The sequence below is a fragment of the Episyrphus balteatus genome, chromosome 2, assembly GCF_945859705.1.
Source record: "Episyrphus balteatus chromosome 2, idEpiBalt1.1, whole genome shotgun sequence".
NCBI classification, from domain to species: Eukaryota; Metazoa; Arthropoda; class Insecta; order Diptera; family Syrphidae; genus Episyrphus; species Episyrphus balteatus.
Window position 1 is genome coordinate 55,415,373 of NC_079135.1, and position 72,089 is coordinate 55,487,461.

General features: G+C 31.8%; 2 protein-coding genes and 1 long non-coding RNA gene across 8 annotated transcripts; 1 reads left to right on the forward strand and 2 right to left on the reverse strand.

The window, feature by feature from the left end:
• The first annotated feature begins 302 nt into the window (after positions 1-302).
• LOC129908357 (DNA-binding protein Ewg) lies at positions 303-30,438 on the forward strand. 5 transcript variants are annotated; one of them, XM_055984795.1, is made up of 8 exons: positions 305-662; positions 15,038-15,990; positions 16,051-16,227; positions 16,681-16,890; positions 17,670-17,798; positions 17,855-17,999; positions 18,067-18,194; positions 29,997-30,438. In XM_055984795.1, the coding sequence occupies exons 2-8, from the start codon at positions 15,217-15,219 to the stop codon at positions 30,192-30,194; spliced, it is 1,761 nt and encodes a 586-aa protein (XP_055840770.1). In that variant the 5' UTR covers positions 305-662; positions 15,038-15,216; the 3' UTR covers positions 30,195-30,438. The 5 variants fall into 5 exon arrangements, with proteins under 5 accessions (XP_055840768.1, XP_055840767.1, XP_055840770.1 ...); XM_055984796.1 differs by lacking the exon at positions 29,997-30,438 and adding an exon at positions 29,857-29,955 and having other exon boundaries at positions 308-662; XM_055984793.1 differs by lacking the exon at positions 29,997-30,438 and having other exon boundaries at positions 303-662; positions 16,681-16,854; positions 18,067-19,919.
• LOC129908358 (uncharacterized) lies at positions 8,798-10,940 on the reverse strand. Its single transcript, XR_008771270.1, has 2 exons — positions 10,292-10,940; positions 8,798-9,644 (listed from the first exon to the last, which is right to left on the reverse strand). It is a non-coding gene; the product is annotated as an uncharacterized LOC129908358 (long non-coding RNA).
• A 15,152-nt stretch (positions 30,439-45,590) lies between the features above and the next one.
• Positions 45,591-54,709, reverse strand: LOC129912083 (uncharacterized). 2 transcript variants are annotated; one of them, XM_055990192.1, is made up of 5 exons: positions 54,446-54,709; positions 53,479-54,377; positions 46,263-46,325; positions 46,003-46,213; positions 45,591-45,947 (listed from the first exon to the last, which is right to left on the reverse strand). In XM_055990192.1, exons 1-5 carry the CDS (start codon positions 54,503-54,505, stop codon positions 45,792-45,794), a joined length of 1,389 nt encoding a protein of 462 aa, XP_055846167.1. In that variant the 5' UTR covers positions 54,506-54,709; the 3' UTR covers positions 45,591-45,791. The 2 variants fall into 2 exon arrangements, with proteins under 2 accessions (XP_055846167.1, XP_055846168.1); XM_055990193.1 differs by having other exon boundaries at positions 46,003-46,198; positions 54,446-54,708.
• Positions 54,710-72,089: the final 17,380 nt, after the last annotated feature.

Genomic DNA, 72,089 nt, shown 5'->3' on the forward strand with positions numbered 1-72,089 from the left:
GCCGAGCTAAAATGAATCCCATACAAATCATTGATAACTTGTTTGGGAATTTCAGCTGCTCTAAAATTTAGCTCGAACTGCGTACCAGGCTTTAGCAGTAGATAAATATTTCCAAAGGAAAGCAGCTAGTGTAACGAGGCTATTAAGTATTTTTTCGACAGCCGCTGTATAGCTTTTTGTATTGTACTCTACGAACACAGCCTCCTCCATTTTCTCAAATTTATTTAAATGTACTAGAGTGCAGCCCAAAATGTCAACCTCTCAATTATCGATCCACATTTAGGGGGTGGATTTTCGACCCTGCATACAAAAAAGCGTACAAAAATCCACAAATGCCGTCCATCTTTGAAAATTTCTCAACCTCATCAACACATTTTACATCACACTAATGCATTATTTGAATGTGTCAACTATATACAGATAGGTTGTTTACAATCACCTACATTAAATGTGTGCGTCTTTATCCAACACTAGTACAATGTTCCAATGCATTTTATCCCTAAGGCAAGTGTGGCGTATTTGAAGTCGTGCTTAAAGAAAATTCTTTAAAATGTCGAAATTCCCCAAAACCGCGGTCATTTATCCTCAATTTACTAAATAGAAATGTGTAATGTTGTTGTTAAAAGTGTTATTCAGTGAAAATCATCAAAAATCACACGCAGGTGCGTACGCAGTCGTGACAGAAAATCCCAACTGGGCTTGCTCTCAAAAAAATAATTATTTTTGTTCTGTGTAAAAAAGTTTCAAACCAATCTAACAGTAAATGCTAATTTGTAATTTCTTTTTCCATGCAATCAATTGGCAGCCTTGCACTACAATTTCTCGTGTCCTCATAAAACCTCTTCCGATGTAGCCAATATATTTTCCATTATTAGATAACAACTCGATGTCCGAGTTCCCAATCCCAATTGCATTTAATTGCTTTAATGAAAAAAAAAAAAAATGTACTGCTTTTCCAATTGGAGGAACATTCAGTATCTTCGAATGGGCCTTTGATTCCTTTCACCTGGAATTTTTTTTCCTTTTGTTTGTTAGGTCTATAAGTTCTCTGTATTGTTATCAGGAATTGCATTTATTTATAGTTCTAGTCGAAGTTTGGGGTACAAAGAATTTTTTTCTCATATTGCATGTACCCCAGCGTTTGCATATCTTCTAAAAAAAATTTTCAATTAAAAGGAGAATGTTCTTGTTTCTAGTTTGAATCTATTTTTATGTTTTGTTTAGATTTCTTTTAACATTATATAGGTATCTATAAATAGTCTAAAAACAAAGTTTAATTATTAATATTTTTACATTCATTGAATTTTGGTTTTAATTGTGCCTTCACCAATGCACTTTACCAACCTATTTAGTAGAGTAGAGAAGAACAAATTGCTTGTATTTTGTTTGAGTGCCATCTACTTGCCGTTTTAGTCTAGTTTTTGATTTGGTTTGAATCTTGGATTGACTCGAAAACAAATATCTTTGTATATATATTTCTATAGTACTATCAATCTGGTAAAAACGGCAGTGATTCGTTTATGGTATGGGGGTTTTTGCTTATAGCTTTTGGTGTGGGTTACTTGATCTCCTTGAGGAAACAATGGATGGGTATTCTTTTTTAGATATTTTATAGACAAACCTGCACCAGAGTGTCGAATAATTAGGCTAAGATGGATTGATTATCTTCAATAAAGGTAAGGACCCTAAGCAAAACTCGGTCTTTTTGAGTGAATTTTTGATCAACAATTTTCAAAACCAGATCCAAACGTCCCCCAGTCACTCGATTTGGAAATTATTTAGCATCTGTCAGACCATTTGGTGAGAAAAGTAAGGAAGCATTCAAAGGATTAGCTGAAATGAGTCTTATAGGAAGAGTGGATAAGATTCGGCCCAAATTTTGCAAAAAATCTAGTAAAATCAATGCCTTTAAGTGAGTTTGACCTCGTCAAGTCTAGGGGGTAGCCTAAAATATATTAATTCCCAAAAAAATTTAGGTATTTATACTTTTAACATCGATTTTCATAGTTTTTTCTTCTCTGTATACTTACTTTTGTAATGCGAAATTTTGTACGGTGTTTAGTTTTTTGTCACTTTTTCATTTAGTATTGATTATTTGACAATTTTTTTTTGTAAATATGTAGGCAATGATTAATGAAATAAAACCACATTTAAATTTTTTTCAAAAATGTGTTATAGTCTTTTTTTAGCGGTCTTGGTTAAACAAAGTTAGGGGTGTATACTTACTTTTGTGACTGAGTGTATATAACAAGTATCAGCACATGTATATCTTAAATTAAAAATTATAGTCAAAAACTCTTCAACATGAACTGCAAGAAGCTTTTGTTAATAGGTTTCATTAAAGAATGACGGAAGCGATCGTCGTTCAAAATATTGCCTTAGAAGTTAAGTTTTTACAATTTATTCTTTTTGTTACGTTTAGGGCCATATTAATATTAGGATATCAAAACTTAGTTCATGATGTAAATATTTCTCAAGAGGAGACCTCTTTTCATTTCATTTAAAGCAGTTACATAAGAATTATGTGTTTACACTTTTATTTTTCAAAAACTTATTAAAACTTTGAAAAAAATTATGTTTTTGGGTTTAAGTAGAAATTCTCATAAAACCAGGCAGGTTTCCCATTTTCCCTTTTAAAGTTAATTTTTGCACAGACAGGACTTTTTCCCACAATCCTCCAGCACTGGTCCATATAATAATAATGTAAAGAGAAAATGTACAAGCCAGAGAATTGATCTCTTTCCAGTGATAAATTGTAGGTATTGTATATACAGGGTGTCCTGTAATAAGATAAAGAAAATTTAGGGGTGAGTGATTCTTGGGTATATTCTATATTCTATTGTCGTTTTCGATTGTAGGCTATTGATTATGTAGTTTAGAAAGGAACTAAGACGTTCACGGGTTTTTATTGCAGGAATCGTTCAATGGGTTATAAAAGAAGATAAAACCGCGGAGTGCTATTAAGTGAGAGGGTGGAAACTGAAGATAGGGGTGCAAAAGCCCCCTTTTTGGTTTTTGCAATATACCTCGTAAACCAAGCAAAATTTTGATATATTGTATGTACAACTTTTTGTAGAGAATTAAATTTCCAATTGGAATAATGTTTTTTTAAAAATTGAAAAAAAAAAAAATTTCCATACCAAAATAGTCGAAACAGTCATAAAAAAAATATCAAAAAAATTGATTTTTTGAGTTTTTTTGCTTTTTTAGTTGTACATTTTTTTTGGGTTGAGATAGACATAAACATTGCTCCAAAGAAAAAAAGAAAATTAAATTTCCTTCAAAATGCTGTACTCACTAAATTTTTTTATTGAAAATTAACCGAAGTATGGCCATTTGAATCTATCTTTTTTTCGCATTTTTAGTTTTACTCAAGTAAAAAAGAAACATTTGAGGGGAAAGTACGATAGCACCAAGAACTGATAATGAGATTTTGTAGAAGGGTTAAATACAATCATTGTTTACTATGGGAGGGGGGGTCTATCTCCCCCCGTTTCGGCGGGAGGGGCAGTTTTCTAAAAAAAAATCTTAAAATAAAAAAAATTATTAAAAAACAACGGCAACACTTACAGTTTTGATTGATACTTTTTTCAAAAGCTAGAATTATAAACTTAATATTTATTTTAAAATGAAGTTATTTTAATCAATTGTTTTTGAAATACCCGATTTCAAAGTCAAAACTTGTGAAAAAAAGTTTAAAAAGCACATTGAGAACAATTTTCACAAAGGCTGTGGACTTCTATACGAAATTCATCGACAAAGTAAACTGCCTCAATTGATTTCTTATCAAATCATAAAAATCATAATGTTCCTATGCCTTCTACTTTTTGAGAAAATTGAAAAATAGACAAAATACTTTCTTTATCGGAATCACTCGTTTATTTAAAAAACAATTGATTAAAATAACTTCATTTTAAAATTAATATTAAGTTTATAATTCTAGCTTTTGAAAAAAGTATCAAGCAGAACTGTAAGTGTTGCCGTTGTTTTTTAATATTTTTTTTAATTTTAAGTATTTTTTTTAGAAAATTGCAGCTCCCGCCAAAACGGGGGGACATTGACCCCCCTCCCATATTAAACAATGATTGTATTTAACCCCTCTACAAAATCTCGTTATCAGTTCTTGGTGCTTAAGTTATCGTACTTTCCCCTCAAATGTTTCTGTTTTACTTGAGTAAAACTAAAAATGCGAAAAAAAGATAGATTCAAATGGCCATACTTCGGTTAATTTTCAATAAAAAAGTTTAGTGAGTACAGCATTTTGAAGGAAATTTAATCTTCTTTTTTTCTTTGGAGCAATGTTTATGTCTATCTCAACCCAAAAAAAATGTACAACTAAAAAAGCAAAAAACTCAAAAAATCGATTTTTTTGATATTTTTTTTATGATTGTTTCGACTATTTTGGTATGGAAATTTTTTTTTTCAATTTTAAAAAAACATTATTCCAATTGGAAATTTAATTCTCTACAAAAAGTTGTACATACAATATATCAAAATTTTGCTTGGTTTACGAGGTATATTGCAAAAACCAAAAAGGGGGCTTTAGCACCCCTATCTTCAGTTTCCACCCTCTCATTTAATAGCACTCCGCGGTTTTATCTTCTTTTATAACCCATTGAACGATTCCTGCAATAAAAACCCGTGAACGTCTTAGTTCCTTATTACCCTGTTTTTTTCGACATAATCAATAGCCTATTGGTTTAACTCAAGAATTCACTCATTCTGAAATCAAATCAAATCACTTCCACTCAATTCTAATTTTTTTTTTTGTGTTTGTGTGAAATTTCAAATTCAAATATTTGAATCATTTTTTTTTTCTTCCAAACTAAAGACATGGCATTAAAAAATTATAAATTTGAAGAGGAGGATGAAGAAGAAAATGGTAATAAATCATTCCTTTGCATTAATATAGATATTTGGATTTTCTAATTAATTTCAATTTCAGAAAACAATATATTTTTAATGATTAATTTTTAATCTGCAAAGTTGATACCACTTAGCGATGTTTTAAGATAACACTTACTTTAGCCCCGTTCCATTGGAGGTGTTAGTTTACTCATGAGTAGATCTAGTACTGCAATTAACACCATGATCTTCTTCTCCAGGAGATAGGAATGTGTATTAGATTTCTACTTACGAGTAAACTACCACCTTCAATGGAACAGGGATTTGGGTATACATTTAGTCATGTTAATAAAAAATTTTTTAATAATATTAATAGTAGAAAATTGATAAAGGCCTTTATTATTATTAATTTTTAAAGGCTGTTCATTTTTTCTTACCCATTATAATTTTTGATATTGAAATAATTTTTTTTTTAGAAATGTGTGGCAAACATACAGTCCTATTTTGCTATTCGATTCACGTGAACCGAAAGTTCCCTTCATTTATCATGTCAAACTGGATTTAAAAAACCTATAACTTTCGAAAGCAAAGCGTTGTTTCCGTCTGTTGCAAGGATTGCTAAATTTTAATCCCCATTTAAACGCTTCTTATTTTAGAGTTTCACTTGAATTGCATAGCAGAATAGGGCCGATAGTGCTTTATTAAATTATATTATGAAGAAAATAATAATAAACAAAAAAATCATCCACAAGTTTACCAGAAAACTTATACAATTTATGATACTTTTGAAAATCTCCACCAAGTAAAATCTTAATACATGAATGTTTTTTTTAGACCTTCATATTAAATATAAGGTTTAAAGGCTAAAAAAAAAAACCGAGTGTTAGAAGGCAAAAACTTTTGGTCACAACGACACAACAAACTTAGTACCATCGAAATATTTATGATACCCACGGAGTACTGCAATCCTACTTTGTTAGGTCAACTTCCCGTCGAGAACAGACTGGGAAAAGGGCATTGTGACGAGAGGTTTCGATTTCGACCCTTTCATTTTTACGAAAATGAACTTTGTGGTTGGTGCCATGAATCATGAAGCAAATATTTCAAAATTATTTCGACAACCAAATTTTGCAAGTGTGTTCCAAGCACAATTGCAAGCAATCAAGGAAGCAAAATTGCTAGCAATCAAGGAAGCTTGCAAAATACTTGGGATAAATTTGAATCAAAACCAACACATAGCTATACTAACAAATCGTCAGTCAGCTATAAAAGCAATTTCTTTAGCTATGACATCATCCAAATTGGTTCAACAGTGCAGAAACGAATTCTCAATGTTGAGTAAAAGCCTCACTATCACTCTTATCTGGATCATAGGATACAGTGGTCTTGAAGTTGACGAAAAGGCGGATAAACTGGCCAGGGAATAATCGGCCGTTCCTGAGTCTGGTCCACCTATAGTAAATCCAAAACAAATGATTTGATCCTTAGACCCAGAAAAGAAATTATCAGAGGAGTGTATTTTTTAATGACATAACTAAAATCTCAGAATCAAAGATCAAAGACTTGATCTCATTCCTCAATGCAACAAAGTGGATTTAGAACAACCTAAACACGTTTTTTTAATCCATTATATTTCATTAATTTAACTAAGTACATCATATTACCAACAAGATGGGGTTCCATTCACACTAAACTAACAAAACCAAGAAGAGCACTTTAAATATTTTGTTAACTGCATTTTAAATAAATAATATTTATTATAATATTATTATCTCAAATAGCGAAAATAAACTTTGTTTAAAAAAAAAACACTTTTTAAAGATTTTACCTCTGAACTCATTCTGATACTATTTTTTGGGAAGCTTCTGAAGAATTCTTTTTCAATTTACTACGTACTGCTCATAACTTATGCTTAGTGGTCTCTGGGACCAAATCTGATCTCCTATTTTGAGTGGTCAATACAAAAAATTGCCAAAAAATAGAAAAAAAAGACACTAACGGATAAAAAAGGCAAAAAGGCCCTAACAAAATAAAGGCAAAATTAATCGGGAGGACATGAATCGTGTTTGTATAAAGTCTATACTTTCTTACGATAACGCAGAAAAAAGGCAAAGTTAGGAAAATCCGTTCCCTGCTAATAAATTAAAAAGACAAACAAAAATGATCATAGTGTACGTTCAGGTACTTATTTAACTGTCAATTATCATCTCCATGCCGTGTGCTCCCAGACTGATCTAGAAGGGATGGTTATCTGAAAGTTTTTTTTTATCAAATTGCGGTTGTAGGGTGATGTAGTCTATTTTACTTAGGATTGGTCCGAATGAGTTCAGAATAATAGAGTGACCAATATTATTGTTGATCCATTGTGAAGAGGCTTTGAGGATAAACATATAGTCCTCATTGATCGGTCCATGTTGTAAGAGATCTTTTAGGGTGCTCGGATGCTTTCTTGATACGACAATAGCAATGTCATCCGAATATGCAATCACTCTGTAACTCTCCGCCTCAAAATATCTCAAAAGCTCATTTGCTAACAAGTTCCAGAAGTATATAGTACCCAGCAGCAGGGCTAGCTTCGTAGATTTTCAAAAAGCGGCAAAAAAAGAGGATTTTGATAAAAAAAGAGGCCCCAATAAAAAAATGTGAAAATAGAATAAGTTAAGTACGACAGTCACACGAAATACCTCATTTGCGCCTTTTCCAAACCGCAAGACAAACCTTTTAACACAATTTCTTAAAATTATAATTGTATTATGTTCATACAATTTAAAAAAAAAATGAATTTTATAAGACATTGCCTGTGCATATTTTCTTCAAAAAAGAACCCAAAATTTATCAAAAATAAGTTTATAAAAATCAAATCAGCGCTAAGCAACAGTAACGTATACTTTTCTTACAATTGAGTCGTTATAATTGATAGGTCACATTTTCCTTGATTTTTTAAACATGTACATAACGTACATAATTTTAAAAAAGAGTAAAAAGAGGAAACAAAATATCAAAAAGAGGGATTTTTTGACAATTTTTAAAAAGTGTAGGGAAAGTGGATTGGGTGAAAAAAGAGGAAAAACGCCTCTTTAGAGGCCCAAAGGTAGCCCTGCCCAGGAATCCTCAGTTCTTGGATAAGGACGATGTGTTCCTTCCTCCAAGTATCCATTTTAATTTTGTGTACAAACCTTAGAACGTTTTGCTCTTTAGGTTGTTTTTCTGTCCAATAATATCAGTAATAGCCCTGATCCATTGGAGGTGGTAGTTTACTACTAGTAGATGTTTTGGTTAATCTAGTACTATCATGTTCTCATGCTCTTCTTCCCGAGTAGATACGATTTGTATCGAATTGGTTGAAAGTGCGTTCCATTGAAAATCGCTAGTAAACTACTAGTAGTACTTTACCACCTCCCAAAGGAACAGGGCTAATATAAACCAACAAAAAACACGTTTCATAAGAAAAACTTAATATTTTGGTTATATTGAAAAAAATCTTTAACTAGGCTAGACTACTCGGGTTTTTTTCTATCTTCATCTATATACACAAAATTTATTAAATCCACCTCTTTTCAAACAAGTGCTTCAAAGATGAAAATACATTTTATAATCTAACTAGTTGACCCGGCGGACTTCGTTCCCCCTTTTCCAAGTTTTATTTCCAATTTTTGATTTTGTAATGTGTTAACCTTTTCCCATTACACATAGGTACATACATATGTAAAACTGTTTAAAATATTAAACAAAGCAAATCATTTGTTTGACAGCTATTACAAATTTTTATCGGAATTTATTCAACCAATAAAGGTTATATAATTCACAAATATACAAAAACTGGCTCTGGTTTCACTTCTTATTTTTTTTTTTGCAAAAAGTGCCTAAATCGATGAATCCCGCCTGCCATTATAGAAAAATATGACTCATTCTCCCTTTCTTTTGTGAAACTGTTAATGATTTGTGTTTTGCACCAGAGGCCTGGAATTCCAACACCAAGAACGATCTTTTTACTTTTTTTTTTGTTTAAACAACCTGTTTTCTTATGACGTTATCACGTAAAATTATCGTCCGTAAACCGACTATACAAACAACCATTGTTTTTGTTTTGTTGACTTTCGTTTTAACTTCCAAAATTTTTATTTGCGGAATGTAGCATCCACTTTCTACGCTCATTTTTAATCCACTTTAAAAATAGTATTCTCTCTCTTACATATTTTGGTTTCATTGAAGTTTGTATTTGTTCGTTTCTAAACCGTTACCGTGTGAGTAATGTTGGAGCCAGTAGCCGAAACAATAGCAATAGGATAAAATCTTAAAAAAAAACGATTAAAAATGGAAAGAGATTAAAAAAAAAAGGAAATTGTATTAATGGTAGTTGAAACAACTTAAACAAATTTTAAGATGCAGTCATAAATTTAATTGAGATATACTGATGGTAAACAATTTTCTTTGCGGGACTAACATTTTAAAGAGTTAATTCATGTTTGTTTTTATTACCCTTGAATATGAGCGATTTTGAACCCCAAATATTGAATTTGCTTATAACTTGACAACATACCAGGTCCAACTATAAAACAAAACCTGTCTCGAACGAACCTTATCACACACACACACACACACACACACACACACACACACACACACAAAATTTCATAAAAATCTATATCTACTGTCATTCGGACTTCAAATATGGAATTTAACTATAACTTGACAACAGCGACACCTACTGGGTCCATACCACACACACAAAATTTCACAAAAATCTCTCCAGTCTGGTCAAAATATGCAATTTTTCTAAAACTCGACAACAGCGCCACCTACCGGGTCCAATTATAAAAAAAAACTGTCTCGGACGGACCTTATCACATAAACAAAATTTCACAAAAAATCTGTTCAGTCGTTCGTTCAAAATATGAAATTTTTCTATAACTCGACATCAGCGCCACCTACCGGGTCCAATTATGAAACAAAACCTGTCTCGGATGGACCTTATCACATCCACTAAATTTCAGAAAAATCTCTCCAGGGGGCCAATTCTGGTTCTGTGAATAAGTGAAACGAAAAGCTTTTCACTTGTTCACTCATTTTATTCTCGTTCTGTGAAAAAATGAAAACAAACATCAAAAATATTCATATAAATATATATTTTTTTCACTAAATTATTTGTGATATCATAGGATGAGAATCGTTTTTCGTTTCAAATGAATCGAAAAAGTGAAAAGAGTGTTTGAAAGCTAAAATGAAAAAGTTTTTTTTTTCGATTCACGTTTTCACAGAACCAAATTGGCCCCCAGTCTGTTCAAAATATGAAATTTTCCTAACTCGACAACAGCGCCACCTACCGGGTCCAATTATAAAAAAACCTGTCTCGGACGGACCTTATCACTAAACAAAATTTCACAAAAATCTGTTCAGTCGTTCGTTCAAAATATGAAATTATCCTAAAACTCGACAACAGCGCCACCTACCGGGTCCAATTTTGAAACAAAACCCGTCTCGGATAGACTTTATCACATACACAACATTTCATAAAAATCTGCCCAGTCTTTCGTTCAAAATATGCAATTTTCCTAAAATTCGACAACAGCGCCACCTACCGGGTCCAATTATAAAAAAAAACTGTCTCGGACGGACCTTATCACATAAACAAAATTTCACAAAAATCTGTTCAGTCGTTCGTTCAAAATATGAAATTATCCTAAAACTCGACAACAGCGCCACCTACCGGGTCCAATTTTGAAACAAAACCCGTCTCGGATAGACTTTATCACATACACAACATTTCATAAAAATCTGCCCAGTCTTTCGTTCAAAATATGCAATTTTCCTAAAATTCGACAACAGCGCCACCTACCGGGTCCAATTATAAAACAATCCTGTCTCGGATGGACTTTATCACATACACAAAATTTCACAAAAATCTGTCCAGTCGTTCGTTCAGAATATGCAATTTTCCTACAACTCGACAACAGCGCCACCTACCGGGTCCAATTATGAAACAAAACCTGTCTCTGATGGACCTTATCACACCCACCAAATTTCAGAAAAATCTGTCCAGTCGTTTAGAAGGAGTAGGCTCACAAACAAACGCACAGGAGAATTATATATATAAGATGGAATAAAAATAAAAAACAATAGAATCTTACAATTATATTCCAAAAATCTTTTTAAAACAAATGGTTATGCCTGTAATTTTTCCTTATGCGTTAGATTATTCCTCGAATGGGAATGGTTTTAAAATATCGCACAAAAAAAATATATGCCTCTACTCAAACATGTGACACGGGGGCAATGTGTTCGTCTGTTATGACTGGATATCAGAATAGGTAGTGTAAATGACCTTTTAACTTCCTTTTCATAGATTTTGAAATGTAAATTTTATCTTTCCCTGGCTTTGTATTTTGTCATATACGTGTATTTTAGGTTGTTTTTTTTTATTAACAAGGGTTGTTTCCGTTGAAGAAAAAACCGGATGACTAGTAGTTATAGAGGGTGAAGTGCATTGTGCATGCGTAACTGTTTGAAAAGGGATGATAATATCCACCCTAACTCTGTATAACTTGATTTTCTTATATTGGTTTCTCAGTGGGGTTGGTTTGAGTTCTGTATTATGTAAGGCAGTAGGGTTCATTGCGTCGGCGCGACCGTGTGTGTATATTACGTTAAAATATTTTTTGGTAATTTATTGTACTACATTATGGTTTCATCAATAATTTATTTAATAAGGAAAATTATGTTATATCGTTGTGCAAAATGAAAATAAATTCTTCAAGACGACAAGAAACTCAAAAGCATATTTAATCACCCCAATTAAGAGTGATCTAAACGATAAAAAACCCTAGTTTCGAGAAAAAGAAGTTTGAGTAGAAAAAAAAAACAAAAACCTTAAGTAAAATAACTTATTCAATTACATGTGTGAAATTGTCAAATTTTATTGGTCAATTCATGAGGCGTTTGAATATGGAAAAATATTGCGATTTTTGAATAGATAAAGAGCATATTTTATTACAATAGTGGTGTGAAGATTTCTTTGATAAAAATTAAATGGAAAATGAAGGGTTATTTTGTTACTTAATTGATTTTAAATTAAAATGTGTGCTTATCTGCTTATTTATTTTTCATAATATTGCTTGAAGTGCATAAATAAATTATAATAAATAATAAAAAGTTATTTCTATCAAAATTAGTTTAATGGGTTTTTAAAGTTGCAATTTTTCGACAAGCTGTGGCCCGTTCTTTTATGAAATAAAATTAACTTAGGTTGTTGTGTCAAAAATCGTTGTTTTTGTTTTAGTTAGGATACGTTAACTTCCATAAAGGAACGGCTAGTGTTGGATTTTGTTGATCTGTCAAAAATAAAATTATTTGAGATGAATTTTTAGATTAAATAAACAAGGAAAAATAATTTTTGTATTGAAATAATTCTTTCAAATTGAATTTTAAGCCAAATGAAACAAAAATATATGCTTTAAACAATTTCAATTTCCCTTTTTAGTTGTGTTTGACAAATTAACATTGAAAATCAAGTCCAGAAGTTGAGTTGAAAAAAGTTACATAACTATTTGATAGTTTAACATTGCATTCAGGTACGATGTTGTGACGTCATAATGTTAAATTTTTTTTAAACTTTTTTTTTCATAATAGCTAACTTTTGTTAGCAACAATTAATATCGGCGCATTAAAGAACGTACTTCTGGTAATAAATCAACTGTGTTTTTTGGCATTGCTATCCGTATCCGCAGTTGACGTTTACATGCTTTACAAAGCAACACGCAGCTGCCGATAGGAATAAAAGCTACACCAAGCTGCTGATAGAATTTTGACGAAGTGCATGCACCAAGATAAAGTGTTGATGTTTGGGAAATCCTACTTCGGATAGCTTTGACAAAAAAAAAAACGTCTATCAAAACAAAAAGATTTAGAGTTATAAATGTCAAACCGAGATCCAACGCGCTTGCCCATTTGGTTGAGTTGACCGTGTAATCCTAGCTTTACTTTAATAATTTAAATTTCTTAAAACTGAAGAACAAATTGCTGCTTTATGTAACTATAAATCCAGAGAAGGCTTAATGTAACCATATATCCAACGGATTGTCCACTTATTATGGAGTAAGAGAAAAAAAGGAGAGTAGAAAGCTACATAAAATACAATAAAACCAATACTGAAACAAATAATTTTTTCGGAACTTAAGGCTTGGCCACACCGGAGGGTACATGCGGTAGCGGTACTAGTATTTGTATGAAAAAAATTCCAAACTGAAACATCAACGTTCAGATGTGGAATTTTGTTCATACAAATACCCGTACCGCTACCGCATGTACCCTCCGGTGTGGCCAAGCCTTTATTTTTGTTTATATTGGTGGAAAAAAAATAACAGAAAAGACTTGTTTTGTTTCAAAATTTTCTTCGTTGAAATTAATTAACTTTCAAATTAATAACAATAAAAAATCACTTGACTCCTTAGAGAAAAATACAAATAAGAGATCTAAACTAATTAACAGAGTTTTTTCTTCGAAATGAAACCACCCTTTCAAAAATTTTTATTATTTTTCATAGGTTGTAACTATCATTATATCTTGAAAAAAATAACCGTTTTAAGAAAATTATATGTATTTTTCTAATCAAATAACCATAACAAATATAATCATAAACAAAAATTGTAAATCTTATCTTTCACTTAAAAGTGTGACTGAAAGAGTTAAAATGATGAAATATTGTGGTTTTTAATATCTAGCTCTGCTTCCACGAATTTTATACAAATTCGACCAATGAAATCTACCAGTACCACTCGTCTGCACTCGTCTCCATAAATCCCTTTCTCAATATTTTGTCAATGCATCCCATGACCCATTCTGAGAAGAGTAATATAAATAAAAAAATTGTTGCTTTAACAACTTTACGAAATCAACTCACTTAAGATTTCAAATCGTAGAATTACCAATAAATTTAATTTCTTTTCTGTGTCTATTTCCGGGCAAAAAGGTGATTGTTTAACAAGTCATTTTAAACAATTAAAAGTTCTGTTCTGCAAGGAATTAGATAGATTAGATGAGAAACGTTAGAACAGAAAAAAAAAACAACTAACATAATTGAAAGTTCTCACGAATCTCTTCTAACCTGTTCTGACTCAAAAACAAGAACAAAAAATCCTGTTCTAAACTGTTCAAGACAGCGTTAGTGAACAGCAAACTAGATCAGAAAATAAACTCACTGTTCAGAACAACACCGTTGAAGACATTTTAATATTTTGCTAGAACGCTAAGCTTAAAATATACGTTACACCACAAAAAGTGTTGATTAGTTTTTATTCTCGGAATTAGTGAAGGATTTTAAAATAAAGGTTTCTGGCCATGACCTTCCCAATTTTCAAAAAAGAATTAAAATTTGTACATATTCTTCCTCAATAAGAAAATGCCTTTCCTTTGACACCAATATTTTTTTTAATATGGCATTGGCAGATGGGCTCATACATAAGTGGATAACGACATAGTTTTCACTCGTGATGTATATTTGGACCAATTTTTACCATATTCTCTTCAGAAGAAAAATGTTTCCTTAAAAAAAATTGCCTTATTTGATAAATACCCGTTGATAATATTGAGATGTTAAAGATGTTAAGTGGATAGCTAAAAATCTTTCTTTTTTCGAATTTTTATGCAGTTATAGTAAATAGAATTTTATGGGTTTTTTGGTCTCCAAGTTATGATGGTCTCAAAATATAATTTATTTAATAAAAAGAAACTAATTCTTAAATTATATGTTTTTTATTTGTAAGTTTTTTAAAATAATAATTTTCACAACTTTTATGTTTTTCTTTTTATGCGACGCGTTTTGGACTTCTGCCCATCATCGGGCATTTCGCCCGTTTTAGGACTTCTGTCTATCATCGTGCGCATAAAAACAGAAGTCCGAAACGCGTCGCATAAAAACAAAAACATAAAAGTTGTGAAATTATTTTTTTTAAACTTACAAATAAAAAACAAACATTTTAAAAATTATTTTCTTTTTATTTAATAAATTATATTTTGAGTTATAGTAATATCACTTTAAGCATTATAGTTACCTATATTAACAAAAAATAATAATCAGAATAAGTGAACTTTACGAAACATGAACACCTTTCAGTATCATCTGCTTTTTCCTGCTGATATTCTACCGCCTTTTTAATAAACTAAATTTTTTATGTATGTATATTTTTTTATTTTACAGACTTTTTAACTGGTTTATCTAGTAAAATTCCTAACGCCATATAATACAAAACAACAAAAGACCAAAAACGCACTCTGAGGCAATATATTTATACCAAAGAACAAGTGGATTTTCCACACTGTTATTTAATTAACATTTAGAATTTAAGCATAAGTTAAAAAAAAATAATAATAACCAAAATGAATGTCACCACCGTATCTACGGGTACCACAACCCACTCCTCCACAACAATGAACAACACAACGTACAAAATTGAAATGATCGATGACGAACAATTAAGTATTGCATCAGATGATGATGACGATGACGTTATAAGCAGTGACGGTGTTAGTGTATACGATGATTCCGATATGGTGCATATGAGCATACAAGATGAGGTAGCAACACAGTTGGCCGCCGCTGGACCGGTGGGAGTAGCTGCTGCCGCTGCAATCGCATCATCGAAAAAACGCAAACGACCACATTCGTTTGAAACTAATCCATCGGTAAGGAAACGCCAACAAAATCGTTTGCTGCGTAAACTGCGTGGCATTATATATGAATTTACTGGTCGTGTTGGCAAACAAGCTGTGGTACTTGTAGCAACACCTGGAAAACCAAATACAAGTTACAAAGTATTCGGTGCGAAACCACTCGAAGATGTTGTACGGAACTTAAAAAATATTGTCATGGAAGAATTGGAAACAGCACTTGCACAACAAGCTCCACCACCACCCACAGAAGATCCAACACTCTTTGAGCTTCCTCCACTAATTATTGACGGCATACCGACTCCAGTTGAAAAAATGACTCAAGCACAACTGCGAGCGTTTATTCCTCTAATGCTTAAATATTCTACAGGCAGGGGTAAGCCCGGTTGGGGAAGAGAATCGACTCGCCCACCTTGGTGGCCAAAAGAGTTGCCATGGGCAAATGTTAGAATGGATGCACGAACAGAAGAAGAGAAACAAAAGGTAATTAAATAATAAAACTAGAGTCGTAAAGTAATAACTTTTTGGTTTCTTAATTATTAGATAAGTTGGACACATGCTTTGCGTAAAATTGTCATTAACTGTTATAAATACCATGGACGGGAAGATCTTTTGCCAACATTTGCGGATGAAGACGATAAGGTGACACAAATTGTCAGACAACATACAAGTGATCAGGGAACATCAACTGTATCCACTGTTACATCATCCAATAACAACGTGAGTGTCTTCTTTATTTTCTTGTATAAAAACTTAACATTGATGAATATTTTTCTTAAATATTTAAAAAAAAACATTACCAAAAACTTTAGCCCCGGGTTATTGTAAGCCTTTTTTCTACGAAAAATAATTAATTTTATTGATGTTAAACTAAAAATGCAGTATTTATGCAATCATTTGATTCTTTAAAGTTAAACAGATCAATAATTGTAAAAAGTAATTTGATTGTAAAGGGTTTTTGTTTCGCCTTAGAAAATCCATTGTTTTAAATTATTGATTCATCTTACTGACCTCGAATAGATCGTTATGTTTCTGTAAAGCATTATGTTCGAATATTTATTTGTTTTTATTTATTTTTATAGATTTATGGAAAACCTTAAGTTTAACATTTTAATTAATATACAAAATTATAATAACTAGTTACACTTAATTAAACTTAAACATCATTTGCAGCAAATTGGAGTCTTGAAAATTAATAATAACGGGACAATTATACAAAATACACAATCTGTGGTTCAATCAAATAATAACCAATCGAATCAAGGAGCAACAAAAATTGAAATTCACACAAATACAGGGAACTCAAATTCATCATCTGCACATCAGACTACAATAGGAGGCACGCAGGTTTGCCTCGACCCGATGACATTGAGTGACTGTGATGTTCGTACTAACGTTATTCGTTATTCGTTGTTTGATATTGTTTTTCTTTTAGTTTTTTTTTTTTCTGAAACTTGGTTTATTTTGTTTGTTTATAATTTGTCTTATAAGTTTAATTAATTATATTTTGTTTTCCGCTTTTTTTTAAATTTTTTTGTTTGCTGATTTGCTGAAGCAATTTTTAATTCTGCCATTTTTGGTATAATAGATCTGACTGGGTTCAATTCAACCAAAAATATCATGTTAACATTTGGTTTAATCTTCTTTTAGAAGGTTTGTTTAGGTTGCTTGAATATAGCTATTGTATATGATTGAAATCTAAACCGAAAGATGAATTTGACGAAGTGGTTCTCGTTTAAACATGTAATCTAATCTCGTATTATACAAGGCAGTGTTGTAAGTGCAATGACCTCAACTATATTGCCAGCTATCAAAGGAATCATTTATACAATTTCTATCGTATTTGGACCAAATTTTTATTGAAGTTGACCGTATATGATTTCATTTACTCGGTTGGATTATTCAACTCTATTGCGATTATGACTTTCAAATTTCTTCAGTACTATGCCAATTGCCATAAAGTCTGAAACTTTGTTCAAAGTCTGAACCGAAAGTGGTTCCACTACGAATCAAACAATTATTATTTTCTTTTTGTTATGATTTTCTTGTGTGATAATTTTTATTTGCATTTTCTTCCAATCCTTTTTTAATTATTGTATAGATTTTATTTTTGGTTTGATAGAAAAAAAATCAAGTATAACCATAACGGTTTTGTTTTACAGTACACTCAAACGGTACTATCTACAATACAAAATGCAGATGGAACAGTTTCTTTGATTCAAGTAGATCCCAACAATCCGATAATAACGCTTCCTGATGGCACAACAGCTCAAGTTCAAGGAGTAGCAACGGTATACATTATAAAACTTTTAAATAATATAAATTCCTTAACTATTTTCTTATATAGCTTCATCAAGGTGAAGGTGGTGCGACAATTCAAACGGTTCAAAGCCTATCAGACGTCAATGGTCATGAAAATATGACTGTGGATTTGACTGAAGCACAAGTTGGACAAGACGGTCAGATCTATATCACAGCCGATGATGGTCAAGGTAAGATATTCAAGAACGTTCATACAATATTTTTTTAAACATGGTATTTTTTCATTATATTTTTAAGGCTATCCAGTTTCCGTAAGCAATATGATCACCGTTCCAGTTTCTGCATCGATGTACCAATCCATGATTGCAAACATTCAACAATTGCACACGAATAGTGATGGCACAGTGTGTATCACACCAATGCAGGTAGATTCTAACAGTCAAAATAATAATTTACAATATTATTCAATTCTGTCAGCCCCTGGTAATTCGAATGGGGTTGCTACGCCACACATGCCACCAACTCATGTAGGTGGACGAATAGTTCATACAATTGCGCAGACAATAGCGTCTACAGTAGCACCTCCACGTTGCCAAACATTTAATAGTCCTTCTAGTTTAAGTAACTCTAGTCACCAGGCCCACCAACAACAATCGCAGCATTCTGTAACAAAAGTGTTTATAAGTAATAGCAACAATACTGTCGGAGGAGATAATCGAATAACCACGAATAATAATAGCATTATTATCAATTGTAATAGTAGTAATCGAAGCAGTATCAATAAGAATAAAAACAATAACATTATTTGCGAGAACAATAAAAACTTATCGGTTAAACCGATAAATACCAATAAAATTTCGAAAAGACGAAAGCAAATTTTAAACAAATCTTATACTAAGCAAGTACATAAACCTGAATTACAGTTAGTTGATGAAATCGATCTAGAAAAAACAACAGAAATAAAAATAGAGAAAATAGAAAAGTGATAAAAGAAAACCTAAACGGAAAAAAATATGCATATTTAAATAATTATTATTATATATATAAAATGAAGGTTATAAAAATTAGCATAGGGATTAGTTATAATTCTAGTCAAGAAAGGAAATAGCAGCAAAAGTGATAGTAACGGAAGGTGATTTAATACATATACATGTGATAACATGTAAAATTGTCTTTGACTTTTTTTTTTGCGATATAGATTTATAAAATTTCATAGCATAATTGCAGGAAACAAAAACGCATTGTCCATGAATCTTTTTTAAATTCAAATTGGTAATTTGAAACTCTGTGGGAAAACATAGAATTTCGGTTTTGTTCGTAATTTTGATCTTAAACAGTCGGGAAAGAAAGATTACGTTGATTGTACTAACAACTAGTCGATAGTTTGGAGAAAACTGATCAGAAAAAAAAATTTTAAATCTCGTGCAAGTTTTTCGAAAAAAAATAAAATGCACGACTGGGTCGCACGTACTTGCTCTTGTAGTTCAAAGTATCTTTATCTTAAATATCTTTTGGAAATTTAAGATTTTGTGGAGAAAAAAAAAATAAAAACAAAAAAAAAATCGAAAGTTAAAAAAATTCAATTTTTAAAATATTTTTGAAAAACTTTTTTTTTAAATTTTTTTTACATTTTACACTTCAATACCTATGATGTCTGTAAATTTTGAATAAAATTGACTTATGCTTTGATGAAATATATGAACTTAAAAAACATGTCAATTTTTGAAAAATGGCAACGCCATATTTCCGCTCTCGGCATTTTTTGAGAAAAAATAAAAACGCAGTTTTGTTAGAATTAATAAGAGTACTGCGCACACCAAATTTAAACGAAATCGTTAGAGCCGAGAAATTTGAAATACCTCGAAAACGTTATATGGGAGATATGCGTTAAATTGGAGATATTAAAAAAATAAACAAAAAACGGGTCTAAGGAATTACATAAAAATCATCTGTACCAAGTTTCAAGCAAATCCATCCATCCGTTTAAGCCCTAGCTCGATGTACAGATGGACGCACAGACCGACGGACGGCATGACGAAAACCACTTTTTTGATCTTCTCCATCATCGCAATGTAGGTTTTGATTAAAACCTCAAATTTTTTTTCTACACGAAACCAATACTTGCCCTATAGAGCAAGTAAAAATCATTATTTATCAATAATTTTCACATTAAATACTTAAATTAAAAATGTTTTTAATTCATTTAAAAGATGATACTTAGAAAAGAAGTGGTGTAAGTTTCAGCTCAATCGGTTTATTTGTTTTAACGCGTTTCCAGTTTTAAATAAACCTCAAATAAGTCTTCAAAAAAAAATTTAAAGAACAGCATAAAGACTTTGTATTTCGGGTTCCAGGAACGTAATATACTGGTAATTTGATCTAGAAAAAAATTACCGAGTTCTTTTTCTATATCCCTCTTAAGATGGATAAAGAAAAATACTTTCATATTATTCACGAGAATTCTGGCAATTCAAAGGTGAAATTTTAGGAACTAGTGTGGCTTCCAAATTCGAAATCGATAAACCCAGAAATGCTATGAACTAAGACAACGAGAACATGAAATCAATTTAGGTGTGGACTTAAGTTGATAATTAATAATTATTGTTTCATCCGACTCAAAATTATATCTAATTTAACTAAACCAGAAATATCTTGTTTTAAGAGTGATAATGCTAATTTTGAATCAATTTTGTTTGGTTTATTTACAAGACGAATTGATAAAAAAGTTGAGTTGCATGTGGCAAAAACTATACCGTTTACCTTGGTTATCTGTTAGTCGCGCCAGTAATTTATTATATTTTACTTTGCTACGCAATGGTATTCAATGGTTAACGACATCATAGTTGATTTGTGTAGTGACTTTAATGGATGCCTCGATAAAAAATATTTTTTCGTTGGTAACGATAAATCTCACCATTAAAGACCAGCAAACCGTATTTAAAATCCTATATCTTACAGAAGGTAACGAGTATACTAACTTGAACCAAATGTTTTGGCTTCAGAGAATGATGAACTGTTGCAATGAAAAACATTTTTTTGGTTCCATAATCACTAGTGTGGTCCAAAAAAGATTTTTTTCGATTTTCAGTCGAGCCATCCGCTAAGTTTGTTCCACTTTATATAAAACAACACAGTTGTGTCGCTATCTTCAGTGCAAGAGGGTGCTGATAACAGTTCAATATTTAGGTATTGTACGCAATCTTGATTTTTTTCAGATTTTTTGAAAAGTTTATATTTTATTTAAGTCTTTATTGTCTTTTTAAAACATAGATATTAAATTTTTTTCGAAAAAATGTGAGCAATAACTCATAATAATTAATAAGCAAAAAATTGAAAATCTTTGTACTGACTCAAGAAACAATTTTTCAATAACGATCAGCACCCCCTTTTATAAAAGATAGGAAACTGAAAATTCAACAGTATGATAATAACACGGTGTTACAAAAATGAGGTTTTAAAATATACGCGGGCGGAGACCTATCACGTTTTGTAGAGCTAGTCGCACTGATTACGAAACGGTATTTAAAAAGTCCCCAACACCCCCAAAATCTGGAGTTAAGGGCAAAAAACGGTTTTTTTGACCTTCACCCATTGAAAAAAAATCTAGCTTCGTCAAATTTTTACCCATTTTCGATTTTTTTACAGTTTCTGATAGGAGATAAATAAACATTTTCAACAATGTATAAAACATGTAACTCGGTTAAACCACCTATAATTTATAAGCTGTCAAAGTTCAAAAATTCCATTTTTTTCGTCATTTACCTAACTTCTACATCAAATTAAAGTATATATTTTCACAACAACATGCTGTTTTAAAAATGTATTCTAAAATAATATTTATTTTTTAAAATCGGCTTAGAAAAAAAAATTTTACGATTTCAACCCAGATACAGAAATTCGAACTTTTAAGTATGGAACAAAAATGTTGTTTTGGCACGTAGTAGGATAACTTGGGCGCCAGGATTTGATAATGGGTTTTTGTAGAGGAGTTCAATACAAAAATTTTTTTCTTTGGGAGGGGGGGTCAATCTCCCCCCGTTTAGGTAGGGGGGGGGGGGGCAGTTTTCTAAAAAAAATTATTAAAAAACAACGACAACACTTACAGTAATAAATTATACCATTTCCGAAAGGCAAAATTGTACATTTAATTTTAATTTTTAAATCAATATATTATAACCAATAGTTTTTGAAATAATCGATTTCAAAGTTAAAAAAAAGGTGAAAAAAAATTTTAAAACTCATTTTATACTATTTTTGTCCAGACTGTGAATTTTAATAAAAAAAAATTACTCACACAGAAAACTGCCTCAATTGATTCCTTATCGAACAGTGAAAACTATATGTTTCTATGTCTTCTAGTTTTTGAGAAAATTGAAAAATTATTTTATCAGATTTTTCTTTTTTTCAAAATATTTATTGTTTTTATTTGTTTTTATTTTTCAAACTGTTTTATTGGATTTTAGAATGACTGCAGGATTGAGTGAAACCAATAAAAACGGCACTAGGCTTTTTCTAGAATTCAAAATGACAAAGTTTTAACATTATAATATCAATAAAATGACAGCGGGATGATACCTGTAGTTCAGTAAAAAAAATAATCGATGATGTATGTAGTTTATTCGTCGAATTCACTAATCGCAAAAAATGCGAAAACGAATTTACCGCGAATTCAGTCGACCACTGTGAGCAAAATCCTGCGTATCCGCTAATAGGCACTAACTCCTGACTAGAAATAACAATTGTTTCTTAAAATTTAAATCGCCTTCCAAGCTATCATTTCGAACTTTTTACTACAGTATTGTTGCTATTATATTATTAACAAAATAATAAATTCGTTAAATTAATTAGTATTAAAAGTAAGCACAATATAATTTAAAAAAAGGAAACTATGCCAAAATACGCAAATTACGCCATTAACAAAAAAATAAGCAAAAACCAAAAAAAAATAACTATAGTAACTATAGTGCAATGTACCAAATATGAAATATTTACCTGTGCAAAATGTCAGTTTTGGCATGTAAATTTAATTTTAACTCTTTTTAAGTTCGTTAGTAGAAAAGTTAAAATGTTCATTTATTTTTATTTTTATTAAAAAAAAAATAATTTATTTTTCTTTGAATTGAATTTAAAATATACTTTTGTGTAGTGTTTGTAGTTAAAAATATTCTATTTATTGTTTTGAGTAGTTATTTAGTAAAAAATATATACATATTATACCTTTTTTGTTTGTAATAAAAAATATTATTTTTATTATTTTGTATTATTAATTTGGTTTATCACTTTTTATAATTTTATTTTTTTTCTTGTAAAAAAAAAATTTTTCTTTCAATAAAATAGTAAATTATTTTCTTAATCGAAGTAATTTTGGTTTGATTTACATAATAGACCAAAATCTAGCAACAGTTTACATGCATCGAGGGTAACTCGCATTTATATGAATATTACAAGCAGATTCGTTCACATTGATGCATGTTTACGATTTGCCGGAACAAAAATATATTTTTTTAAAGGTTTTCGGTGTGCTGAACTCGAATCCGAAGTCAAAAAAAATTAATCAGCTCCCGTTTTTGAAATATTACCGTTAGAAAATGCTGTACTTCGGACCTTATTTTTTTTATAGTAAGGAAAATTGTTTGAGAATATTTAGTAACGGTTTCTATAAAAACTATTTTCCATCTCTCAAGACCTGTTTAAATCTTTCGGATATCTTTTTTACAGCCAGAGATATCCTCAGTTGTTTGGCATTTTATATCTACCATAGAAATTTTCTAACGCCATTATCTCCTTTATTATATATGAAGCTAAACCCACTTACTTCATTTTTAGATATCTCGGGCAATAAAAAAGATATTGAAAAGATTTAAACAGGTTTTGAAAGATGAAAAATAGTTCTTTTAGAAACCGTTACTAAATATGCTAAAACAATTTTCCTTATATAAAAGAATAAGGTTCGAAGTATTCAAAAAACGTTTTTTTGTATTTTCTAACGGTAATATTTTAAAAACGGGAGCTGATTAGTTTTTTCTGACTTCGGATTCGAGTTCAGCACACCGCACGGTGGGCAGGAAGCATCGATAGGTTGCACCAAAATGTCGACAAAAACTGCAAGTTGGGTTGTATTCGTTGATGATTATACGTGCAAAATCCGTTGGAATTGAAATCATAGCTGCTCCTTTTCAAAAGTTATTCATATTTTTGTATTTCTAATCGGGATAATTTAAAATAAAAATCAAAAGTTTTAAGGCGACAAGAATTGATAACGGTATTTTGTAGAGGAGTTTAATACAATAATTTTTTACTATGGGAGGGGGGGTCCATCTCCCCCCGTTTAGTCAGGATAGGCAATTTTCTAAAATATCACATTAAATCCAAAAAAAATTATTAAAAAACAACGGCAACACTTACATTTATGAATGATACCATTTTCAAAAGCAAGAATTGTACACTAGATTCTAATTTTTAAATCAAATTATTGCAATTAATTGTTCTCGAAATAATAAACTTCAAAGTCAAAATTAGGGAAAAAAAGTAAAAAAAAAAACACATTAAATACTATTTTAACCAAGACTGTAAATTTAAATATGAAATAAATCAATGAAATAAACTACCTCAATTAATTTATAATCAAATTCTGAAAATTATATGCTTCTATGCCTTCTAGTTTTTGAGAAAATGGAATGCCACAAGCACCAAAATATACTTTTCTATATGTTTTTGATATGCTGAACTCGAATCTGAAGTCAGAAAATTTTTATTGGCCTCCGTTTTTGAAATATTACCGTAAGAAAATGCCGAAAAACGTAATTTTGGCTGTTTTCGAAGTTATGTTTTTATGTGGGGTAATTCCTTATGAATTCAAATGCACGACTGGGTCGCACGAACTTGATCTTAGAGTTCAAGTTGCTTAAGTTTTTAAGACTTTTTATATAGAAACTTGGGAAATGTAGGTATATAAAAAAAAAAAAAAATAAAAACATAAAAAAAAAATTAAAATTAATTTTTCAAAAAAATAAAACAATATCTGAAATCAAATCGCCCCACAAAACAAGTACGCAATTTTATTTGATATATTAAGGTGCATTTTTAGAAAAAAAAAATTTCAAAATCGTTAGAGCCGTTTTTTAAAAAACTAATTTTTTATAAATAATTTTTTGAAAAAAAAGTTTTAAAATAAAATTGGTATGCCATTTTGTAGAAATCACTAATCAACATCTAAACAAAATTTCAAAAAAATTCAATGTCCCGTTTTCGAAAATTTGATTTTTCAAAAAAAAAAAAATTTCAAAATTTTTTTAAAAATATATTTTGCAGAAAATCAGATTTGAAAAAAGCGGTCCTATGGCAGGTACCGTTAATAATGATTTTAAAAAAAATGTTTTTTCTTCAAAAGATAGACCTCGTTTAAAAACTAACATTTAAATTTTTTAATAAAATCGTTGGAGCCGTTTTCGTGAAATTAAACTTTTCCGAAATTTTTGTATGACAGGTACCTACCGTTATTTTTGGACCAAAAAAATTAATTCCAAAAACCCCTCTGGAGAGCCTCCAAAAAATGCTACATACCAAGTTTGAAGTCAATCGGATGGACCCGTTCAGGCTGTAGCTCCTTATACAGACAGACTGACAGACAGACGGACTTCCGGGTCCCACTTTTTTGGCATTCTCTACCATCGTAATGTCATGGAAAAATGCTATCTCAACTTTTTTTTTGTACGAATGCATAACTTGATATATAGTACCTATATCGCAAGTAAAAATTTGTAACGGTGCCTATAAGAACTGATTTTATTCTTCCAAAAAATGTTTTAATCTTTCCTATATCTCTTTTACTGCCCGAGATATTTAAAATTTAAGGATTGGTCTTTGACTCAGAAACAGCACTGGCCAACCAAATTAAACTTTTTTCGCCCAGAACCAAAATATACTTTTCTAAAGGTTTTTGGGTTGCTGAACCCGAATCCGCAACCAGAAAATTTCTATTGGCCTCCGTTCTTGAAATATTACCGTTATAAAATGCAAAAAGAACATTTTTTTATAACGGTTATGTTTCAAGAACGGAAGCTTATAGAATTTTTCTGATTGTGGATTCGAGTTTAGCAAACCTAAAAACCTCTAGAAAAGTATATTTTGGTTCTTGTGTCAAACATTTTATGACCAGGGACTTAAACTTTAGATTAAATTTAGTTTCTCTTAGGCTTACTAACTGAAACTTCAGATATCTCAAGCAATTAAAGAGATATCGGGAAAATTTTAACAGTTTTTGAAAGAAGAATATCTGTTCTTATAATCACCGGTACAAATTTGTTTATAATGAACTACCCCACATAAAAACTGAATCTCGAATACAGCCAAAATGAGGAGGCCAATAAAATTTTTCTGACTTCAGATTCGAGTTCAGCACATCAAAAACCTCTAGAAAAGTATTTCTTGGTTCTTGTGGCAAAAAAAAGTTCAATTTTGTTCACCAGTGTTATCTTTTAGAGTTATGACATGATTAAGATTGTGTTTCGAACAAAAAATGCACTTTCAGTTTGTCAAGTGAATTCATAGACGAAAGAGTTTGTTGTGTTTTATAACAATAGTTATTAGCTGGCCGTTGCTGGAGATTTTAGTTTGGGGATTATGTCTTGGAGAAAACGTCACCAACCCAAAATGTCAAAATAGAATTGCGACTTTTAAGATTGAAACTTCTATATGGCAACCCTTTTTTACAGACGAAATTGCTACACTTTATTTCTTGGCCAAACAAATTTAAAATGGTGAAAAGCGCAGATAGTGACACAAATGTACAGTAAATTTTAGTAGAGAATCTTGTACATAAAAAAATGTTGGTTGCAATCTCTTATGTCGAATTCCTTTCAATTTTTTGAATCGCCTCAAAAAATTCGAATTTTTGGTGTTAAAAATTAACATGAAAACAGACCGAATTCTTTTTGCGATTGTATGTGTGTCATTTGACAAATGACAACAATTTTTACACGAACGTCAAGCTGAAACCAAAACAATTTCTGCAAAATAAAACCAGAGATTCCTTTGATCAATAATTTTGTTTATTTTCTTCGGTAATATAGATTTATTTTAATCAGAATCAAAGGGAAATTGCAGTTATTATTAAGATCTGAGTGAAGATGAAGTAGAAGGTTATTATTTTGGTCGTATGCTGTGGTTTTACAGAGAAAAAATTTTCTGACGACAATTACGAGAAGAAAAGTCATAGTAATTTTACTTTTTCACAAGAAATATGCCAGGAAAAAATATATTTTGATCGCACATTGTTTTTTTTTTATTTATTTCATATTTTTCCGCAATAAAAATACGATATTCAATTAAAATTTACTCTTTATTTGAAGTTGGTGTTCTCAAATTAACAAACAACACGAAGAAAACTTTCAGCTTGACGTTTGAGAAATGTCAAATGTTACAAGTGTGTGTGCAAATCCGTGTAAATCTCTCAAAAAAGAGGGATTAAAAAAAATTCGAATTCTGCTTCGTTTGAGGCGAATTTTTTTTCTATGGAACATGATTTTCAGAAAAAATTCGCTTCGAGATCGCCGCAAATTCGATTTTTCAATTGAAAGGAATTCGACATTAAATACAAGCAAGTACTCGGCAACAAGGAAGAATGCTCAAAAAATGAATATTACAAATTCGTTCAGAACTTTAAAAATTAATATTGCGGCACTAATGTGAACTTAGAAAATAAATAATAAAAAATATAAAAGCAAAAAAACTCAAAAAAAAACTCTATCTACCTGTGTTCAGTGTTGCCAGAGAATTTTAGAGGCAAGGAGCCGAATTTTAGAAGTCTTGGAGCCAAAAATTGTTCATAAAAACTCATAATAATGTATTTTGTACCATTTTTTTTTTTTTATTTTTTTCATCATTTTTTTTCAGCTTCAAATTAACTTAGATATATGATAACATAAACAAAAAATAAAAAAGAAATACTACTCTGTATTAAATTTATCAGACTTCAAGTTAAATTCTTTAGTTTTTATTTTAGTAATAATTAACAAAATAAATAAACAATGTGGAAACAAAATATGAGGCGTTCAGAACAATAATGGGTCAAGTCCATTTTAAGTTTGTGCATTATTCTGAACTTTGAGAAGCTTTTTCTCAGAAACTAAAGTTTCACAGATCGATAGCTCTATATCTCCAAAATGTCTTTCTTTTATTTTATTTGACATAAAACGAAACCTTAATTTTTAAGACCTTAAAACATCCAACCTAAAGAGAAGTGGACTTGACCCATTATAATTCTGAACGCCTCATATGGGAATGAAAATGGAAGTAGGTACATTCACAATTGCGCTTTTCAGCAAGACGTCAGATTCTACTAAAGTTGTGAATTTGCATTAAAATCCCTAAAAACCACCCCGTAAAGCGAAGAAATATAAATATAACAAAACAAAAATGAAATACATCTCAAATGAAAGCTTTCATCATTTCATACTATGGCAACAAAAACCGAAATCGCCAGAGATCAAAAATATTCTTATTTTTTTTATACAAGAAAATAACTTTTTAATGTTTTTTGTTAAAACATGTTACTCTTCACAATGTTAAAAAAAAATCCTGTTGCACGAAGATAAAAAGGCACGTGAAAATAAGATGATGTCCACTTTAAATCCCACCCTCTAAAAACAATACGAATTCCTCTTAAAATTAGTGGAATCCGCTTACATTCTGTTAAATTTAAGGTGAACTTCATTTCATTTTAATATGAATTTTCATCATAAAAAGCCCGACTAAAAATATTCCAACTCAATAAATATGCTTGATTTTAAAAGATTTTCTTAAAAAAAGTAATAATTTAAAATTAATGTAATAATATCTTTCTAATTACTTTCCTCCTTTCGTATATACAACAAATTGTTGATATGCCTAAGAGTATGGAGAAAAACATGAAAGAGCCGAATATCAATATAATCATACTTGAAGGAGCTAGTAAAAATGCTAAGTCTTTTCATTTAAAGTGATAAACTGATAAAACTACAATTGGGTGAAGCTAAATCATGTGGTGAGGTGGCGCAGTGCGTAGTGTACTGGCCTCTGAACTCGCTTGGTCTAGCTTCAATACTCAAGTGTGACGGAAAAAGTTTTTCAAATTAAATGAAAAATTACTAGACTAAGCACCAAACACAAATGGAATTAAGGAGTCTGATGATCGGATTGGCATCCGTGAAACAGTACTGTAACTCTAGCCATAAACACTTGGAGGTAGCAAATTCAAGATGTTGTTGTTGTTCAAAGATTATAATATTTAGTAGTTGAAACAACTTAAATAATTTTTTAAGTTTTTATCACACTTTAGCTTTAGTTGCAGTTTATCATACTGATTTTTAAAAGTTAGGTGGCCTGATGGTCATCTAGTGACCCAAGAATTGCAGGATAGATCCCAGTTGCTGTGGATTCTTTTAACCTTACAGAATACAAAAACTTAAATAATATGGAAAAATTACCTAAAAAAAAATCGGATTTCTTAAGAAAAAAAATTTTATCTCGGTTATTTATGAAATATTTCCAACAATGTTTTACCATTTTGAAAAGAAAATTGAACACACCAACTTTTAAGGCAACTTGCCGAAACATCGTAGTGCATTTTTTTTACACTACGGCTCATTGAATTAGAGTCATGTAATATTTTTTAGTACTTCGTTGGGTAAAAAAGTAATATTTTCTTTAAAAATTTTTTGAATGCATTTGATAGCAGGTTTATTCAAGGTTCTGTAACAAAAGAATAAAATAAGAAAAATTAAGATTTGTAGTCACGGCACATGAAAAACCGTCACAGGGTGACCATTTTTTCGACTTTTTTTCGAATGCCCATAACTCACAAAATATATGGCTGCGATTTTTTTTATTATTTTTCTGATAGCTGTCACCAGTCACCACCTACCCTATCTACCGTTTACGTTTCAACGTTGACTTTTGGGACACCATGTATATTTGTTCGAATGTGTTCATTGTTAGAAGAATATGTTTTTATTATTTTGTTGACGTTTTTCTTCTTCATTTGTTTTTGTTTTTATAATTTTTGTTTTGATTTCCATATTTTCACTTTATAAAATCTTTTATTTTCAGAATTAATTTTTGATTTTTATTTTGTCGTTACTGCACACGAACAGGTATCCGTGTAAAAGAAATATTCAGATGATGTGAAAATATTTGCTACCAAAACTAGAAAACAAATATCAACAAACCTTTTTTATTTCAAATTTTAGGTAGAGAATGGTGACCACATGGAAACGATAACAGTTTCCCCAGGTATGCATCAAATGATGATACAAGGAGCACCCGGTACTGAGCCACAAGTACTTCAAGTGGTAAGTCTTAAAGATGCTACACTTTTGTCGAAAGCCATGGAAGCAATAACTGGTGGTAATGTAAAGTCAGAAGACACAATTCTGATGGAGCAGTAAAACCCAATGGGTAGGAGGCAGGACAAATGCATCTCTTAAAGAACTCACACAAAACGAAATAACGACACAGCTGCAATGTTATAGTGAATATTAAGATCTTGATTTTATTAATTGGGTTTCATTTCATGAGTTTTTGTGTCAACATTTTAATAATTTATGTAAATATGTAAGTACCTGAACCAATGATGGTTTGTAGTTTTCTTTTTCTTTTCCACGGTTTATAGAATGTATAATTATAAATTTTCGAATGAAATGATTTATATATATTTTTTAACAATATTTATTTAAAAAAAAGGTTTTACAAAATATATATATTTTTTTTTTATATTATATTGTATTTTATTTTTTATAATAAACATAAGGATATGAAAAAAAAAACACTTTTTTTCAAACCTGAGATAGATTAATTTGAGTTTAGATAAATATTAATTGTATTGTATGTGTATTTGATGAAATTGTATTTATTTCTTTTTAATTATTGTAACTTATTCTGTAACAGAACTATTTTGCATTATAAATGACTGATATGAGTATTTAAACATACACATTCTCGTACATCCATCTAGTCAGATTTATTTTAAGTTTTTAAAACGTAATATATTGTAGACATAAATTACTAGTCATTTTGAAATTTTCTTATTACCTACGAATAAAAATAAAAAAAAATAAAAAAAAAATAATATGTAATTAAATTGCGATACCAGAAATTTAAAACTAGTCTAAAATGCAAAACACAATTCATAAAACTATAATATTGTTCAATGATTATCGATCCAGTATTAAAAATTAATTAAAATTGTACAACAGATTCAAAATTACTAAACGATATTGTGGGGCACTTTTGTTTAGATGGACGTCTACTTTTCTCCTAACAAAATTTTTATTCGAATTCAGACTTATTCTAATATTCAGTGGGAGGGAGAATGTTCTTTCCTTATTTACCAACTATTATTCCCTTACCAAAAGAGGCAGATTTAATTCAAGTCGTAGCATCAGTATTCCACTATTCAAGTTATTATTACTTCTCAATTAAAAAAAAAAAAACGATTTTTTCAATCAGTTACCTTCTTTCCATTTTTATTCGGCGCTGCTATAATCTCAATGGCAAGGGGATTGTAACTCTCCCATGTATGTATATGCTTCATACTAGTGATCCTCCTGTGGGGTTCACCGGGTTGATCTTAGAAATCGGCGACAAACCTGCTGGTTTTGTATTGTTCTATTTTTTAGACCAAGTGAATTCTGGTGTTTTTAGACCTACCTTTCTTCTTACTTTGTATTTAAACTTTATTGCATTTTTACCGGGGTTCTCACGAACTCCGAATTTGAACATGGAATTACCAAATGAGTCGGTCGTGTTCAATTTTTTGAGATATGGTATTTTTAACAAGTAGGCTTCCTCGGGTTTTCGAACTTCTAGTTCGATCAAGCTTTTTAACTTACTCTCATACTTTCTATACATTGTTCAAAATTGTGAATATGGTATGTGAGTGCTGGACGCCCAGCCGCGGTTTAGAGCCTTCCTTTCAGTAGAATTTTACCGCCACTTCATCCATCCTTGGCTTACGCGATGATTGATATCTTCATCACAAGTAGCTTCACTTTTCATCCAAGACCCCAGATTTTTAAACTTTTCACACTTGGCTTGTGTGGATCAGCAATTAGCCAGCTTATGCAAATGGCCAGCTTATGCGAATTCTTCAGTGACTCCAGCTGCACATCTTACTTTAGTAACTACTCCATCAAATATATCCATAATTATCCGCACATAAGTTTCTGGAACTCCTCGTACCCATATCATTTCTTGTGGTGTCGATCAAATGCTTTTTCAAAATCAAAACAATACGATATGCATATCCTAAAAGGAAACCCAATGTTTTTCCAAAATGATCCTCATACTTAGGATTGCATCTGTGTTACCCGCGACGAACCCGCACTGGTAATCAGACAGCCTTATAACACTGGTTGGCAAAAAACTAAAAAAAAAAGTCGGGAGCAAGAACTTTGTTAGGTGATATTAATTGACTTTTGTGTGCTGAATTCAAAACTATTTCAGATTTATTCTATCGCCTCTAGTTTTTGAGCTACACTCATCACCATTTTCGCTATAAACTCCCAAAAACAAATTTTCAATTAAGTTCTTTTTGATGTTTAGCAAAAATATATATATATTTTTGGTTCAAAAAACCATTCAATACTTTGAAAAAAAACAACCAAGATTTTGAGATATTTATCATATGTTTTTTCTCAAAGATATTGAAAAAAATCTTCGAGAAAAAACATAATTGTGAAAAAAAAAATAAATACCTTAAGTACGTTTTAATATGGCGTATGAGATTGCATAGGTAGTTTTGCAAAAATATCACTTAACGGTGATGTAATTCCACATTAAATGTACCCAAAAAACGCGTTTTTGACCTGTTAATATTCAAGTTTTTCAAAAACGTGACGTGCCAGTGAATTTTTGACTTCCTACTCAGCACACAAAAAGTTGCCGACCAGTGTTACTTTTCGCAGTTTACCAGTAACCCAAAGCTTGCCCTACTATCTTCATGGTGTGTGACGTCAGCTTAACCGAACGGTAATTATCACAGCTTCGCGTATCGCTCTTTCTTTTAAGATTGGAAGAAGGTAACTTTTTCTCCATCGACTAGGCATGCGACCACCTCATATAAGCTTGGAGAAAAGAATCATGAGCCATCTTCTTTCTAAAACCCTAAGGGTATTTTTTTATAATGCGAACTAAATATATGATTTATGACGTGAATAGAATAGGACTGAATGGAAATAGCCCAAACAATTTGAGAGGTAAGAAATGTAAAGTTGGAAACGAAAATGTGAGCTAGAGTTTCGCACAACTCGGTTTAAATTCTTGAAAAATATTTACAATATTTTATAGAAAAGAAAAGCTGTCTTCGCGTGTCGGATTATCTCTACTATTATCTACAAAGACTTTAAGTCTCAAGAGTTAAATATTTTTGTATGGTTTATTTAAATTGTCTAGTCCACAGAAGCCATATTTAAAAAACGCCTCATTTCATAGGTATGTACAAATGTACATACCTATTATATTGGTAAGTTCATGGAAGGGAATTATCGAAAGAAGAAAAAATATACTATTAAACATGAAATATGCTGAAACATTTTGTTTATAAAAAACTTTAAAACAAAAATCGACTTAATTATTAACACCAAACCAACAAAATTTACGAAAAACTAACTATTTATTCGAAAAAAGAAAATAAACATAATTATATACCATGCATTTTTTTCTCAATTAGATAATTACATTGAAAAATGGTAAAACGTATTTTTTAAATATTTTAATTCAAAATATCAACAAATCGTTTTTAAGACAAAAATATTGGTGAAGCAAATTATTCATAAGTAGTGAATTCATTTTATAAAAATATTCAATACAATTTAAGAAACCAGAAAAAAAGTAATATATCAAAAAGCTATTGTCGAATTAATGTATTTTCCAATAATTATTAGTCATAAGAACTATATTACAATATAATTTGAAATAAATGTATAAAATTTGATTAAAAATTGAGTTTTAATTGATGTTTTTATTTATTTATAACCGGTGTCAAGTTTAGATTAAAATTATTTTTCTTTTACAATACTTTCATTTTTATAATTTCAGGCTATTATTTCGTCAGTTGATACTTGGGTAAAAAATAAACTGGTCAAAAGTAAGGCTCTATCTGCAACAGGCTTGTAAAAGAATGCAATCTTTTGTGAATGCAGTCTTTGACATTCAGTTACACAATTCCAACAAAAGATTGCATTCATTGACTTACACTTGAGACTTAGACTTCAAAATTTGAAATTTTGCAATCACCAATCATTTTCCATGAAATGATTGCAATCTTCTTTTTTTTCCCAATCAATTGATTGCAGTCTTTTGGGACTGCATGCAGTCTTTGCATTCTTTTTGCAATCTTTCCATTCCTTGGCAGTCTTTGCATTCCTTGGCAGTCTTTCGTATTCATTCGCATTCCTTGGCAGTCTTTTGTATTCATGCAAATGTAAGTCAATGAATGCAATCTTTTGATTGAATTCATTAAAGTCATTAAAGATTGATCTGCAAAGTCAATACCACTTAGCGATGATTTAGGAAAAAGCTTTCTTCGGTACTTACCTTGACTCATGTTGATACATAATAAAATTTCTGTTAATATTAAATTTCATTTAGATAATTATTTTTAGGAGAAATATTATCCTTCGCAACTGCGTATAAATAATGTTGATATCTTAACCCTTTCGGACCCAGCGTTACTCTCATGTAACATTTTTTTAAAAATTCGTAAAAAATATTAAATTAAACGGTTTTTTAAGGTTTCCATGGCTTAATTGAAAGATAATAATGCCTAGTTACTGGATTATTACAAAAGGTTAGTCAAATATCATACCTTTAATTTTTTTTTTATCGAAAAAGGGACTGAAATTCGCATATTTTTTTTTTGCCAAAAAAAAATTTTTCTATATGGTCATAATTTTGAAAAAAAGATATAAAAAATGTTAATGCAGAAAGTGTTTTGTTTTTTTGCTTAGAAGAAGTAGCACACATTATAGTTTTATAAAAAGTTATTTTCTCAGTTCTCCGACTTTTTTTGGTGGTCATAGGCAGTGCATATTACTTACATGTAACATGAGAATAACACTTTAGTTTTGCTATTTATTATTTTGGAAAATAACTTTTTGCTATTCATATTTCTTAGTTTTGATATTTTTGACCCGATAATACCGAAAAAAAACATTTTTTAATATTGATTTTCATAGCTTGGGTTCGAAAGGGTTAATTGATTGCTCTAATATTAATTTTTAAAGGGTGTTCCATTTTTCTCGTCCGTTTTTGTCTTAGAGGGCAGTTTTCTTTTAAAAATGCATGATAGATTAGAATTCATATATAGGAAACAATAATAAATAAAAAAGCTGTTCAGAAAACCCAACAATTTATGATACCTTGACCAGGCAAAAGGCTAATTACATATTAACAATTATATTTGTTTGTGCTGGGCATAGGCGGATCCAGGGGGGGGGGCACGGGGGCACGTGCCCCCCCCAGAACTTAAAGTTCATACTTAAAGGAAATTAAACTATAAGAGTTTTAAAAATATATGAATAATAACAGAAAGAACTTGAGTGAAACTCTTGTCTATTTCTGGCTGAAAATGCGAATTTTGTTGATTGTTGCATCCCTTTCCCATGAATAGCTCCACCTCACAAATAAATAAACGGCTATTTGTTGGGTACACACGAATTTTTTTTTCGATTTAAAAAAAAGTGAATTTTCAAAGTGATTTTGGTGAAAAATTTTGATATGGACATCGAATGACATTGAGAGCCAATTTTTCAATCTTCTAATAAACAGTCAGTTAACTGTTCGACGAATAAAGTTATTAGGCTCATAAACAATCAGATAAAAACATTGAATTTTTCAATCAAGAATAATTTATTCTACAGAATAACAAAAAAAAATTGTCAAATTCAAAAATATTTAAAATTAAACGTCATTTTTATACACGATTGTTTTTGTTTTCTTGTTTTCCACTGTATTTTTTTCAAAATTCTTTCAAAACAGCTTTGACAACTGACACAATATTTTTATTGAGATTATTCCTTAGAATAATTTTATTCGTCTCTGGAAGAAGCAGATAGATTTATTCTTAGGAATAAGCTATATATCTGCCTGTTGATAAATTGATTTTTTCTCTATCCTTAGGAATAAGTACTAACTGACTGTTTAACTGACTATTGAAAAATTGGCCCTGAATGATATAAAAAAAATAATTGTATATGCAACTCTATTTTTTCATACAGAGGGGTCAAAAAATTTGCACTTTTTTCGTTGTTTTTTTTTTTAACATTAGTGTTTTTAAAATAGCGGAACACGTCACAAAATTGCATAAACTATATATTATAGAACTGCTGGATATGTAGAACAAACTTGCATTTCAGAAGTTTGCCCAAGTTTGCACCCCGAAAATAAAGACCCCTTGAAAAAAAACTCCTCAAAAGCGACCCTTACTTATAGATTTTTATAAATATTATTTTATTGAGAAAATTTCTCCATACCTCTAAAAATATGTAAAAAAAATAGTGTTCCAAATTTCAAAAGAATCGGTGCAGTAGTTTTGAAGTTATGAGGAGCACCGGCGTTGAAAACATTAGTTGTGGGGATAACGATTTAAAGTTTTGAACTCTGGACTAAAAGACTAAAACGTTCCTAAGGGAAGTATTAAAATACTCATAACTTGGTCAATTTGGCTCCAAGAGACCTACAATTTGAACACAACATTCTTGAGGTATAAAACAATTTAACCCCTTGTAGCCCCATGTGACATTTCTGTAACAAACCGAAAAAGATTGCATAAAAGCTCTACAAACTATTTTTTTTTCTTTTGAAGCTTCTAATATTATAATCTTTAAGTATTGCTTTATCGAAATAGTACTTCAAATTTCTAATAAATAGTTTTTTCTAACCAATAGTTTTTAATTGACAGTTAGGCCCAATTTATTGACTCTCCATTAAACTTAAATCTCCATTAAAAATGGGAATGTTAAATTAAAAAACAAAATTCGTTTAATTCAGTCTCTTTTAAGGATTTTTTTGAAGTTTCACATCATTAATTAATTGAGCATTAAATTTTAAAGCCCTTTTAGTTAAAATGCCAAATTCGACCTTTTAAGAGGGATTTTTAGAGCAAATTGAGGTTTTAAACAGGATTTCTTTTTATTCACTCTCCATTAGAGTCAAATGTCATTTCTTTATTGTTTAATTTTATTAATTTATTTGAAAAACGTCAAATGAGCTAAAGAATTATTAAAACATAAAAACAATTATGAATAAAGTCCAGGAGCGAATTTTTTTGTACGTACATACATATGTAAATGTATTTATTCCATAAATAAGTTATGCATATATAAAATGACTGCAACTCACCAGGAATTCTTTAATTTTTATTAAGAGGGGAGAGACAACACTTCATTTTAGATTTTTAATAGACACAAGATTCAAAGAAAATGCATTTCTTAGCTCAGAAAGGCACATATACATACATAGAACTAGATCTACTAGATTTATCTTCTCCACTTAAAAAAAAAAAACTACTAGTAAAACAAATCCGGGTTGAGGTGCTGCATTATAATATAATCATCTCTAAACATTTCAGAACACTTTTGTATATCGCAACTCTCATCTGTGGGATTTCGTCTTGCGTTTTCAGCTACAAAATAATTACGCGCCTTAGTTTTTATGTTTTTTCATATTGTTTATAATTAAAATCTTCAAATTCAATTTGACAAAATCATTGCTTTTGACAGTTGTTAAAATATGAAATCTTGCGTAAATAATTCTTTCCTTCTCCAAATTCAGTAGGTATTTATTCCTTCATATCTTCAAATTAAAAAAAATTTGATTTGACAAATTTCTGCTTTTGACAGTTTTATTTTTCAAAAACTAAAAAATCCCTAGGATATTTTTAATGGAGTTTTAAATTTAAAGTTTCCATTAAAAGTAAAGACTTTAACTAAAGTAGAGTGAATTAAATGAATTTTTTAATGATGTATACTTAAAGGCGTCAATAGTTAACAACGCTGTTAACTAAAACGATAAATTTCAAAATTTAATGGAGGCTCAATAAATTGGCCCTTAGGCCCAATTTATTCACACTCCATTAAATTTAAAGTCTCCATTAAAAAAGGGAAATTTTAAAATGTGTATGCGATTTGACAGTTTTATAATTTTTAATGGAGCCTTTAAATATAATGGAGAGTGAATAAATTGGGCCTTAATGTTGAAAGTTGGGCTTTTTTTGAAAATAAGCAAATTTGTGTAAAAACTACGAAATTCAGAAAAAAAAATAGTTTTTGTTAGTAAACCCCACGGGGTTTTATTTTTGGATTTTAGGAAAGTGCCTAAAAATTAATATTAGATAGTTTTTTGCTTGAATTTTTGCATTTTTATATAAAAATAAATTATTTAAACTTTTTTTTTACTCCCAAAATATCGAAATAACTAAGTAAATAATGACTTTATTGAATTTTAAAAAAATACGTGTTTTATTAAAGATAAAGGCCAATCGATTGACTTATTAATTTTTAAATTTACGACCTTGGGTTACAAAAGGTTAATGCAAATAAAAAAAAAACAAAACTGGGTTTCCCGGCAAAAAAGTATGATTCAGTTTTTTTTGTTATTCTTAGGAACTTTAATATTTATTAGAATGAAGTCTTTAGTATTTGACTAAAAACTACTAGGTCATTAACTAATGGTATAATTATGTCCATAATATTGCAAAATTTTATACAAAATCAATTAAAAAACGTAAACATTTTTTTTTCAAAATTTCATCTTTAAAACTTAATTTCTCAAAAACTATTTGGTGAAACAACTTAAGTCAAAAAATTAAATAAAGAATTGTACGTGCATTTTCTGATTTTTTATATTTTTTTTCTTCCGGCTAATCCAGGAGTAAGAGGGTTAGCACTTAAGTGGCTTTTACTGTAACAAGAAAATGAAAATTTTTCCTTCCGAATAACTTTTTGGTCATTTGGTACCTATTTGATGTGGGAAATGTGCCTAATATTTTTGGCCAGGTTTTAGACCACTGTGGGTCGTTAAAATTTTCTGCTTGTTAGTCAGTCGTATGATACTTCACTTTATTTCTAACTGTTATTGCTGTTTTTTTTGCCAACCCGTCCCTTGTGCCCCCCCCAGAAAAAAATCCTGGATCCGCCCCTGGTGCTGGGGGCCTATTACGTAAAACGATTATCGTTTAAATCGGCTCGTTATAGTTGAAAAGCGACTCCGTATAACGATTATCGTATAAAAACGATGACACGCGACTGCGTAAAACGAAAATCGTTTAAGGCTAGGCGCACACATGCGATTTCGATCGCGTGATTATTCAGTCGCAAATTAGATGACAAGAATTTCAATGACTGTAGACACAATTTTCAAATTTTTAATCGCGAGAAGCATGTGTGTTCACAGTCATTGAAATCCTTGTGATCCATTTTTGCGACTGAATAATCGCGCGACTAAAATCGCATGTGTGCGCCTAGCCTAAGGCTGAACGATACTCGTTTTTTCAATACAACTGACATTTTGCTGTCGTTTGGCTTTCGTTTTGGTTTTGTTGGGGAAAATATTTTGTGTCTACTAGTGATATTCCTCTTGAAATAATTAAAATAAAAAACTAATTGGAAGAGAAGATGTAAATAAATACATTTTTTATTCGTCGTTTAAAAAATATTTCGTGTCTGCCAGTTATATTCCTGTTCGGCTAAAAAATGTGAATACATTATATTTGGAAATGAAGAATGAAAATAATCAAATATTTTATACATTATATAGGCCGCCAACAAATGGATGTTGTTATCAAATGTATGGAAAACAATCCCTTGCCTTGCTAAGAATTATTTGCCCAACACCCAAGCCAAGACTATATCCAAAATACTTTGGATTCGGCAGACACTCTCAATGCAAGGGGACCTCCGAAAAAAAAAAACATCGATGGCTGGAAAAGCGTATCGCGTATGTTCTTTTTAAACATAAGAAAAATTATCTTTTTTATGGTATGTATGGTGTGGTAATAGAAAATACAATCAGAAAAAAAAAAAACAGTTTTACCAAAGATTAGAAATTTAATTTACTTTTTTTTTGTTTGTTTATATAGCCAATTTTGACAGTCACAATTAGGAGTGAAGTTAGTTGCGCTTGAAAAAAAAATTAATTCATTATCATTCATATTCGCTCTTTGTCGCGACTATCGTTTGTCGTGGCTATCGTTGTTTTGCCGTTCGTTTCGTATTATGTAATAGGCCCCCTGATATGATCTATTCTCCAAGTATGATTCTATCCAATGAAATGGCGGAAAACCAAGAGCTTTTAAAGTCCGTGACAACTTCATTTCCTTCTTCTTAACCCCTTGTAACCCAAGATCGCAAATATATATAATAAAACACGTATTTTTTTTGAAATTCAATATCTTCATTATTTACTTAGTTATTTCGAAATTTTCGGAGTAAAAATATAAGTTTAAATAATTTATTTTTTTTATACAGGGTGTCCCAAAAGTAATGGATCAAACCAAATATGATGATAGGCCAACTTTAGGGATCTCAGAATTTGGTAACTTGTTCATCCCAAATCCTTACGGTTTTCGATTTAATGCAGTTTTTGTGAAATTTCGAAAAATCCCGACTTTGCAACAGTATTTTGCTTCTTCCACTCATAATTGATTTTTGTTTTTCACAATTCTTTCACTAAAACATTGCCTAATAATAAGAAATAATTAATTAATCAAAATATTTGTTATTTCATACGCCATTTTGCTGCAAATTAATTAACAGTTCCATGTTTTATAAAAACTCAATTTCTTTCTTTTATTTCAGAGCAATAGCCTGAAAAAAATTTGTATGGCGTAGCACTGGTTTATTATCTTGAAAACTTTTCGTGTTATTGCAGTTTTCAAAAATGTATAAAAGTTTCCAAAGTTGAAGTGAGAACTGAAGATATTACAATTTAAAAGCAACAAAACAGGGCTTTTCAGAGAAAAATAACAAAGAAAAATAAACACAGTTTCTCGAGTGTTGTTTGTTTATTTCTTTTTGAACAAAAGACTCGATTTTTGTTTGTTATTTTGCTCTGAAAACGTCTGTTTTTTTGCATTCAAATTTTAATATCTTTCGTTCTATTTGCAACTTTGGAATTTTTAATACATTTTTGAAAACTGCTATAACACGGCAAGTTTTCAAAATAACAAACCAGTGCCACACGATACAAATTTTTTTCAGGCTGTTGCTCTGAAATAAAAGAATGAAATTGAGTTTTTATAAAATATGGAACTGTTAATTAATTTGCAGCAAAATGGCGTATGAAATAGAAAATATTTTGATTAGTTAATTATTTCTTATTATTAAGCAATGTTTTAGTGAAAGAATTGTAAAAAACAAAAATCAATTATGAGCAGAGGAAGCAAAATACTGTTGCAAAGTCGGGATTTTTCGAAATTTCATAAAAACTGCATTAAATCGAAAACCGTAAGGATTTGGAATAAACAAATTACAAAATTCTGAGAGCCCTAAAGTTGGCTTATCATCATATTTCGTTTGATCCATTACTTTTGGGACACCCTGTATAAGTGCAAAAATTCAAACAAAAACTGTCTAATATTTATTTTAAGGCACTTTTCTAAAATCCAAAAATAAAACCACGTTAGTTTAATGGCGTTTTTAATTGGCAATCCGGAATTGTTCTTCGATTCGGAATCCCAATTGAACAGTTTTTTTTTATTCGGAAGAATCTGAAGTTTGGTGTGAATGTATTGTTTGCGTTTAACATGTTTCACATATATGTGTATTCGCGCCAAATTTAATTTGTATTTGTGCTGCAAACATTTTGTACTGCTGAAATTTAAATCTATGAATGTGTGAGTGATTCTGCTTCTGATTCTGTTTTTAAAACCAGCAGAGAAATTCTCTTTTTTTCAGCATCAGAACTGATGATCCTGAACTTTGCAGACAATTTGTCTGCTGAGGTTTGGGCAGCCACCAAAGTCGCAAAACTGGTCTGATTTGAAAAAATTAAACGGCATTCGCTTCGTTAAATAAAAATCTAGGGGCGATATTTTTTATTTTTTTTTTATTTGTCTTAACAAAAAAGTTATGGCCAAAAAAACGCAAAAAACACCAAAAAATTAATTTAAAAATGTTTTGACTTTCGTCACCACTGTAATAATGGACACATTTTTATAAAATAAACGCCATTCGCTTCGTTAAAGAAAAATCTAGGGGAGATATTTTTTAGTTTTTTTTTATTTGTCTTAGCAAAAAAGTTATGGCCAAAAAACGAAAAAAACACCAAAAAATTTATTTAAAAATTTTTGGACTTTCGTCACCACTGTAATAATAGACCCATTTTCATAAAATAAACGCCATTCGCTTAGTTAAATAAAAATCTAGGGGCGATATTTTTTAGTTTTTTTTTATTTGTCTTAACAAGAAAGTTATGGCCAAAAAACACAAAACCCACCAAAAAATTAATTTAAAAATTTTTGGACTTTCGTCACCACTCTAATAATGGACACATTTTTATAAAATAAACGCCATTCGCTTCGTTAAATAAAAATCTAGGGGCGATATTTTTTAGTTTTTTTTTATTTGTCTTAACAAAAAAGTTATGGCCAAAAAACACAAAACAGTGGTGACGAAAGTCCAAAAATTTTTAAATAAATTTTTTGGTGTTTTTTTCGTTTTTTGGCCATAACTTTTTTGCTAAGACAAATAAAAAAAAAAACTAAAAAATATCGCCCCTAGATTTTTATTTAATGAAGCGACTGGCGTTTATTTTATAAAAATGTGTCCATTATTACAGTGGTGACGAAAGTCCAAACATTTTTAAATTAATTTTTTGGTGGGTTTTGTGTTTTTTGGCCATAACTTTCTTGTTAAGACAAATAAAAAAAAACTAAAAAATATCGCCCCTAGATTTTTATTTAACGAAGCGAATGGCGTTTATTTTATAAAAATGTGTCCATTATTACAGTGGTGACGAAAGTCCAAAAATTTTTAAATAAATTTTTTGGTGTTTTTTTCGTTTTTTTGGCCATAACTTTTTTGCTAAGACAAATAAAAAAAAACTAAAAAATATCGCCCCTAGATTTTTATTTAACGAAGCGAATGGCGTTTATTTTATGAAAATGGGTCCATTATTACAGTGGTGACGAAAGTCCAAAAATTTTTAAATTAATTTTTTGGTGTTTTTTGCGTTTTTTTGGCCATAACTTTTTTGTTAAGACAAATAAAAACAAACTAAAAAATATCGCCCCTAGATTTTTATTTAACGAAGCGAGTGGCGTTTATTTTATAAAAATGTGTCCATTATTACAGTGGTGACGAAAGTCCAAACATTTTTAAATTAATTTTTTGGTGTTTTTTTCGTTTTTTGGCCATAACTTTTTTGCTAAGACAAATAAAAAAAAACTAAAAAATATCGCCCCTAGATTTTTTTTTAACGAAGCGAATGGCGTTTATTTTATAAAAATGTGTCCATTATTACAGTGGTGACGAAAGTCCAAAAATGTTTAAATTGATTTTTTGGTGGGTTTTGTGTTTTTTGGCCATAACTTTCTTGTTAAGACAAATAAAAAAAAACTAAAAAATATCGCCCCTAGATTTTTATTTAACTAAGCGAATGGCGTTTATTTTATGAAAATGGGTCTATTATTACAGTGGTGACGAAAGTCCAAAAATTTTTAAATAAATTTTTTGGTGTTTTTTTCGTTTTTTGGCCATAACTTTTTTGCTAAGACAAATAAAAAAAAAAACTAAAAAATATCGCCCCTAGATTTTTATTTAATGAAGCGACTGGCGTTTATTTTATAAAAATGTGTCCATTATTACAGTGGTGACGAAAGTCCAAACATTTTTAAATTAATTTTTTGGTGGGTTTTGTGTTTTTTGGCCATAACTTTCTTGTTAAGACAAATAAAAAAAAACTAAAAAATATCGCCCCTAGATTTTTATTTAACGAAGCGAATGGCGTTTATTTTATAAAAATGTGTCCATTATTACAGTGGTGACGAAAGTCCAAAAATTTTTAAATAAATTTTTTGGTGTTTTTTTTCGTTTTTTGGCGATAACTTTTTTGCTAAGACAAATAAAAAAAAAACTAAAAAATATCGCCCCTAGATTTTTATTTAACGAAACGAATGGCGTTTATTTTATAAAAATGTGTCCATTATTACAGTGGTGACGAAAGTCCAAAAATTTTTAAATTAATTTTTTGGTGGGTTTTGTGTTTTTTGGCCATAACTTTCTTGTTAAGACAAATAAAAAAAAAACTAAAAAATATCGCCCCTAGATTTTTATTTAACGACTTTGGTGGCTGTCCAAACCTCAGCAGACAAATTGTCTGCAAAGTTCAGGATCATTCAGAACTGTCAGTTTTGCCCAATTGAACGCATTCAGATTGCTTTTTTTTGCTTCCAGATTGCCAATAAAAACGCCATAAGCCTAGTATACAGTTCTTTTCGATAAAGAAAAAAATAAGTGGTGAAAAAAAAATTTCTTTGGTGAACAGATGACAATGCACTATGCACATTGTTTTTCGAAAAAAAACGTGGTGAGTATAAATTTTTTTCGATTTTGGTTTACAGCTGTGGTGAGTTGAAAAAAATTTTTTTTTTCGAAAAATCTAAAATAATCTCTCCCGTAAGAAATGCATTTGGTTTTTTTAGATGAAGAACTGTATACTTAGCTTTATGCAGGAAAAATATTTTTTTCTGAATTTCGTAGTTTTTACACAAATTTGCTTATTTAAAAAAAAAGCCGAACTTTCAATATTAACTGCAATTTAAAAACTATTGGTGTAGAAATATGGTGTACTATTTCGATAAAGCTATATTTAAAAATTATGTTTTAACTTATAAGCTTCAAAAGCAAAAAAAAATATAGTTGGTATATCTTTTGTGGGACCTTTTTTGGTTTGTAACAGATATGTCACATGGGGCTACAAGGGGTAAAGCATCTGAACATTTATGTAGAAACGTAAGAACATTATTAATAGTTTGTCTTTTTCTCATAAAACTATGTTGTTGTTCACAAACTATGTACTGGCTAAAAAATGATACAACTTGTTCAAAAATCTTCGGAATGTAGATAGATTTGAGATAGGTAATTCTTTATATCTGTCCCACACACCGATCTCTATAATTTCTTTTCGTGGTTTTTAAAGTGGTAGTTTTCGTGAAGTTTTGTTCTTCTCAAATGCTTATCACTTCTGATAACCCGTTTTTTCGTCGCCAAACTACATTTTATACCGGTTTTTAGCTTTATTTTTAGCACGAAATTATGCTGTTCTGATCATTGCACATCTATCGGCCCAGGTTGTGGCCGAGTAACATCGACTTTCAATGTTGTTTCTATACCTTTTGATTGTTTTTTTTTACGATGCATTGTTCCCAAATTTCTTCTATTTACCACGTTTTTTCCGCGCTTAAAGATTTTCCCGAGCCGTTTTCGTCCTTACAGATTAAACACAATAATTAGATTTATTGACAGACACAATTTTGAGTCCAACTGACCCATACAACTCATCTTTAATTAACATTTTTGCCTTTGAACCTATTCATATGAGCCAGAAAATATGCTTGGTTTTATGAATACATTTGGTCTCTAAAGTGAGAGCAACGGTAGGCCGTAGACAATTTTTTTTATCCTTAACTAAGCACATAAAGATGTTCTTTCATTACATACATAAAAAATATGTGTCATTGCAATATATACGAAGAGAGGCTAAAAGTAAGATGAATTAAAAGTTCAACCTATTCAGATTAGCTGCAGTGTAACTATGAAAAAAAAAAAAACACTGCAGATGCAGACTAATAAAATAAATTCAGTTTTAATGTGTAGTTGGACTACTCTTTTTTTATAATATTCAGTGATTTTTACACGAATATAAAAGTAACTTAAATGAATTCAAGCAACAGAATATTAAACTTTTATAATAAAATTAATCAACATCTATACTACATTATATGTTTTCGGGGAATGATTTCACAATGTACAGAACTATTTATAATATCAAAAGATTTTTTGCATTTTTAGACAAATAACAACCGAAACAGCAACAAAGAATGTGTATTTAAGTATTTTTCTGGTAGTGTTTTTCTTCTTTTCAGCCAAATAGTCATCATAGTCAATATATAGTGGTGGGAACGCTGGACTGAATGATTGGAGCTTAAATTATTTAGACGTTAAAAAACTGAACTTTGAAATAATTAAAGTGGCTTACGTATGATGTTGTCTGGTTAAGATCCTTCATGACAGCTCTGTAATTTTGAAGATTTTTTCGAAGACTTTGAACGATGTCGGTGCTTATAGGTCCAAAATGACCACACTGCGAGTTGTATTTGACGTATTTCAAAGACGAATTTATGATAACAAGATTTTGAAGATGATTTGCTGACAAAACAAGTATTTCATAAAAACTGAAATGAATAGGACTATATTAAGGACAATTTTGAGAGTTAACGAGCCTAACGAAGTTCATACTTATCTGGACGTCCCTTTTGTACTCTGGCGATCGATCGTTTTGTCCACTGATTTAGATGGAAACTAAAAAACAAAAGATTAATTTTAGAAAAGTGATAATTATTATCATGGAGCCGGCTTGTTTTTGAAGCTAACGGTCGAAGGTATCTTTTCCCTAGTGCACGCATTAAATGCTAATACATTTTAAATACTTGAGAGATAAATTAGAAAAAAATTTCCTTAAGATTAGGGAACTATATCGCAAACAAAGAAAGCGAATAAATTATAACGCAAATAAAAAAAAATGCAAATCAACCCCACCTGTTTTCATGAGTGGAAAGAGAAGCGGAAAAAAAATTTGCTCACATGAGAATCTATTTAATCTTCGCAAACAAAACGCGAAGCTGAAAAATATTTTGGCCACGGCAGAATCTATTTGGGGTGTGAAAATAAAAATTCAGCTTATTTCACTTTCTGAAAGCGAAATAGGGCCAAATTTGAAAAGTCGGTCTTATTTCACCTTGAGAAAGTTAAATAAAGTCAATTTCTGAAACTTCGCGTTATTTCACTTGACCTTATTACACGGCACCATTGGTTTCTTGTCAAAAAATAGAGATTTTAATCAAAACCAAAATTACGGGGATGGAGAAGATAATAAAAAGTGGTCATGCCGCACAGTGGGACGATGGTATTAAAAAATCGGCATTTCTAATATCTTGTGTTTAAATGACTGAAACTACGCAAAGTTCCATTAAGAAGTCTGTTTACACCTAAATCTATGAATTAAACATGAAAATCAAATAAATGGAAACGTGCTAGCAAGGAAATTCATTTTTATTTAATTAAAAGAGTTGAGCAGCGAACTTTTCTTAAGGATATTCTTTTTATTTTTTTAGTTAATTTAAATTTATGTAAAATAGGAGTAACAATAGCATAGATATTAAAACATTATAATTTGAATATTCAAACAAAAAAGTAAATAACAAAATAGAGAAATAAAACTTTTTATTCAGTGTCCGATTAAATTAAAAAATGAGAGATTGTTCTAAACGCATTCAATTAAAACCTTTAACAAAAAATATACTATATAAAAAAATAAGAAAAAGTAAGGAATGTGATACTAAAAAGAAATCAATTAACAAACTAATATTTACTTTAAAGTTTCAGAAGAACAATCAAATCGTGATAATCCCATAGATTAATAATAACATAAAATGATAACAACACCTTGTGGGCCTTACAACGCAAAAAATCAGTTTTACTAATTTTTTGTCTATTTCTCATGATTTTTTTATTTGTGAATTCAGCATGTATTTTGTAAAAAAATCGGGATTTTCGGGATTTGACGGGATTTTAAAATGCGGGATTTCAGAAAACGGGATTTAAAAAAGCGGTATTTTAGTAAACGGGATTTTGAAACTTTTTTTTTCGGGATTTTCGAAAAACGGGATTTTAAAAAGCGGGATTCCGATACGCTCCCATAATTTTTTGATAAATATTGGTATATATTTCGATCATAATTTGATATATGGGAACTTTTTGACCGTTAATTTGACAACTTCTAAGTATTTTTGCATTTTTATAGATCTTAATCCCACCATTTTTACTTTAACCGGTAAAATGTTTTAAATAATATTGGTTTAATAAGCATTTTTTTGTTTTAAACTGATGTTATCTCTTACGCAAACAAGTATAGCTTTAGTTATATTCACATTGCCATTATTCGTTAGCGCTCATGAACCGATGGAGTCTTCTAGAAGACTGCTTCCACTTCTACTTTACCTTGAGGCAATAAAATTTAGTAATTTCCTTTATTTGAGCTTCAACCTCTTCTGTTGACTCCTCTAAGCCAAGAGGTTGATGAATTTTCAAACACACGTTATCAAATTTGCCTGTTCTCACACGGTGCAGGGAAATAATTCCACGGGAATCTGCTCCACATGGGAATTTATTCCACTTCAAGTGGGAATCTATTACACTTTTTGAAGTGGAATAAATTCTCACCGTAGAAGGGAATTTTTTACACCTATTTTTTTGTGGAATTATTACCCACCAAATCTTTGAAAAATAAATTGATTTCTACATCTTGTCAATATAAGCAATTATTGGCCATAGTAATCTTAAATAAAAAACGAAATAAAATATTCACATGAGTTTATATAATTCCAGTTGTTCAGAACATAAGTTTTCTTTCAAGTTGGTCTTATTTAAGTTTGACATTTGGACATAAAGCTGCCCGATTATTATAGTTTTAATGTCTACTGGTATTTAATAGATACACATATGTACATTTATGTATAGGTATTAATAATCCGGCAAACGCTAATCGGAAAAAAATTTGCTCACATGAGATTCTACTAAAATTTCACAACCGAAACGCGAAGCGGACAAAAATTTTTACCACGTGAGAATCAATTTTGAGGTGTGAAAATAAAAATTCGAGCGAATTTTTATTTTCACACCTGAAAATTGATTCTCAAGTGGTAAAAATTTGTTTCCGCTTCGCGTTTCGGTTGTGAAGCAAATTTTTTTCTCCTTCGCTTTTAACCAATTATTATAATAAGAAACGTTGATATGTTTCTGATCATTAAGTTATCATTATTTGTCCGCTTTGTTTGTAAGATATTTCTTCAATCACGAAAGAAATCTTCTTCCTCTTTTCAGTAAATCATTGTTTTGCTATGTTTAACTTAGATTTGGAACAAAAAATTCAAAGTCGACTTTAGACTACCTACTTATTAGCGACACTGCTGTTTTTGATCAGTTTTCGTATGAAGAGCATGTACAGCTGTGTTCAAAATAATAGTAGTGCCTGCAACAAAATAACATTTTTTATATTTACGGTGCTTCTACGGTTAAAAATTTAATTTCTTTGATGTCAAAGTTTGTAACGGTCAATTACTAATAAATGTATCGTAGTTTTAAAATGAAAAAGAAGGTGCTAAATAATTTTTCATTGACCTTTGGTTGTTCTTTCTAATTTGGCCTGTTCAAAATAATAGTAGTTAAATCTATTTTTGAAGAATTTAAAAGCGGTTTATAACTTAGAATATTTATTTTTGCTTTAAAAGTAAGTACTCATATAATTTGAACAATTTTTCAACAAAAAACGATTTGTTTCGGTTTTAATCTATTTAAAGTTCGAAGAGCAAAACACTGCAGTTCGGATAACGGAAACTTATACGAAAGCTGCTTGAAGAAGGGAAAACCTACTTGGAAATTCAATGTTATACACTCCGCGAAATAATTATAATGACAAATTTATTTGATTCGTCTTAAGATATGTAAAGGATATTATTTTTTATTTCTTTTATGAATAAGGAGACATGTATATGGGGGATAGTTTCCCACCATTTGTTTTTATTTAATTCATTAGAATACAATAATACAGTTATTTTTTCCGGGTCTGGGCGAAATAATTATAAGGACACATCTGATTTTTGCACTAAAAGTGAGATTTAGCGAGATGAAATATAAACAAAAGTAAGCATAACAGTTAGAAAATGAATTTAAACCCATTATAACCATTTCAAAAGTAAAATTTTTCGGTTATTTTAAAATAAGGCGTGAAAAACCCCTGATCCAGGCAGAAATGGGCAAAATCGAGGCCTACCATGAATAGGGCTTGTGTAAATGGGAAAAACTGGAGGATTAGAAACGTCCGATTGTGTAATTGATAATTTAATTTACAAAGGTGACATGTATAGTTAACCAAAACGATCAGGGAGGAAGCCTTTGGTCGAAGAGAGAGCCAAAAGTCACAAAAAATGAAGTATTTTTCGTGAGAATTTGACAGCAAGAGAAATTTTCGAGAAAATGAAATTGGAAGTGAGAGTATGTTGAGTGCACTAAATAATGGAGGTCAACTAAGCCCATTCCTACGAAGGTAAATGGTGAAAACCGGTGGTCTTGCCGAGACATAAACTTGCCCGCCTTCGCCTCGGCAAAAAGCATAGGTTCTGGGATGAAAAATGGAAAAACCGTTATGTACACCATCTAGGCTATCCAAATTAAACTTTCTCTCATTGATGAACTTAAAAGTTTTTCCATTTTTCATCCCAGAACCTATAATTTTTGCCGAGGCGATTGTTGTCGAATAGAATATTTTGTTTTGAAAACTTGAATACATTTTTGTTTTTGAATTTTTGTTTGATATTTTCTTACGCAATGTTGCAACATTTAACTTAACTCTAATTTATTCATTAATGAAATAATAAAGCGAGTAATGCTCTATTATTATGTACTTTAATACTTAAAAACAAAAGCTTTTGCTTTCTTATTAAAGGGCGCTCTACAACTGATTATTCTAGAGAAGTAGATTTTTTTAATTAAAAATATGTATGTACATTGTACACATACAATGTAGTTTTGAACTTTTTTTTATTTTAAGATTTTTGTTCAATGTTTCAGGTTTTTATTAATTAATACAAACTTGACAAAAATCATAAAACTTTAAAAAAATATTTAGCATTTTGTTATGTCAAAAACTAATAACCTTCCTTTGAATTTTATGTGCCTCGATGACGCTCCCCTTTATTATTTAGTTTTTAACTTTATTTACTTTACAATTCAAAATGATGCAGTTTAAAACTTGTTTTTATATTATCAATTTGAACTAGGTATAAAGTAAAAACTATACTTAAAAAATAATAAGCAATACAAGATAAGTTAAATGTTGCAACATTGCCTTAGAATATAACAAATAAAAGTCCCAAAACAAAAATCTATTCAAATTCGCAAAAATAAATTATTTGATTCAAAAATACTCAAATTACTATCACCTAGGAAACAAGAAATAAACAAAGCGTTGTAAACAAAAAATATTTTGTTTACATTTCTCCTTCCCTATTCCCAAGCAGTCGAAACAGCGTTACCGTTGAAAATTTTTGAAAGGTCGCTTAAAAAGTCGCTTTCAGAAAAAAAAGGTCGCTAATCTGAAAAATTGAAAAAAGTCGCTTTTTTGTCGAAAAAGTCGCTATTTGACAAAAAAAAAGTCGCTAAACCGTTTTCATATGTTTTTACATAGAAAAATAAACACAAGTTGTCTTGAAACAAATTTTTTACTAACAACAAAAATAATAACAAAATTATAAACTAAAAAAACAGTCTTCATTTTAGGAACTTAAATTTAGTTGAAAGCTACGCTTGGCCCGTAACATTTGAAGTTTGAAACATTTAATTTGAACAAAAATAAAATATTAAATGAAAAAAGGCCTTCAAGCTTTCCAACACATTTTTTCCCTTTCAAATTCCATTGAAAACTCCCTCTTTTTGTTCGGCTATACGCGTAATATCTTCGACCAATGACCGTTATTTTTAATTGTTTTAAATAAAAGTAGAAAATCGCACAAAAACCGAATGTTTTTCGACAAGAAAAACAAAGAAAATTTGTTATTTTTCTATTTATAATTGTTTCAAATGACATTTTATAAATTAAAACAAAAACAAACTTCCTGTTTACTGCTATTGAAATATTAAAATTAAAGGCCGACCTGACAGATTGGTGCCCATTTTTGACAAGCAAATTTTAACAACGTTCGGAAGATATTATCTTATTATGTGTTTGTGTACTGTGGTGGTGGGTATGGAAATGGATGAGTTTATGGGTAGGCGTTTTTCTTTTATAACTCAAAAAAAAGCTCTGAACAGAGCCAGAACATTCTGAACACGCTCTGAATAGCCTCTGAACAAAGCTTGTTCTGAGCGCTCAGAATTATATTTGAAACACACCTGAACATTTGTCTATTTACTTGTAATTTACTTTTACAGAAACAAGAAATAAAATTTAAAAATAAAAAAACTAGACCGATTATTATATTATTAGTTTTGAAATTTTTTTTCAATTTCACTCGCTAAATTCTTGTGTTCAGCATTCAACTCGGTCTGCTCAGTTATTTTATTCTGAGTCCATCGATGGTGCTCTGAACAAGCTCAGAATACGTTCAGAACGAAAAAAGAAACACAAATTTGAAGCTCTAAATGTTCAGAATTAAAAAAGAAATAAATTTTTAGAAAGAAAAAAAAAAGTCGCTATTATGAAATTAGTGAAAAGGTCGCTTTAAATAAAAAGTCGTCGCTTGGTCGCTAAGGCTTCAAAAAGGTCGCTAATAGCGACTAAAGTCGCTTAACGGTAACGCTGAGTCGAAATTCAAATTTCAAACATATGATTTCGGTTTTTTCTCTTTATCCTTTTTAAAAGATGAAAGTATTTTTCTCTTTCTTACACACGTATTTTATTCCTTCATTCTACTTTCCAAAAATTGGAATAAAGCTACCGCAGCGCACCCTAGTTAAAGGAAGCGGACCTAATAAATTCACTTTCATGATAGTACTATAGTTTCTATATACAATGCTTAAAGTCAAAAAAATTTTTGTCTTGGAAAATCACGAATAAAAAAAAAATACAACAAAAACAAAAATTTGTTTCTTATTAAATATTTGTTTAAATACCTTGATGAGTGTTATTATCCATTATTAAATTAATTGTTTTCCACACAAAAAATTTTGGGAGTAATAGAAATTCAACCTGATTTTTCAGCACGAAAAAAAAGCAAAATTGACAATATTTGGCGCTCTATAACTTTTGCACTAATTGGTCAATGCAAATAATTTTGATGCAGTTAGAACCTAAATATATTTGGGATGGCATACCAATCTCCAAAAGTACCGCAATAATATTCGATTTTTTTATTTATGGGTCGTCCCACTGTGTGCCGTCCGTCGCACTGTGGGCTAGAACGCTATTTTAGCATTTTTTTTTTTTGCTTTACCCATATTCTTAACCATTGAAGAACGAAATTCAAGCTAAAAAATAATGAAATTTCAGGAGCTTTTCAGATATGAGTTTACTTTTTCAGAATAGGACTGATTATGACGATTACAACTCAACTTCAACTTTTTGAACCGTTATACCTATGAAAAAAGGTGTCATGACACTTTTTATACATAATAATCTGGTCTACAATTCTTGAATTAAAAATTTTTTGATAAGACCTACCGTTTTGCTGAAAATCGTGAAAAACCAGTTTGTACGACTTTTGACCCCAAGTAAATTTTTTTCCAGACCTCGGATCGATGAGGACTTTTTAGATTTAATTTATGATGGTGTTTCCAACAATCCTACCAGTTTTCAGCTTGCTGGGAATTAATGTAACCTCAACCCCTTATTTTAGTCTAATTTGACTCGACTATACGTAATTTAGAAACTATGCAAAACTAAAGAAGCAGTTATACTTACTTTAATAAACCTTTTAGTACTTTCAACCGATGAATAGGATATTCAATACCAATTTCTTCCAGTCTTTCTTCATTCATTGTTAAAAAGTCTGCCAACGAGGTTTTTTCCTTAGCAAAATACTCCAAAATATTTTCCATTCCCATGTTCATCAATATGAGATTAATGTCTTGGAAATACTCTGGACATTCACTTTTGAGAAATATTCTTGGAATCATATCGCAGATACTGTTGTACGATAGAAATGTTGTCGGAACTTGATAAGGTTGACCTTTTTCTTTTGGCAACATTTCTAAAATATCATAGAAACCATGAAACTGTGCAACTTGACGCGGTGTGTAACCTTTTTTGTTTGCAACTGATGCATTAGCTCCAGACTCTACCAGAAACTTCACTATATCGGCCCGATTGTTCTCAATTGCATGGAAAATTGGAGTGCAACCCTGATTATCAACTGCATCAAACGAAACATCATTAATGAAAAGTCGCACCACGTCCATGTGACCGTTTTGACATGCTAGCATAAATGGAGTGGTTCCATATTTGTCAGACACATTGACAACAGCGCCGGCAGCTAGTAATAGCTTCGCTATTTCAGTTACCTCTCGACACTGTTTTATGCAGGCGCATGTTTCCATTAGAGGCGTTACAGATTCAACTTGTTTATTAACGTTAGCCTTTTGTCCAAGGAGATATTTAACTATTTCCAATTGACCTGCTCTACATGCGAGTGCTAACATAATCGTACCATTTCCAAGCGGATTGTTGATATTAATATTTCCTTCTTCAATTATGTCTGTTAATTTATTAAGTTCGCCTTCTTCTATCGCTTGTTCTATGTCGTGATCTGATTTTTGTTCAAAGACAAAGTGATTTTGGCGTCGATGGTCTTCAATGATAGTCTTGAAATTTCGACAACATTTTAGTTTAATATAGAAATGAAAGGTGTTAAAATTTAGTGTGTTCTTACATCTCCAAAACTGAAGCCATCGTAATCATCTTCTGAGTCGGTTTCTGGTGGTCCGTACATTTTGAAATTGTCTTATTTTCAAGATTTTATCCGAACTTTAGGTCTATTCTACAGCTTTTAAACTTAAATCACAAAATATGTATCAATCTTGAAGAGGAACAAAAAAAGAAATGCTGCAACTGTAAAATGCTCACGAATTAGCTATTAGCTTGCAAAGTTTTTGGTTTGCTTTTTGGGCAGAGAAAAACCAAACAAAAACAAACGTGACAAGAACTGTCAAGTACATTTTAGATCTGTTCAATGCATTGAATAAGAAGTACAGGAAGGGTTCTATATCACACCTATAGAGTTGGCGAGTGAAGCCACAAAAAAATAAAAAAAAAATAAATTTTATATAAACTGTCAAAAATTTTATATAATCTGTCAAATTTTGAGCTCGTTTTCCATGGGCGAACTTACTCTTATTGGTGATGACAAGGCGATACAATCATTGACCGCCAATGTTTCAGCTAATCTTGATGATTTTAAAACAATTTTCAGTCTGTTTTTAGTTGAGAAAAGAAACAGTTTAAAATTCGTATATAATTATGATAAAAAAGAACACTTATACGAAAGTCTCTCACGAGACTATTTACATTTCCGTTGGCGCCCCTTGAGTGAACAATATATCTGCACTCCGACCCTTTACCAATACATGTGCATCTGTACAACTCACACTAATAAAAAGCGGCTTCACTTATTTGGATAAACACCCCTTCCTGTACTTCTTATTCAATGGTTCAATGAGCTGTTTTGGAATTGGGATTTTACGTAGATGTCAAAGTCAAAAGAGCAAAAAAATCTTAAGGGCCCAACCCATCGACAAACTATACTAAGGCCGTGTGTGAATTGCGTTAAATAGTTAAATTCGTGTAAAATTTTTGACACTATTGAGGTGAATAAAAAATTTTCAGCTGTTAAAAATTTATTGGGCTCCGGGACCTAGTTAAATTTGAGTTAATTTTTTTTGCAGATGGTTTTGTTTTGTTTTTTTTTTATTAAAAAGGAGTATCATGGCAAAAAAAAAGGCAGACAAAATTTTAAACAATAAATTCTTTTTTTGAAATTATTTTGTTCACCTCAATAGTGTCAAAAATTTGACACGGATTTAACTATTTAACGCAATTCACACACGGCCTAAAACTACCCTGCGAACCCAACCTCAGTAGTTTAGGGGAGAATACAACCACCAACAAAGTTTATTTTGAAAATATATGTGTTTCCTTATTTACCAAAATCTCTCCCCTCCAAAAATAGAAGTTTTGTTTCTCCTGAAAAAATAAACTCTTCTTTGGCAAATGGGAGAAAAGAGCGCGATGTATGCAATGCACAAAGTTTTGTCTCTTTTGTAATGGCGGCTCGCGTTTGATTTGATTTTTCCTGCATTTTATATTTTTTAGTGAAACCATAGCCACAGCAACAGCAAAAAAATTTTTTTTATTGGAGAATAAAAATAAATAATTAAACACGCCACAAAAATTGATTTCCACCAGCAAAAAAGGTATGCTGATTTTAAAATTGATAAATTATATAGTTGTTGATTTTTCTGTCTTCTAGTGGAGATGAATTCCAGACTTCAATGACTGAGTTTACCGTTCAAAAGGTTCCTCCAAGGATGAAGAGACTGCAGCGAATCTCCTTCGTTTAGTGATAAACAATTTCTAAAACTCCTGAGGTAGATGTAAGATTTTAGAGAAATTCAACGCCAACATTCCTCATAGTGGTCTGAAGTAAAGTGTCACACAAGACGTGCATATGTTTTGATAATATATAATTCATCTGAATAAATCTAAATCTCTAACCTAAGCTTCAACTTTAGAGTTTATTTGAAATTTCATGTGTAGTTTCAAAAGATTTAGATTTACTAGGAACAAACTACTTCTCTTACGTACAAATTTCACCACTTAATTACGTACTTCTAGATTTGAGGAGCCATGTACTTTCAGTGGTTTTTCTGTAGGTAAAAAAGTACTGGAAAATGTACATCAGAACCACTTCCAGATGTGCTTCGCTGATGTACTTTTGAAGTACATTTGTCTGTACTTTTAATGGAGGGGAAATTTATTTCATCTTGCATGCAAGAAAGAGATAGATTCTTCACGTATTCTTATATACAGAAAGTATATAACTGAGTCTTTTCCCGAGCTCCTATCTTTTTTCAGTGGAAAAGAAGTACTTCTTTTACGTACATATTTCACCGGTTTTTTCTGTAGTTCTAGGTTTGCTGGGTATAAACTTTCGTACCCCAGCAAACGTAGAACTACAGAAAAAACCGGTGAAATATGTACGTAAAAGAAGTACTTCTTTTCCACTGAAAAAAAAAGAGGAGCTCAGGAAAAAACTCAGTTATATACTTTCTGTATACAGGGTGTCCCAAAAGTAATGGATCAAACGAAATATGCTGATAGGCCAACTTTAGGGCTCTCAGAATTTGGTAACTTCCCAGCAAACCTAGAACTACAGAAAAATCCGGTGAAATATGTACGTAAAAGAAGTACTTCTTTTCCACTGAAAAAAAAATGAGGGGAAATTAACTAATCTAGTACAAAATACTACAAAATTTTAGAAACATCACGTGGTTTTTGACATTTTGTAAGTATGTATTTGTAAACAAATATTCTTAAATTTGACTGCAAACAAAAACACGGATTAGGTCGTTGATAAAATGCGCAGATCAAGGCCAGAAGAAGGAGTTGATTTTTACTAACCATTTTAATTTTTTTTTTATTAATATTAATTAATAATAATAAAAATGGCGTATCAAACTCAATGAAACAAAATCTTCACATATAAACTTTACAAATAAAAAGATAAACAATATTCCAATATTCATTAATAATCAAGCTGTACCTTACGCCAATACGGCCAAATACCTTGGAATGACTTTGGATGCAAAGCTAAAGTGGAAAGAGCACATCAAAAAGAAAAGAGAAGAACTAAACTTGAAATATAGAAAAATGTACTGGTTACTTGGTAACAACTCTGATTTATCAACCCAAAACAAAATAATGCTGTATAATCAAGTACTAAAGCCTGTTTGGACCTATGGTATCCAATTATGGGGCTGTACAAAGAAAACAAATACCGAAATCATCCAAAAATTCCAAAACAAAGTCCTTCGTGGAATAGTTAATGCACCTTGGTACATAAGAAATAGCGATCTACATCGTGACCTACAAATAAAAACGGTTACAGAAGTTGTTAAAAAATACGCTGTATCGCATAATCAGAGACTGCAAAGTCATACCAATTCTGAAATGGTGTCCGTCTTGAATACAAGAAACCATGTTCGGAGATTAAGAAGAAACAAGCCTCATGAGCTTATGGTCTAAAAAAACATGGGAAAGTATTAAAAGTTTAAACTTCCCCCAAAGTGATTTTACAAAGTTAAGAAAGAAAAATCTGATGTCGATCTCTCAAGATTGGTCCTGATAAAGAGGTGGTTTTAGTGGTTAAGAGTCCCATACTACTTGGTGTCGAATACTGCCAAGTGTCTTTTGAAGATTTCCTCCCGTCAAAAAAAAAAAAAAAAAAAAATTAATATTTTTCAATTCTTTAATTTCAATTTAAAATTCAAGCACCTTTAAGGCTTGGCCACACTGGAGGGTATGCGGTAGCGGTACGGGTAGCGGTGAGGGTACTTGTATGAAAAAAATTCCAAACTGACACATCAACGTTCAGGTGTGGAATTTTTTTAGTACAAAAATCGTTACCGCTATACCGCATACCCTCCGGTGCGGTGTGGCCAAGCCTTTAAGGGAATAATTACATTTCAAAACAAAATGACGTCTTCACATCAAAACCCTAGATAAATTAATAGCATGATATACTGAGCTCACGATCTTAGTAATAATTCATATGTGGTCAAATCATTCTTAAAGGCTTGGCCACACCGGAGGGTACATGCGGTAGCGGTACGGGTATTTGTATGAAAAAAATTCCAAACTGACACATCAACGTTCAGATGTGGAATTTTTTTCATACAAATACCCGTACCGCTACCGCATGTACCTTCCGGTGTGGCCATGCCTTAATGGCTCTAAGCAAGCTCTAAACGTGGTGAACGGCGTTTAAGTTAAGCAATCGTTAAGCAACGTTGCTTAAATGTGTTAATTCTTTATAAATACATATTTTGTACTTAAGAGCTATTTAGAGGTGGTTTAAAGTTAAACAACCTTTAAGATTCTTTTATAAATATGGCTGTCTGTATCAGTGTTGCCACAAGCTGAAATGAAAAGTCGCTAGGCCAACCGATAAAAGTCGCTAGATTGGCTGAAATTCTGGAGACAAAAAGTCGCTAGAAGTCGCTAGAAAAAAATTAGGGGTATTCACGATCCGATGCAACTGGTCTTGTATCATTGCAAAAGTGCAAAAGTGTAAAATCTTACAACACTACAACAACAAAATATATGGATTGAAATTTTACAATGGTCTTGCACTTTTGCAATACCCTAACCCTATTGCAAAATAAAAATACAAAATGGTGTAAAATTTTTTTGACAGATGGCATCTCGCCGTCGTGTCGCCCATGATGAACAGTTTATCTTTTTTATAGGTTTATAGGTTTTTTAGGTTGTAGCTACTCTTGTCCCGTAATTTAGTTTCTTTTAATGTAAAATAGTTAGTGAAAATTAATTGACCCGAACAAAACAAAGAATTAAATTATAAAAAATGGAAAAAAAAGAAGAAGCAACGGTGGAGAAAAAAAAACATCATGAATTTCATTCATGCTTCAATATTTACTATAGATAAGAAGAGGGGCGTTCACGATCCATTGTAAAAAAATAAAATTTTACATTTTTACTAGGCTTGTTGCACCAGATCGTGAATACCCCTATTGTTAAATAAAGCTCAACAAAAATTTATTTTTGAATAACTTTTTTTTTTTCAAAAATTCAAAGTTATTTAACAAACAAACTTAGGGCTAGAGTAACAAAAAACAAATAAAGGTAAAACAAAAAATAATTCAGTCTCATTGTTAGTAGGTATTTAGATATCTACATAATTCTTAAATCTTTTGGAATAAAATACCCAGTATTTATTCTGAATCACATACAAAAAGCTCACTATCGATTTCTGCAATATTCTCAGTTGCAAGAAGTTCAACAGCATTATTTTTAAATACATTTGTTTTTAAAACGATTTCTGGTAGTTCATACATAGGTATGACAGTTTTTCTTAAGTAATTTAAGCTGATTTCGAATAAGAATAATAGAATTTAAATTTTTTGTTGACAATTTATTTCTGGTTTTATTTTTCACAAGGTTCATCGTACTAAAAATGCGCTCAACTTCAGCATTAGAATGGGGAAGTGACATCACAGTTCCAGCTAGCTCAAATAATTCTTGATAAGTATTGACACCCGCTGCATCTTTGTACTTTGAAACTTCTCCCCAAAATTTAACACTATCATGCAGTTATTTCAATTGCACAAAGTTAATATTTGTCCACTGCTTTAAGATCTTAGATCTCAGAAATGCTTGGCTTCAAAAGTCGCTAGAAAAGTCGCTAGAAATAATCTAGCGACATCAAAATATTTTTTGTCGCGGAAGAAGTTGAAATGTCGCTAGATCTGGCGACAAAGTCGCTAGAATGGCATCCCTGTCTGTATATAAGAATACGTGAAGAATCTATCTCTTTCTTGCATGCAAGATGAAATAAATTTCCCCTCCATTAAAATTACAGACAAATGTACTTCAAAAGTACATCAGCGAAGCACATCTGGAAGTGGTTCTGATGTACATTTTCTAGTACTTTTTTACCTACAGAAAAACCACTGAAACTCCATGGCTCCTCAAATCTAGAAGTACGTAATTAAGTGGTGAAATTTGTACGTAGGAGAAGTAGTTTGTTCCTAGTAAATCTAAATCTTTTGAAACTACACATGAAATTACAAATAAACTCTAAAGTTGAAACTTTGGTTAGAGATTTAGATTTATTCAGATGAATTATATATTATCAAAACATATGCACGTCTTGTGTGACACTTTACTTCAGACCACTATGAGGAATGTTGGCGTTGAATTTCTCTAAAATCTTACATCTACCTCAGGAGTTTTGGAAATTGTTTATCACTAAACGAAGGAGATTCGCAATAGTCTGTTCATCCTTGGAGGAACCTTTTGAACGGTAAACTCAGTCATTGAAGTCTGGAATTCATCTCCAGTAGAAGACAGAAAAATCAACATCTATATAATTATCAATTTTAAAATCAGCATACCTTTTTTGCTGGTGGAAATCAATTTTTGTGGCGTGTTTAATTATTTATTTTTATTCTCCAATAAAAAAAAATTGTTTTTGCTGTTGCTTTGGCTATGGTTTCACTAAAAAATATAAAATGCAGGAAAAATCAAATCAAACGCGAGCCGCCATTACAAAAGAGACAAAACTTTGTGCATTGCATACATCGCGCTCTTTTTCTCCCATTTGCCAAAGAAGAGTTTATTTTTTCAGGAGAAACAAAACTTCTATTTTTGGAGGGGAGAGATTTTGGTAAATAAGAAAACTTTTTTTTGAAAAGCCCTGTTTTGTTGCTTTTAAATTTTAATATCTTTAGTTCTAACTGTAACTTTTGAAACTGATCTGATCTTCTGGTCTGATCTGCCTTTTGATAATGTGAATACCCATCCGACTGCCTGTCCGGTTTGCCGGATGGTTTTCAAAAAAAACTTTATTTTTTGGTTGTCGGACGTTAGTCAATTGAACGACATGTCTGTCCGGCAGACAGTGATAATCCATTCTCTTTAATTTGAGAGCAGAATAGGCGAAAGATACATTCTAAATAAGATAAAAAATGGGTTTTGATGAAAATTGTCTGATGAGTGTGAACGAAAAATATAATTCGGCCATAAGGCCAAATGACAATCGGTCTGTCTGGTAAGTAAGTCAATGTGAACCCCCTTATTACTTGGTCTGATCTGATGCTGTTTTGATAGTGTGAAAACCCATCCGACGGCCTGTCCAGTTTGTCGTGGTTTTCAAAAAATTTTGATTTTTTGGTGGTCGGACGCACATGTTAGTCAATTGAACGACATGTCTATCCGGCAGACAGTGATAATCCATTCTCTTCAATTTGAAAGTAGAATAGACAAAGGATACATTAAAAATAAGCTGAAAATGGGTTTAAATGAAAATTGTCTGATGATAGTGTGAACGAAAAATATAACTGCGCCATCAGGCCAAATGACAATCGGTCTGTCCGGTAAGTTGGTCAATGTGAACCCCCTTTATGGGAAGAAAAGAAGCCCAACTTTAAAGTCAGGCTGCCGAAGAAGATTTCCTAAGAAAAACACAAAATGATTAATTTATTATTTAAAAAATCACTGCGCGAGCACACTCACCCATATTTTATCGATGAATTCTTTTTTTGGCTTAAAATGATCCCATATTATATATAGTAATTTAATATTAAACAAGGCGAGACACGACACGCCACAAACACTGCAAGAAAAAAAATAAAATGAAGTTGACGCTTTGTTTTTCTGTTCCCTTTGTCTTTCCTTCGTCAATTTTCCCTTTCGCACTTTTTCACCACGATTCTCGTTCGACTTTTGTGTTCATACACAAAAAGTTGCAAGTGTGTGAGTGCAAGCCCGATTTTCGCGGTCTGAGGTCGGAGTTTCTTTGTTGAACTCAGTTTTCTTGCTTGAAGGGTTCTACTTTTTCATCCGTCGTATTGAGCTTTTAAGCCAAACGTCAGTGTCGAAGAAAAAAAAACTGAAAAAAAATTTTTACATCTTAGGCCGTGTGTGAATTGCGTTAAATAGTTAAATTCGTTTTAAATTTTTGACACTATTGAGGTTAATAAAAAAAATTTCAGTTGTATGGATTATTGTTTAAAATGTTTTCTGCCTTTTTACTGCCATGAAACTCCTTTTTAATAAAAAAAAAAACAAAACAAAACCATCTGCAAAAAAAATTTAACTCAAATTTAAACAGGTCCCAGAGCCCAATAAATTTTTAACAGCCGTGTGTGAATTGCGTTACTTAGGCCGTGTGCGAATTGCGTTAAAATGTTGGTTAAAATATGACGTTTGGTTAAAATTTGACACTAGCATGGTGAATAAAATGGGTTAAAATTTACCCAGCTGCGGAGCAGGGTAAAATTTGACACTAGTGGTTAAAATTTGACGTTTCTCAAGATAGAAAGATCAAGATAGATTTGAAATTATTTTTGTTATAATGCGTTGATATTTTAAGAAATGTTGAAAGTATTAATACAAAGTACTTCCTCAAATTAATATTCATCTTGAAAAATTGAAAATCTACTAATTGTTTGTTTGTTTTTTATTTTTTATATTTCTATTTTGTTGGCAGCTGGTGAACTACGAATTAGTGTTAGAAGACTGAATTATTAAATTTCTTTTTGATCATAATGAAATGGGAATTTATGGATAAATTTAAAAAAAAGTATGTGAAATTGAGAATTTCTTACATTTTCATACTAGAATATTTAACTTGATATATTTTCAACTGGGTTTTGTTAAAAAAAATAGTAAATTGAAAATAAGAAAAACTATTTTTGAGGGTAATTTTGTTTTATCTTGAGGGAATTTTATTCAAAGTAGTACTAAGAAAAAAGTCCCATTTAATACATTTTTACCCAATTCGCACAGCAAAAAAATAAATTTGATCCCTTTTTTAACCAAACGTCAAATTTTAATCGTGGTAAAAATTTTAACCAACATTTTAACGCAATTCGCACACGGCCTTAGTTAAAATCGTGTAAAATTTTTGACACTATTGAGGTGAATAAAAAATTTTCAGCTGTTAGGCCGTGTGTGAATTGCGTTAAATAGTTAACACCGTGTAAAATTTTTGACACTATTGAGGTGAATAAAAAATGTATAGTTGTTAAAAATTTATTGGGCTCTGGGACCTGGTTAAATTTTAGTAAAATTTTTTTTGCAGATGGTTTTGTTTTGTGTTTTTTTATTAAAAAGAAGTATCAAGGCAGAAAAGAGGCAGAGAAAATTATTAAACAAAAAGCCATACAGCTGAAAATTTTTTATTCACCCCAATAGTGTCAAAAATTTTACACTGTGTTAACTATTTAACGCAATCCACACACGGCCTTAAAAATTTATTGGGCTCCGGGAGCTGGTTAAATTTGAGTTAAATTTTTTTTGCAGATGGTTTTGTTTTTTTTTTTTATTAAAAAGGAGTATCATGGCAGAAAAAAGGCAGACAAAATTTTAAACAATAAGTTCTTTTTTTGAAATTATTTTGTTCACCTCAATAGTGTCAAATCAAACGGATTTAACTATCAAACGCAATTCACACACACGGCCTTAGAGGATATTGTAACGATGAATTACCGAACTACTTTTAAGATAATAGTCTGAACACACTACCTGCTACAGTAAAGGTAGAAATGTGAACGGACCTTTAGTAATTAAGAAACTACCCTCTGAACGCATCCAAAGAAATTCCCTCGACTGCTGAATATCCCAAAATATCCCACTGGACTGGAAGTATGAAGCGCCCCCTCTTGGAAAGGAAGCTTCGAGAAGCAAAGACGAGAACCTTCGAAGACATTCTCGAATTCCGAATTTCAGGTATAAAAGGGCAGCGTGGACACCGACCGGATACAGTTTAATCTTGAATGTGAAAGAGTACAGTACAAAGTGAAATAAAGTGTTGGAAATTGTTAGTAGTAAATAAAGTGATTGAAAAGTGTGTTTGTTTGAGCGAATAATAAAAGTAAATTGATTTGAAATAAAGTGTGTTCTTATTTGAACGGAAAGATAAGTGGAAGTTAAAATAAACGAAATAAGTTTTATTGTGAACCCGGAATAAAACATTACATTGGTGTCAGAAAAGTGGAATAAAACTTATTTATTTGTGCGAATCAGATAATTTCGCGAATAAAATAAAAAGTGCGCGTGTGTTTTAACAATAAACAAAGTGTAAAACATTTTGAAATAAGTAAAAGTGCTCGCATTTGGAAAAGTTAAAATGGGTAAGACATTGAATCAGTTAAGTTTGACTGAGCTGAAGGCGGAATTAACTAAACGAGGTCTTCCTACTGCTGGATCGAAAAATGACCTCATTATTCGCCTGCAGGATTATTTAACCCAGAAAAACGAAGATTTGGATACATTTCAATTCGAAGTTGAAATGGTAGAAGAACGAGTAAGTACTAGTTCCGATATGTCATCCATGATGGCTGTTCTCCTTGCAAAATTTGAAGAACAGAAAGATCAAATGGAACAGCAACGTAAAGAACAAAAGGATGAACAGAAAAATCTTCTTGAACAAATTGAGACACAACGCAATGAACAAAGAGAACAAATGGAACAACAACGAACAGAGCAAAAGAGTGAACAACAGAATCTTCTCGAAAAAATTGAGAAACAACGTACCGAGCAAAAGAGTGAACAACAGAATCTTCTCGAAAAAATGGAGAAACATCTAGAAGAACATCGCGATGAGCAAAAGAATCTTCTAGAAGAACAGAAAAATCTTTTAGAGGGAAAGCTTGGTGATTTCGAGAAGAAGTTCACTGCTCTTGACGAGCGTGTTGAAGAAAACAAAGAAAAGCTGTTGGCAATGGACACAAAGTTCGAAGAGAAATTCCAAGACATTACTAAAGAGTTGGACAAGGTTCGAAAAATTAAGGCCCGAGAAAGTTCTGGTGAGTATTCAAAGAAGAAGGAAATGCATCCACCAACCTTTGATGGACAAAGTTCTTGGTCGATCTACAAGAAACAGTTTGAGGCAGCTGCCACAACAAATGGCTGGGATGACGAAGACAAATGTATAGCGCTGACTCTTGCTCTTAGAGGTCCTGCTGCTGAGTTGTTACAAACTTTACCACCAGAAAAGAATGGTAACTTTAACGCTCTTGTCCAGGTCATTGAAAAACGCTTTGGAGATGGCCATATGCAGGAAGTCTTCCGCGTCCAACTCAATACAAGAGTCCAGAAAAGAGGAGAAACTCTGCAACAACTCCAAGCAGATATTGAAAGGTTAGCTCATCTGGCATATCCGACAGCAGGAGACGACATTATCAATCAGTTTGCGACAGAAGCCTTTGTACGTGCTGTATCTGATATAAATCTTCAGCGAGCAATTCGAACAGCTGGAAAACGTTCCCTTCCTGAAGCATTAGCGTTTGCACTCACTATGGAAGCAGCAGAACAGGCTTCTCAAGGCGTTCATCGGGTAAGAGAAGTTACAGTGGAGGAATGCTCTTGTCAAAAACTCGCATTCCAAAGAAACCAGCGAGACGGAGCTGCTCGATGCTGGAACTGTAACAAGACAGGACATCTCCAGCGGCAGTGCAGATTGCCACCAAGAAGAAATGCTTGCCAGCACTGTGGAAACAGGAATATTGCCCAACAACAGGTAAGCGATACAACCAACACTCATCCTCAACTTGATTCCCATTCGGGAAACGAGTAAGAACCAACTTCGAGGGGCAGAAGCTGGTTTCTGGTATCGATGGCCCCAGAACCACAATTCAAGTCTCACAAACTAAACGAGACAACAAAAGTCTGACAGTAGAGGCAACCATAAACAATAACCAACACGTGGCTACAATTGACACCGGTGCCACCGCCTCTATTGTACGAAGAGACTTGGTAAAGATGACGTGGCTACATAACATCAACAGCTATCGTCTGAAGACCGCCACAGGAGAAGCAGCAAGAGTGTACGGAGAAGTTCGTCTTGAGATCCGTATAGCAGAACTAAAGTTTTTACATGTGTTTTTGGTGGCAGATATATGTGACGAGTGCATCATTGGAATCGACTTTATGAAGGAGCATGGAATCATTTTGGATATCGGTAATCAAGTCCTGAAATACAGAAATGTAGAGATTCCAATGGTCTATGGCAGCGAAAACTCAACAACAATTAGAACTGTCATCAAAGAAGACATGTGCCTGCCTCCTTCTTCAGAAGTTTTTGTGTGGACGAAGTTAAAGGGGAACTGTGGAAACCATCGATACCTCATGGTCGAACCAGAAGTTGAGCAGAGTTCCGAAAACATCATCATCGGGAAGACTCTTGTGGCACCAAAGAACAACATGGTACCTGTACGGATACTTAACATCAAACCGTACCCAATCAAGCTTAAGAAAGGAGAAGTTGTTGGGCAATGTGAATCTGTGTCCGCAATAACTAAGATCAACGAGATGGACACACAGATGACTATGAACTCTGAGAAACTAAAGACTCAAATTCTCAAATCAGACAACTTGAGTCAACATCAGCTTAATGTTGCTGGAAGGCTTCTTCATGAATATGCTGATATCTTCTCTTCACCCAGCGGGCAATACGGCCGAACACAACTGGTGCAGCATCGAATCGATACAGGAGACGCTAGGCCGATTCGTCAACCAGCAAGACGTCTCCCCTTGGCCAAACAAAGTGAAGTTGAAGAAATGATATCGACAATGAAGAAAGACGGGCTGATCGAAAATTCCAAAAGCCCTTGGGCATCACCGGTAGTTCTCGTCAAAAAGAAGGATGGAAGCACTCGATTTTGTGTCGACTACCGCAGGCTGAATGATGTGACGAAGAAAGACAGCTACCCACTGCCAAGAATCAGCGATACTCTAGATGCAATGGAAGGAGCACAATGGTTTTCGACTTTGGATTTGAAGAGTGGCTACTGGCAGGTAGAAATCCATCCAGAAGATCGAGAAAAGACGGCTTTCTCCACAGGAAATGGTCTGTGGCAGTTCAATGTCATGCCGTTTGGGCTATGTAATGCCCCAGCTACTTTTGAGCGCTTAATGGAGTGCGTTTTAAATGGATTAACCTGGAAATCTTGCCTAGTCTATTTGGATGATGTCATCGTTTACGGGAAAACATTTGATGACCATTGTGAAACCTAAAGGCTGTATTCCAGAGGCTACGAGAAGCACATCTTAAGTTAAATCCAAAGAAATGTGCACTTTTCAAGACCGAGGTTAAATATTTGGGGCATATCATCTCATCCCAAGGAGTAATGACTGATCCAGAAAAAGTTGACACTGTGAAGAATTGGCCAACCCCTCAGGACAAGCATCAACTTCGGAGTTTCCTCGGTCTGGCAACGTACTATCGACGGTTCGTGAAGGATTTTGCGAGAATCGCCAAAAGCTTGCACCAGCTTACGGAGAAGGGTAAACCCTTTAAATGGTCAGGTGAGTGTGAGAAAAGCTTTCAGGAACTGAAGCTACGGTTATGTGAAGCTCCTGTGTTGGCCTATCCGACTCCAGGCAAACAATTCATCATTGACGCAGATGCAAGTAATGTTGGAGTTGGTGCTGTTTTATCGCAAGTTCATGACGGAGAAGAAAAGGTCGTTGCCTATTTCAGCAAGGTACTCTTGAAACAAGAAAGAAACTATTGCGTGACCAGAAGGGAACTTCTAGCTCTGGTATTGGCAACAAAGCACTTCCATAAGTACATCTATGGACAGAAGTTCCTTCTTCGCACAGATCATGGTGCACTAAATTGGCTTTTGAACTTCAAAAATCCAGAGGGTCAAGTAGCAAGATGGATCGAGATACTCCAGACGTATCAATGTCAGATTCAACATCGAAGAGGAAAGCTACATTCAAATGCAGACGCATTATCTCGGCGCCCGTGCAAGCAAGACTGCAAGCATTGCACACGGCTAGAGGAAAAGGAAGTTGTCGCTGTAAGAAGAACGAGAGCTGATCCCATTTGCGGCTGGAGTAATGAAGAACTCAGGATGGCCCAACAGGAAGATTCGGACATCGAACCCATCCTTGCATGGAAGGAACATGAAGAGAAACCAGAATGGGCCGACATCTCCGACCGAAGCCCCAATCTCAAAGCATATTGGGCACAATGGGACTCACTTCATGTGCAAGAAGGGTTACTCAGGCGTAAGTGGGAATCCGCAGATGGTAAATCTTATGTAATGCAACTAATCGTACCTCAGTCAAAGGTTAATGATGTTCTCCGAGAGATGCACGAGGGAACTTCTGGAGGCCATTTAGGCATCAACAAGACGCTGGAAAAGGTACGCCAGCAATTCTACTGGTTACGTATGAGAGAAGACGTTGAAAAGTGGTGCCGAAAATGTGATACTTGTGCCGCTAGCAAAGGACCAGCTAGAAAAATGCAAAGCACGATGCATCAGTACAATGTGGGCACACCTTTTGAGAGGATTGCAATAGACGTGGCAGGTCCTTTTCCCGAAACCAACAAAGGAAACCGGTATATCCTCGTAGTGATGGATTACTTCAGCAAGTGGCCTGAGGCATTTGCCATCCCAAACCAGGAAACCAAAACTGTTGTGGATAAGATTGTCTTTCATTGGGTGAGCAGGTTCGGAGTACCCATGGAACTTCATTCCGACCAAGGAAGGAACTTCGAATCTAAGATTTTTCAAGAGGTTTGCTCACTCCTTGGCATCAAGAAGACGCGAACAACACCGCTTCATCCACAATCTGATGGGATGGTTGAGCGATTTAACAGGACACTTAAAGAACACCTGTCAAAAGTAGTCAACGATAATCAACGAGACTGGGATCGACATATTCCATTATTCTTGATGGCTTATAGAAGTGCAACACATAGTTCCACTGGACATACACCATCGGAAGTCCTTTTTGGTTCTACAATACGGCTGCCAAGTGAGATAAAATTCGGATGTGTTCCAAATGAGCCACAGGAAATAGATGAGTATGTTGATAACCTGAAAGAAACACTGGCTGACATTCACCAACGGACAAGGACAAATATAAAAGCGTCTAGTGACAGGATGAAAACAAGATATGACGCGCGAGCGACAGCAACAGGGTTTCAAGAAGGAGAACTTGTGTGGTTTTACAATCCCCACCGACAAAAGGGACTATCACCGAAGCTACAACAAAACTGGGAAGGCCCTTACACAGTAACAACCAGAATCAACGACGTGGTTTACCGTATACAGAGAGGGGTAAGAGGCAAATTAAAGGTAGTTCATTGTGACCGTTTACATCGTTATAATGGTGAAAGAAGCAATGGAGTTGTTCGGGACGAACAATCCTAAGAGGGGGGCAATGTAACGATGAATTACCGAACTACTTTTAAGATAATAGTCTGAACACACTACCTGCTACAGTAAAGGTAGAAATGTGAACGGACCTTTAGTAATTAAGAAACTACCCTCTGAACGCATCCAAAGAAATTCCCTCGACTGCTGAATATCCCAAAATATCCCACTGGACTGGAAGTATGAAGCGCCCCCTCTTGGAAAGGAAGCTTCGAGAAGCAAAGACGAGAACCTTCGAAGACATTCTCGAATTCCGAATTTCAGGTATAAAAGGGCAGCGTGGACACCGACCGGATACAGTTTAATCTTGAATGTGAAAGAGTACAGTACAAAGTGAAATAAAGTGTTGGAAATTGTTAGTAGTAAATAAAGTGATTGAAAAGTGTGTTTGTTTGAGCGAATAATAAAAGTAAATTGATTTGAAATAAAGTGTGTTCTTATTTGAACGGAAAGATAAGTGGAAGTTAAAATAAACGAAATAAGTTTTATTGTGAACCCGGAATAAAACATTACAATATAATAGCTGCGTTCCTTTGGAAATATTTATCTACTGCTTAGTACTTAAAACTACTTTGAACTACTTTTGCTATACTGAAAAAGTAGTTCCAAGCAGCTTTAAGTACTAAGCAGTAGATAAATATCTCCAAAGGAACGCAGCTAATATATGGAGTGCTTGTGCTGTTAGTTCCGTGAAGCTTTTATAGAGGGCTCTAGTTTCTTTGAGTTTTTCGATGAGTGCAATAGTGCATGCCTCCATTTTATTTTCATTTGGTGGCTGTCATCAACAACATTGTATATATATTTCCATAGTACTATCATGAAGTGAACTAAAACACACTGAGCGCCACCTCAAAAAAGTGGCGACGTGAACTAATACTAAATTCGACTTCATGATAGTACTATAGAAATATATATACAATGATCAACAAGCGTGTTTATTTACAGCTGCGGAACCGGACTCTCATTGAAAAACGAAGGCAGCGACCCCTATCCATGCATTTGGCGTTACAATGTATTAGGTCATTGTATATATATTTCTATAGTACTATCAATCCATGAAAATACTTTAGCGACATCTTTTGGTAGATCTGCACTTCAATTTTCTGCATAAGGTTCAAACATAAAATAAACTAGCGATCCCTGAGGTGGCGACGCAAAACAGAAAATTCTACTTCATGAGAGTACTATAAGAATATATATACAATGATTAGGTATAGCAATAAGCACTCCATATATTATATCCTCTAAGATTTCAATTCGGAGGAAAAGTGGTGTATACAGAAAGTATATAACTGAGTTTTTTCCCGAGCTTCTATCTTTTTTTCAGTGAAATAGAAGTCTTTCTTTACGTACATATTTCAACGGTTGGTTTGTTATTCTACGTTCTGGGTAATAATATTCAGAGCGCATGTTTTGGCGACCAATGTCAGTTTGAACAAAAGTGACAGCTACCGTTATTTTTCGAATTATAAGGTGCTTTCCACCAAGTGATATCTCTGTGGGCTCAGAGACTTTTTAAGTGAGACAAGTTGATTCATTTCTCAGTTTTCTTTCTCTTTCTTTAATTTTTTGTTTTTCTTATGGCGTTTTCGATTGGCAGTCCGGAAGCGTCCGGAATCATTCTGAAAAAATTTTATTCATACAAAACTGTCAGTTTTGTGCGAATAAAACGCTTTCAGAATGATTCCGGACTGCCAATCGAAATTACTACAGTAAAACCCGGATAAGTACCTCACCTTAAATGCCCCATTTTGATAGGCACTAAAGCGGGTAAGGTACTTACAAGAACCCGCTTAAGTGTTCATAGGCAGTTATCTCTATATTTATTTAATAATAAAAAAAACATGTTTGATTACTAAAAACATAATCTTCACAAAACAAAATTACTTTGAATGTTTAAAATAGCTAACTAACTAATTTCTACCTATGGTAGAATTTTAGAATCTTAAAGCGGTTTAGGAAACATAGTTTTTCTTACAGTTCAAATTTGTTTCAAATGTGTACTTAAAAGAATTTTTTGCAAGTAAATTCAATTATAAAATTTGAAAAGTCAGGCAATTAAGCGGGGAAGGTAGTTAAGCGAAAGGTACTTAAAAGATCAATTTTATGTGAAAAAATGCTTAAAATTTTGGTTCTAAGAAAACAAAGGTACTTATGCGGGTTAGGCACTTAAGCGAGAGGCACTTATCCGGGTTTTACTGTATTATTGTTTTGACGTTTGTTTTTGAAAAATTTAAAGAAAATTTGAAGAAAATGTTATTATTTTGAGCTTGCTTTACGAAATAACTTATTTTAAAATAGTTTTTTTTTCACAATTAATTATTTGAAAAAAAGATGCAAATTGTGTGAAGTTGCAGTTGAATTGTTGGATTTGAAAAAAAATTGAATTCCTCTGAGAAACTTGTCCCACAAAATTATTTTGCTCTCTTTTAAAATGACATTGAGCCCTTACAGATTTTTATTTGGTGGGACGCGCCTATTGTGTATTTTCCTGTGTTCTGTGGCAGCTGAAGCGAAACGAAATTTTCCATACAAAAATTGAATCATTTATTTGCAAAACATGATAAGTCCATGATTTTTAATTCTTCAGGATAAGAAAAAAAC

What these genes read in the sequence shown, in the direction of transcription:
- LOC129908357 (XM_055984792.1), top strand. Translation starts at nt 15,217, where the DNA reads ATGAATGTCACCACCGTATCTACGGGTACCACAACCCACTCCTCCACA. An exon ending in CAGAAGAAGAGAAACAAAAG is followed by an intron (nt 15,991 to 16,050) that starts GTAATTAAATAA and finishes CTTAATTATTAG; the next exon opens with ATAAGTTGGACACATGCTTT. An exon ending in TTACATCATCCAATAACAAC is followed by an intron (nt 16,228 to 16,680) that starts GTGAGTGTCTTC and finishes CATCATTTGCAG; the next exon opens with CAAATTGGAGTCTTGAAAAT.
- LOC129912083 (XM_055990192.1), bottom strand. Translation starts at nt 54,505, where the DNA reads ATGTACGGACCACCAGAAACCGACTCAGAAGATGATTACGATGGCTTC. An exon ending in ATGGCTTCAGTTTTGGAGAT is followed by an intron (nt 54,378 to 54,445) that starts GTAAGAACACAC and finishes CGAAATTTCAAG; the next exon opens with ACTATCATTGAAGACCATCG. An exon ending in GTACTAAAAGGTTTATTAAA is followed by an intron (nt 46,326 to 53,478) that starts GTAAGTATAACT and finishes TTTGTTTTTTAG; the next exon opens with TTTCCATCTAAATCAGTGGA.